Genomic DNA, 72089 nt, shown 5'->3' with positions numbered 1-72089 from the left:
GTCCCATCCCTAGTAGAGTACACAACCTTCCCTCCCGCAGCAGCTACTCACCAAAGCCATTGGTGTGAAGTAGTGATATTGGTAGTCAACTCATGCGGTTAAGGGTTTAAATGCGTATTGTGCACTGAGCGTCATTACTCACTCCCACAATTTTTTTTTTTTTAAAGATTTATTTTCGGCATTTTTTATGCTTTATTTGACAGGGACAGTGTGAGAGAAAGACAGGAAGGTATGGGAGAGAGAGAGAGGGGAGAACATGCAGCAAATGACCGCGGGTCGGATTCGAACCCGGGTCACTGCGGGAAGGACTGAGCCTTATATGGTACTCGCGCTACACGGTGATCCACCGGGGCGCCCCCACTCCCACAATCTGCTAAGTACTCTTCCGGTTGGAAACAGAGTCGATGGCATTACGGGGCTGGATTCTGAACCTCGGAGAAGGAAAATGATGTGAGTGTTAGTGCAGTCTCAAATGAAGTGTTTCATTTATTTCAGACAGAGTGGGAGCTGCATGTACAATACATCCATAGTAATAATGGTCGTTTGTGAGGGAGCTGTTCAAGAACCTTGATGCCCCATGAAAAGGATTTCTCCTAATTTAATGTCTTCCTTCTTTCAACACACAACCATTGCAAGTCAATTTTCCAGAGTCATTTTGAACATTATGAAGTCTTTTGTAGGTCTTGAAGATACTAGTAAGAATTAACAATGGTATGCTTGTGTCTAAAATATGTATAATTCAGTGTGTAACTACAGTCCTTTGTTATTTTCAATAAAAAATATAGCAATTACACATCAGAACAGAAACAAGTTCCTTAAACGTTTGTGTGTGAACATGACAAACATTTTTATATCTACCACTAACCTGTATGCATATATATATATATATATATATATATATATGTATATATGTATAATCAGTTCCATGAATAGTAATTTAAACTTCATTTCTGTATATAGGGGAGAGCGGGGTAAGATGAACCTGTGTACTTTGGTTTGCAAAATGACATGCAAGAACATTTTACAACTGTTCTATTTCACTATTAATGTTATGAAAATAACTATTGAAAAAATCGTTCAAAAAATAGTTTTAATGAAGTTTATACGCAAGTTCAATCAGGAAGACTACCTAAAACCCCCCACCTCTCTCTAGTTTCATTCATGCTTTCTCTTCACCCTATCAGTTTGTGAACACTTTCCCTCTTTCTCCCTCTTCCAGAGAACCAATCAGAGTTACCCGTCACTTTCCCTCTCTTTTTCAGAGAGCCAATCGTCTAAGTGTCTGGGAGTATACAGTATACACGTCACCTATGCTATTGTGCTACTCACTGAACTATGCTGTATACTGCTGTCAGTCCAGTCGCTGTGCTTACCTTCACCCCTCCTCCACCCATTAAGAGAAGAACTAAGAATTAAGAGGAACTCCTCAGGGGGGTGGGGCTTCCTGGTTCCACAGGGGGGCGGGCTTCCTGTTCCTCAGGGGGGCGGGGCTTCCTAACTCCCACGTCCATCCACGGATATACTCCTAACTTCATGGATGGGAGGAGTTTCACCATGGAGCTTACGCCAAAGTTTCCAACATGTTCAGCTTCTGAATAAAGTTTTCATTTGAGCATTCAACCTAGTCTCTCCTGATTGAAATAAAGATGTTTAAGTGACAACATTGTCTTCAATCTCATTTGACGTAGAAATAGTTTATTTTGTATTTTATCCAGACTCCAAAATGAATAATTCAGTAGCTCAGTTTGCCCCCAAGTGACTCAATTTACCCACTTATTAGGATCAATTTACAACCTGGGGCAAATTGAGCCAAGGGACTACTTTTTTTTTTTTAAGAAATTTTATTTTCATTCTTCTTTCGTTTAGCTGCATTCTTACCAGTTCATTTGAAAATCAGCATCCTTAACTATGGATGGAAGCGTTTGTTTTAGTTCTGTCTCATTTTTCCTTGCCAAGATAACATTTTGATTAAAAACCGTCTCATATTACCCCACTCGCCCCTATACTGACAGACTCAGATCTTCTGGATTGTTTGGTACCACATTCGTGCATAAGGTCATTACGGTAAATTCTGTTAATCACACTAAAGTAAGTTGATCTAGGATCTGTGAGTGGTGCTTTGACCCACATCAATTAACTGAATGGTGGCAAAATAGTCACACTACTTATCTGTACCAGAAACTATGTTTTGGTCATGGATAATGAGATTTTCCACTTTGATGTCAGATTTCTCTCTCACTCTTTGACTGATTTATTCTGTTTGGAATTCTGATCACATTTAGACGACACCTTACACATAAAACCCAAAGAACTGTGGGATTCATACCAATCACTGAAAATATCTTCTTCATTTAATTATCTTGTTTCGTTCCAGCAACTGAAAAAACAAATTACCCGAGGCTCAAAAGCAGACTCCTCAATGCTGGAATTTTTTATTCGCTATATAGATGCAGCCAAACATCAACTATACATTTTAGCATGCATGGTGTTGTGCATCTCCATTGTGGGGGTTCCATTTGCCCCAGCTTTCATGTGGTGCATGAAAACTTCCCTCCATCCTGCATCAGGCTGAATCAGTCCCCAATGTACTGAGAGCCCTGGTTGAAAAATGACTGTATTATAAATGGAATGGGAGCTGCACACAGAGAGAGAGAAAAGCAATGGGGGTCGGGTGGAGGGAATATAGCACAGGAAAGCCAGAGATGAAGTATTGAAATGTGGGCTGAAGCACTGAAAGCTTGAGTGTTTATATAGACTCTATCTCGGAAAGGGCTGCGCTAGTTCCAAACAAAATGGATCTCCAATGACATCCTATCAGCTCAGAAATTAGGTGAGGAACACTTTGTTGCCCTGCAGCACAAATTGAATACATTTGAGAGAAGTGCAAGAGAGAATTCATTTCATCTGTTTTATTCCAACCAAGCTTTTTCACAATACCAAATTGCAGCCTCCAATTTCATGCTAATATTTTTTTTGATTACCTGTCTTTTCAGAAATCTCTTCCCATGAACCTCCTGTGTCTGCTAACTGCCTGCTTTTTGCCTTTGTTGATGGGCCCCGTGTCCGCCTTCTAAAACACCAGGGGAGCTCCAGTAAGGAGTTGAGCTCTGCTCCAACAGGCATGATGGTAACTGTGGTATAATTAGTGGAATGCCACTGCATGCTTGGCAATCAAGACTAATTAGCAAAGCTGTGCTGAGTTCCCAATCCGCAAGGGCCCTAAATGAAACTAAAGTACGCAAAAATACAGAAAACTCACCAAGGGGTAAATTAATGTATAAATGTTACATGTTACATCATGTTATCCCATAATGTAATGTAACATAAACATACAATAACATAACATAACATAACATACCATACCATACCATACCATACCATAACATAACATAACATAACATAACATAACAACAAACTGTAAGAAACGGTCATATACTGTAACATGACATGACATAACATAACATAACATAACATAACATGACATGACATGACATGCTGTAATATACTGGGGCATAACATAAGATAACATAACATACTGTAATAAAATGTAACATAACATAAGATAACATAACAACATGATATACTGTAACATAACATAACATAACATAACATAACATAACATAACATAACATGACAAAACATGACATGACATGACAACATAACATACTATAACATACTATACTATAACATAACATACTATAATATACTATAACATACTATAACAAACTATACTATAACATAACATAACACAACATACAACAAACATGCTGTAACATACTACTGTAACGTAATGTAATGTAACAGCATAATACAACAACATAATAACATAACACACTATAACATAATGTAATATATTGTAATATACTGTAACACGACAGTGTATTTAACGTAACATAACATACTGTAATGTACTGGAACATAACATAACAACATAGCATAAGATAACTTACTGTAACATACTGTAATATACTCATAACATGACATAGTATAAGATATTTATAGTAAGGTTATTAGACAGCTTCATTTGACAAAACAACATACATTCACAGTCACACAGCTTAATTTTGCTCAAGCTGGAGGAAAGAGGGAATGAGACCAAAAGATTTTACAGTAAATGTGTTCTAATGTGTGATAGCTGATCCAGGCAGAATCAGTGGCAAGTATTTAGTGAACAAAATGTTTAATGAAACGTCACCTCCGAGTTAGAATCCCCTTTATTTGCCATGTAGACATTGCATTAACACGTCGTATCAGACCTGCTGACCTGCATTATTCACATCCATCAGCCTCTAACAAATAACCTATTTGTCTTAAGCTGTTGCATATGCTATCTTGAGAGTATGCTTTGCTCCGTTTGTCTTCCCCATTAGTTCTCAGCCCAAAATGGGAACAGTGAGTGCTTGGTGTAAAATTGTAGCAGGCAAGAAATTCACCATTTATGAGCACTCAGGCATTGAGAGAAAGAGGCTTGCAGATTTGCCAATTACCTTGTTGAAAATTGACTTCAAAGAAAAATTCTCATGCCTTGCTAAACAGTGATTAATGTAATTTTACTTGACTCCTAAATACGAAACTCTTCAAATACAGAATAAAATGTCATATTTATGTTGTGTAACTCAGTGTGGAGAAGCTTAGAAGTTGTTCTCTGCTTTCAGTTGAAATTCTTTATTTTTACTCTGGGGGCAATTAGATAAATTCACAGTCAAGCGGAGTCTCTTAGTGTGTTTGCTCAAGTAAGCAAACTGAACAACAAGTTCGAGATGCTTCCACTATATTTGAGTATTTTATCATTTGAAGGAAATCTGCACATCTTTTTTCACAATATATAGCAAATATCTGAAGTTTTACCTCTAGCTCTCCGTCCCAAAACCCTACTTAAATAAACATATTAAATTTGCAATTAAATATTCCAAAAGTATTAAAAGTACCAAGGCTGGTGGTTTATTTATGTTACTTTTATTATTCTCTACCCCGGAATTTGTATTTGAAGAGCCAAGAGATACAGATTTAGGAGGAAAGCAATGTGGAATACAGTCCTTGTATCAGTTTCTCAATAGATGAATGTGAGAGTTAAACAAATATTGTTTCATCTAATGAAATAAACATAAAAAAAAAACAAATGTGGGCAGCACTTGTGGAAAAGAATAAATGATTCACAGACTTCCCAGCATAAACAAATTTCAAAGGCCTGAACATTATTAGTCAGTGCTTATCATTGAGCAAAAAAGCAGCTTTTTAAAAAGAAATAGGCATTATTTGAAATACCGATGGCCTGAGTCTTTCTTCTGCTGTTTGAAACAAGTGAAATCCTCCTGAAAAAAAGTGAAATATGTTGCAGCAAACTCTTTCCGACACAGGAATAAGACATTGCACCTTGAATTATTTTGAAGTAAGCTTTTCATTTCTCACATCCCGGGCTTGAATTGCCAGACTTTTTGGCAAGCCCCCCCCCCCCCCCAACCAAAGATGTTTTTGATCTGTTCTCTACCATCTTCCCTTGTAGTAGTAGTTGTAGAAATCTTTCAAATATGGAGAGAGAGAAAACAGACTCTGGGGAGAGGAAAGAAAAAAAAAACGGTCCCAAATGAAATCCCAAAGAAGCAAACAAACAACTCCTATTCAGTTACACATGAATGTAGTATTTATTTCCGTGGAGAATTGACTCCTCATTGTCTAGTCGCGTCCTGGACGTTTTAGTCGATAAAGCCGGAGAGGACAGAGAGAAACGGACTGTTATGAAGCAGCGTGACATTTGTGGAAGATGAGAGGCGGGAGATTGATGCCAGACAGAAGATTGGTGTTAGTACTTCTCTCCTCACTGCTGAGTGCCGTCATGGCTGATGATCAATTGCTGCCCTGCTGTGCACTTTTTGCCTCTCCAACTCTTACAAAAAGCTGTGTGAAGTCCCCTAGTCCTCTCTCATCTGTTTACATAATGTTCTCATGGATTGGGCCAATATTGGACTTTTATTACAAAATCACATCGACCAGTCGGTGTCGTCCGCCTCTGATATGATGGATATGATGCAGTTTGTTTCATTACATATTTATAGTATATTTGATCAATACTCCACTGGTTGTCTATGGGAAGAACTTTGCCTGATTGATTCTAATGCAACATTTTGATCAGATTCCACACAAATATGCATGAATATGTTGTTGTTATTATTATTATTATTATTATTATTAGTAGTAGTAGTAGTAGTAGCAGTGGAAGTAGTAGTAGTAAAAGTAGTAGTAGTAGTAACAGTAATAGTAGTAGCATCAGTAGTAGTAATAGTAGTAGTAGTAGCAGCAGCAGTAGTAGTAGCAGTGGCAGTAGTAGTAGTAAAAGTAGTAGTAGTAGTAATAGTTGTAGTAGTAGTAGTAACAGTAATAGTAGTAGTAGCAGTAGTAGTAATAGTAGTAGTAGTAGCAGCAGCAGTAGTAGTAGCAGTGGCAGTAGTAGTAGTAAAAGTAGTTGTAGTAAAAGTAGTTGTAGTAATAGTTGTAGTAGTAGTAGTAACAGTAATAGTAGTAGTAGCAGTAGTAGTAACAGTAGTATTAGTAGGAGAGTTTTAGTATCCCATGATGATCTAAATACAGTTTCACAACACAACAGAAAAAAAGAATACAATTCTGGGGGAAACTGTTTTGTTTTGGATTTTTTGGCATGAAAATGGTCAAATTGAAATATATTGAAGTATCAGCTAAAAGCAGTCTCAGTTCAAACATACTGGTATCCCATTATCAGTCAAACCGCGGTCCTCAGTATTGGCTCTTTCATACAGTGGGTTAGTTGAATACTGGCGTTCACTTCACTGAACTGGAATGTGAGCGATAATGACATGCTATTCCTCACTCAGAAAATGATCGCCGTCTGTCAAAACCACATTAAAGTTACAGTAATTATGCATGAGCCAACAAACTCGCCGCTCCCCACTTCACATACAGCTCATTCCGGCCGGCGGTGGCTTAATCACGACTGCTGGCGAGTGACTTCCCCAGTTCTGTAGGTTCAAGCACAAGATTATCCACCGCTGCTCGTCAATATGCTTAGGTAAGGGTGTTTTATACGGTGGCCCTGAGGGTCAAAACACAACATTTCACAAAACACAACGACATTTAACAAAACACAACAATATTTCACAAAACACAACAACATTTCACAAAACACAACAACATTTCACAAAACAAATTAACATTTCACAAAACACATTTCATAAAACACATTTCACGAAACACAACGGCAAAAGAGAAAACAATTCAACATTTCACAGAAAAAGGAAAAGGTAGGCCCTATCTTTGTTGTTACTGATTGGATGTATTCGTTGTCACTCAAGGTAACAGGAAGTGGGACCAGAGCAATGGCTCTGAGAGATGTTCCGCTGGTTCAAATTAACAGAAAATAACGCTTCCGGTGTTTAGCCTTCAAAATAAAAGTGCAATATTTTAAACATGTATAAATACTATTTTAAACCAATTACTTTGTATTTAATCATCAAATTCAATAAGTGAACACCCATATTAATGTTTGATGTCAAAATAATAATGAAAAATGCCATATTATGTGCCATTGTTAACTATAAATGTTGCATGTATTACGCTTTTTGATATTTCTGACTGGTCACTGTACAGTTTAGAGTAACTGCACAAGTTCTGTGTCAAAACACTCCGGCAGATGTGTACTTTCACTACACACCAACATTTAGGCCCACACTGTTAAAGAAAAGTCATGACAGGCCCTCAAAGTCAGCCATACTGTAATAATGTGACATTTGTAGAATAAAGTGGACACTGTACAGTTTACCTTACATTGTAACTGCACAAGTTCTATGTCAAAACACTCCGGCAGATGTGTACTTTCACTACACACTATCATTTAGGTCCAAGCTGTTTTAGAAAAGTCATGACAGGCCCTCAAAGTCAGCCATACTGTAAAACTGTGACATTTTCTGACTAAGTTGGACGGTACACACTATCATTTAGGTCCAAGCTGTGTATTTATTATTTATGTATTTATATCTAATTTGTCCCATTTCTTTTTTTCAGTCACACCTGCCATTGAAACCAGTAAAATTAAAAACTGTAAAAAGACTTGAGACTATTGTGTGTGTTTCAAATGTGTGTCTTAGATACTTTTTTCTACAAATGTCACAGTGTTAGAGTATGGCTGACTTTGAAGGCCTGTCATGACTTTTCTTAAACCATTTGGGCCTAAATATTAGTGTGTGTGAAAGTTCAGGTCTGCAGGAGTGTTTTGACATTTTGTGTTTTGCAGTTACACTAAAAGGTAAACTGTACAGTGTCCAATTTAGTCAAAAATGTCAGAAAGTGTAATACATGCAGCGTTTATAGTTATAAATGGCACATATTATAGCATTTTTCATTATTATTTTGACATCAAACATTAATATGGGTGTTCACTTATTGAATTTGACGATTAAATACAAAGTAATTGGTTTAAAACAGTATTTATACATGTTTAAAATATTGCACTTTTATTTTGAAGGCTAAACGCCGGAAGCGTTATTTTCTGTTAATTTGAACCAGCGGAACATCTCTCAGAGCCATTGCTCTGGTCCCACTTCCTGTTACCTTGAGTGACAACGAATACATCCAATCAGTAACAACAAAGAAAGGACCTACCTTTTCCTTTTTCTGTGAAATGTTGAAATGTTTTCTCTTTTGCCGTTGTGTTTTGTGAAATGTTGTTGTGTTTTGTGGAATGTTGTTGTGTTTTGTGAAATGTTAATTTGTTTTGTGAAATGTTGTTGTGTTTTGTGAAATGTTAATTTGTTTTGTGAAATGTTGTTGTGTTTTGTGAAATGTTAATTTGTTTTGTGAAATGTTAATTTGTTTTGTGAAATGTTGTGTTTTGTGAAATGTCATTGTGTTTTGTGAAATGTTGTGTTTTGTGAAATGTTGTGTTTTGTGAAATGTGTTTTGTGAAATGTGTTTTGTGAAATGTTGTGTTTTGTGAAATGTCATTTTGTTTTGTGAAATGTGTTTTGTGAAATGTTAATTTGTTTTGTGAAATGTTGTGTTTTGTGAAATGTTGTGTTTTGTGAAATGTTGTTGTGTTTTGTGAAATGTTAATTTGTTTTGTGAAATGTTGTGTTTTGTGAAATGTTGTGCTTTGTGAAATGTTGTGTTTTGTGAAATGTTCATTTGTTTTGTGAAATGTTGTGTTTTGTGAAATGTTGTGCTTTGTGAAATGTTGTGTTTTGTGAAATGTTCATTTGTTTTGTGAAATGTTGTGTTTTAGAAATGTGTTTTGTGAAATGTTGTGTTTTGTGAAATGTTGTTGTGTTTTGTGAAATGTTGTGTTTTGTGAAATGTTAATTTGTTTTGTGAAATGTTGTGTTTTGTGAAATGTTGTGCTTTGTGAAATGTTGTTGTGTTTTGTGAAATGTTAATTTGTTTTGTGAAATGTTGTGTTTTGTGAAATGTTGTTGTGTTTTGTGAAATGTTGTTTTGTTTTGTTAAATGTTGTGTTTTGTGAAATGTTGTGTTTTGTGAAATGTTGTGTTTTGTGAAATGTCGTGTTTTGTGAAATGTTGTTTTGTTTTGTGAAATGTCGTGTTTTGTGAAATGTTGTGTTTTGTGAAATGTCGTTGTGTTTTGTGAAATGTTGTTTTGTTTTGTGAAATGTTGTGTTTTGTGAAATGTTGTGTTTTGTGAAATGTCGTGTTTTGTGAAATGTGTTTTGTGAAATGTTTTGTTTTGTGAAATGTTGTGTTTTGTGAAATGTTAATTTGTTTTGTGAAATGTTAATTTGTTTTGTGAAATGTTGTGTTTTGTGAAATGTTAATTTGTTTTGTGAAATGTGTTTTGTGAAATGTCGTGTTTTGTGAAATGTCGTGTTTTGTGAAATGTTAATTTGTTTTGTGAAATGTTGTTGTGTTTTGTGAAATGTTGTTGTGTTTTGTGAAATGTTTTGTTTTGTGAAATGTTGTTGTGTATTGTGAAATGTTTTGTTTTGTGAAATGTTGTTGTGTTTTGTGAAATGTCGTGTTTTATGAAATGTTGTTGTGTTTTGTGAAATGTTGTTGTGTTTTGTGAAATGTTGTTGTGTTTTGTGAAATGTCGTTGTGTTTTGTGAAATGTCGTTGTGTTTTGTGAAATGTTGTTGTGTTTTGTGAAATGTTGTTGTGTTTTGACCCTCAGGGCCACCGTAGTTGTAGCCTTGGCTGATGGAAATGCATTGATTTGGCAGGGAGCCAGCAGGCCTGTCAATTTGTCATTTATATTCTCTAACTGCTCAAATCCAGTGTCTGGGGAGAAATTCCGATTAGGTCATTGGAACCAATCAATTTCCCTTCATGGAAATATCAGCTGATAAGACCTCTATAAGCCGAACAGATGTGGCTAATATGAGTTCAAAATTGGATTCCAATGCAATAGCTTAGGGGAAGAGAGTGATATTTGTAGCAAGTCCACAAAGATTTTAATTTCAAAGTTAGATATCCATCCTTGGGAAAAACAACAAAAGCCCGCTGTGACAAAATGATTAGTGGCGTGGAAGTAAGACTATTCCCCATTAGAGTTATTGGAAACCATCAAGGGAAATCCACTCTGAAGGAAAATTCTTATATGCTTTTCTCATGGCCGTTAGGACCGTGGTGTATTGATTTTTGAGCATGTATAAGTCAAGCAGCAGGTATACCATTTGTCTCTTGACAATACTGTCAAGAGAGCTGTATTGGTAATGCATGGCAGATCAGATTAGCAGGGACAGTGACAGTAGACCAGACCTGTCAACTCTCCCGTTTTTCCCGGGTTTCTCCTGTATTTTCACCCCCTCTCCCGCCGTGCTCTCATTTGGTAATTTTCCCCGTAAATCTCCCGTATTTCCCTTTTTTATTTTTACAGTTATACAGAGAGAGAGAGAGAGAGAGAGAGAGGGGTGAGTGAGCGAGAGAGGGAGAGAGAGAGAGAGAGGGGTGAGTGAGCGAGAGAGAGAGAGAGAGAGAGGGGTGAGTGAGCTATGCCTCACCCCTCGCGAATGGAGCGTCAGATGAGCCGATCAGCGCGATCAGACAGCAGTAAAACGTAACAAAATAGAAAGGAATCCTTCCAAAAAACGAAAAGGTGGGGCAGAGAAATTGAGGGACAAAAAATAAAGGCCCGTGAGGCTGAGGCATCAAAATGCGCAAAAATTACTGACCTTTTCAGTAGTGCAAGCACCAACAACATTTCCATTGCCGGTGGAAAGGCATCAAGAGGCTCAATGCCTCTCTCTACATGTCCATCCCTTTACTCCACCTTTTAATTGCTTATAGTTTGTTATTAGACAACGTTATAGTTTATTAGAATTTATTGTTACCTGGTGTTGGTTAATTTAAATATTTATTGTTGAAAGTTACCAAATGAAAGTGCTAAAAATGGCAATGGCAATCCCTGACTGATTTCATCTGTAGGCCTATTGATATAGATTATATCGCCTTTTCAAATATAGCCCTTTATCATGATGCACTAAATGCTCAATGTTGTGGTCTCCTCACAGTGATGGTCTGCTGGCGACAAACCATATGTAGTACTAATTTATATACTGTATAAGTAGTGACACTAAGTCTTGCTGTATTCATGTAGCCTATGCGTCAATGCTGGATGGATGTGGGACGGTCTGGGTCGAAAAGTCCAGGGCCATTTTCTTGTCCCAGTCCGTCCCTGATCAGACGCCAGCAAAAAAAAGCTAAATATCTATATAGATATTTAGACACTTGGAAGACTATTTATCCATTCCTGACCAGAAGTATGTTGGGAAACAACCATGCGTTTTGCAAGGTTTAGGGTGGAGTTTAGTATTGGTCACGGTGGGAAAAAAGATGTCAACCAGCATGCTGGTAGATCTCTGGAACCGAGAGAGGAAATCCCTTTCATAATGTAAAAATTATGGTAGGGTGGGGGTCCTGGAAAATCTCCCTTATTTTCAAAGCCCAATTGTTGACAGGTATGCAGTAGACCCAGCGCTAATTTACACGGATATGGGCCAAATGTTTTGTTCAAACGTCAATAGTGCGACATTGAAATAAAGCTCATTTGGATGTAAAACATCAAATGAACACTCCAGCTCGCAAAGTCACTTTCAAATCATTGTTAATGTCAGCCGCTGCAGGGTTTTCTCTGTTAATGACATCAAAGAGACTTGGAGAGTTAGTTCTCTTGTTTCTAGCTCTGGAGGAAGCTGCTCATATCCACAACTCTTACAAACATTAGCAAACAGAAATAGTGTCATTTTTGCTGTTGCAATCATCTGTATTTTTGAAGTATTGAGTATTATATATCAGGTGTTTTTCATACTACTATATCACTACCTGTTGGAACATTTGGCTGTTTTCCCAATATGGATTCATAGGATTTTGCAATGAAATGCTTTGATGTTCTGTGTCGCCACAGTATTGAATTTCATTCTTTTTCATCTGTTATAGATAAAGCAAGCCTGCGAGGAGTGAAATACAGCTGATGTAGTTTATTGATTGGTTGAAAAAAAAAAAAAAACCCAACAACAGATAGCTGAAAACAGAAGAAAAAGCCTGTTGCGAAAGAGCAACTTAACTGAAGCAAATTGGACTCTGCATGCAATTAACTAGGGCTCTTAATATGATTTGTGTGTCTCTTTGAAGGGATCCATTAACTCGTCTTTTTGGAACGAGAAGGCAGACAAACAGAGCGAGCAGGGCTGCGGTGCCGATGCTAAATTCATGTCAACAAATGAAGAGCTTTCAGGTAGAGTGCTTTGAAGTAAACTAGCATCTATTAAGTCTTTAGTATGGCGCGTATGCATTACATCGCAGCTGATAATTGAACACCGAAGCATAAACAAGGAGAACAAGAGCAACTTCAGAGACAGGAGTGAGTAAATTGATTCTCTGTAATCATCAGCTTTCTGCGGAGAGCGCTTTCCTCAGGCTGTCGCTTTTCATCACGGCCGCATCAAAAGGGATGCAACGGCTCAATACACAGGGCTTGGTCTTACACAGTTACCCCGATTGTGTAATGATGACTTCTCTCTTCCTCCCGACTAATGGTAACGCAGCCGAGGCTCTGCTGTGTTGCAGCACCTTTAGCTGTACCAGTTGTCTGCACTGACTGGTCGACTTACTTTCTTTCAGATACCAGCATAATATAAACCTGACCTGAAGTGGACTGAATGTATGCTTTATATCAGACATGTAAAAGTGATAATCATTTTTAATTTAGTCTCCATCTTTGGTGCTCAGCCTCATTGCTGTGGTGTTTCTGCACTGCTCTTCCCACAGATCACCTGTCAATCAAACAGTGTGTCCAGTACTGTGACTTTATCTTTTTCTTTGCATTTTCTGTTGATGAAGTCTGATTTTCTCTTTTCTTTGTCTGTTCAGCCATGTGACTATTGCTGCTCATGCTAACTAGAACACAGTTAGCTTAGCTATCGAGCAAAGGACATCAACAGACTGGTATGAAACGCAGTTAAGGGTCACTGAGGGCCACCAAGGTCAATACTGCAAATTACAGGAGCAAGGGCCTTAAGAGGGAACCTTTCACTGAGGCCACTTAACTAATGGAAAACAGCACAAGCATTGGGCAAATGCTAGAGTAACGCTACAAACCAACCTACCTCCAGACTGCGGTTGTATGGGACTCAGAAGCTTCAATGGAAACCTGTCATTGCGGCCACTTAAATGGAGAGTGATAGGATTAGACAGCAGTTAGGCTAATGCTGCAAAACAAGGGTCATAGGTGCTACAGCTCGACGTACTGTACCTCCAAACTGCAGTCGCTCTGGACCGGAGCTACAAAGCTTGCCTAGCTAAAGGAGAAAGGTTTTTAGCTACCAATATTCCATGGTCAAATCTGACGCAATCTGACCCAGCACACCACAGCTGCCACATGGAAGTTCACACAAACCCTTTGGCTTTATAAAAGGAGTGGTAATTTCCTAACAATAGAAAACTGTAGCTGCCAGGAAAGGAGAGGGAGAGGGTGCTACCTGTCACACTAGGAAAGACATGGACATTTATTTATTGCAGATTATTACTTTAATAATGTAATTGAATGTCCTGCAGGATGGTAATGTTCCAGTACCATTAATTATACTGATTGTATGGACTGGCTGCCCTATTTACTTTAAAATACCAACATATTTTTTTTCTGCATGCAGCTTCAATACTCTCCAACCTATCACGCATAACTTGACAAATAAACTTGACCTAAATTATGCTTTACATTTCAGACATGTTGATGAATGAATATGTCTGACAATATTTAAATTAGCAGCCTTATCTAGCTGCCATACGTCAATACGCATACATATGTATGGGACAATGTGGCCAATAAATCCATTCATTGATGATGCTGTTCAAAGTAGCAGCCCTAATGAGGCCCTCTGTTGTGCCTTCAGGGGTCATGATAACCACTCCATGCATATAATATACAGGACCCCACTGCTCACCTCTATTTACATAAATCAAGCGTCTTCTCTAATGTAGTTGGCATCTGCATCTGTTGGCGACACACCTTTTCATTAGCAACTATAGGCTGTCAGAGGTAATAAGGGCTCCTGTCACATACATAATCTTTATGGGGGCATTAGATCTCGCTCTGCTTTTGTAAGACGCACTTTGTAAAATCGGTGCCCCTTAAACCTATTGGCCTTTATTAAAGTATTCAGGGCTGCAAATGCCTATAATTATCATAAATATCATAAATTGAGAACACAATCGCACAAAGCAGGCTGTGCCAAGAGTTGGGGAGTGTTTAGCACTTTTTCTGAAGTATCTTTCACTGTCAAATGATTTCATGATTGAGGTTCTCCTGCTTTTGTGTCTGCACAAAGCTCCCCAGTGTAGCTGCAAATTAGCCAATTAGCTGGGTGACCTGTATCAATTAGCAGAAATTACTGTATGCCATGTTAAAATGAAAATCCATCCTAAAACAGATTAAAGATAGGTTATTCCTATGAACTTCATTTGATAAATATTTCACAATATGAAGTATCCCAGGGTCCATAAAAGCAGTTTCTCTGCTTCATATACAGTTTATACTGAAAAAAAAAAAAAAATATTATTTATGAATCAAAGCGCCTTTATTTTGTGTTCATATACATTGGTGTTCCCATTGGCTAGTAGACTCCCGGGGCAAAACAGGGTCAAAAATCTGTGCTTGTAACCTGGATGTCACATGAACAGACTTAAACTTTGAGTGACATTTTTCAAGCAGAGTTTACTGCTCTGAATCTTTCATTACACATTCACAAAACGTTATGTTTGCTCTGATTTTTTTTGCAACCTCACATTTGAAATCATTTGTCCACAAATATTATTTACACATTCACAAAATGTTGTTTACAACTACAAATCTTTTCTACACATTTACACATTATATTTGTATGCTTAAAGTTTTTTTTACACATTCAAATACATTCATGCAAAATGTTTTCACATGTTCACAAATGCTGATATACAACTGCAAGTCTCAAATTATTTGCAAAAATCATTTCACAAGCTCAAAATCTTTTTGACTCTTTATTGAGCCCATACAAGCGCTCTATTCTCATGAACATTCTCAAGTGAAATCTTGTTCAAATCTGGATGCAGGGTTCTTGGTTTCTTAATAACTTCTTTAAAAGGCATTTTCTTCAAGAGCTAATATTGAATTACGCAATCATATCTTAGCTGAGGCTTGCTGTGGTTGGCTGACACCCGCAGGCCCTGCCAGGGTGTAGCTCCGGCCTGCTGACTTTGCCGCTGCTTCAGCCTCAGCCTTGATCTTCTCCATCAGTCTCTTGTACTCTTTCTTCTTTTGGCGGCTGGTTGAGACATTTCCTTTTCTTCTGTGTTGGCTCACATCTTGCTGCCCTGAATGGCTGGATCGCCAGTGTAGGAAGTGTCATGTTTGTAAAGTATACGACTGCACAAAGGGGTTTATGGTCGGTCTCCAGGCAGAAGGGTTTCCCTATGAGGAAATCCTGGAACCATTCACAGGCCCATGTGAGGCCCAGGGCCTCCTTCTCTACCTGTGCGTACCGTTGTTCAGTTGGAGTGAGCGACCGTGATGCATAAGCCACAGGCTGCCATTCCTCCTCCCCCTTCTGGAGAAGAACACCTCCTAGGCCATACAATGATGCATCTGCTGACACTTTGATGTCTCCGTTTGGGTCGTACATGGCCAGCACAGGAGGAGAGGACAGCGCTTTTTTCAGTGTCTTAATCGCCGTCGCCTGGTCCACGTCCCAGACCCAGCAGTTTTTCTTTGAGAGTAGGTCGCAGAGCAGCTTGTCTATTTCCGCTAGCTGGGGAATGAACTTTCCCAGCTGGTTGACCATCCCGAGAAAACTTCTCAGTTGACATTTGAGGGCTCCTTCATCTCCATGATGGCCTTGGTCTTCCTCGGGTCAGGGCGGATGCCCGCAGCTGTGATGATATGGTCCAAGAAGACCACCTCACTCTTGGAGAGTTCACATTTTCCCACATTCAGGGTAATGCCTGCTTTTTCCAGTTTTTGTAGTACGGCATGGAGTCGAGCATCATGCTCCACCTGGTCCCGCCCCCACACCAATAAGTCATCGATGTGGCAGACCACTCCTTCTAGCCCCTCTATGACCCCAGCCATCATGCACTGGAAGTGTTCAGGTGCTGAGGAAATACCAAAGGGCAGACTGTTAAAGCGAAACCGCCCGAAGGGTGTGATGAATGTAGTGTACTTGGATGATTCTTCCGTGAGTGGAATCTGCCAGAACCCCATGTTGGCATCCAGTTTGCTGAACATTTTCGCCCCGGCAAATGTTCCGAGGCTCTGTTCTACTGACGGCAGTATGTACCTCTCCCGACACATACTTGTTCAAGCCGTTCAGGTCCACACACAAACGCACAGAGGTAACCCCCCTTCTTGGGCACGACCATCATGCCGGCGCACCACTCGGTTGGCTCCTCCACACGGCTGATGACGCCCAGGCTTTCCATGCGCTGGAGCTCTTCTTTGACTTTCCCCACCAACAGAAGTGGAATCTGCCTGGGGGTTTTCAGGGAAAATGGCACAGCATCTGGCATAAGCTTAATGCCACCACATTTGTAGCACTGGAAGCTTTTTTGACTTTTGCTCTGACCGTTGTGTAGCTTTGCTCTGCTGATTTTCCTTTGGCTAAACTTAAGCTTTTCCTTTTGCTGTCTGCCTTTGAACACTCTGTCCACAGAGCTAACATCCATCTGCTTTACCCCACTGGCACCACTCTTCAGTATGTTTTGTTGCTTTTTGACCTCCTCCGATTGCCTTGCCATGTTAATGGCTGTATCCAAGTCTAACTCTCTTTCCATCTGCATGCATTCTGAGAGCCGTGTGTCTGCCAGCCCTACCACTATCCTGTCCCTGATTAGTTCATCATGCAGCGCTCCATAGTTGCAGTGTTCCGCTAATGCATACAGGGCAGTGACGAATGCATCGACAGTCTCGCTTGCTTGCACGTTCGTAAACAATATTCTTTTTAACGACTGAAAACCATCCCTCACTTTAGTGTATTGACGCTGGTCAGCATCACTTAGCTTTAAGCCTCTCAAAACATCGTCCGCTTCGTCTCCCATGCAGTAAATCAATGTGTTCACCTGATTCTCTTCAGAGCTTGCCTGTAGATTGCTTGCCTGACGGAATCTTTCGAATCTCCGGATCCATTTTGTCCACTCCAGCGGTTTGGAAAAATCAAAGGGCTCCGGTGGCTGGATGCTAAATGTAGCGCCGGGAGGGTTAGCCATTCTGCTTGCTCCTTCGCCGTCACTCGAACTCATTTAACCCACCGATCTCCTCTTTTTCCCTTCCAGGTAGACCTTTCCGTCCCGATGTAGTTCACAGCACTTCTGACACCATGTCGTGTTTATAAAGTATACGCGTGGGACAAACTGTAAACTGTAACTGGAACTTTATTATTCAGCTCAGCTCTATCCACAGGTTACGAAGCATTCCTGTTCCGCCTCCCGTTCCCCCTGACCCTGGTTCCTATTGGTCCATAATCATAGGCATCCTATTGGTCAATAGACATCCAATTGGTTAACGTTGGAGAAACGTATTTAAATTTGTGGTGAAGGAACGTAATTCAGGTCGTGGTGGAGGCACGTTTTTTTTCCCATAATACGTGTCCACAACACGTAAATAGCCGTTTTAGAGGTTGTGTTCATTTTACGTATTTTTGTGAGATTACGTTGGGTTGATCAGACCTTGCTGAGATTTGAAAGTGATTAAGTCAAATATTTAAATCAATTCTAAAACCAGTGTAAAGATGCTCAAAATTGTGGTAATGTGGTCTCTTCATTTAGCATCCTGGCTGCTGCTTTCTGAACAAAGCTGCAGGTGAGAGATTGTCTTTTGACTAAGGCCTGTGTACAGTATTCCAAACCAGATCATATAACATTCTCTAAATCTACAGAGGATAAATATATTTGATTTTTGGTATATTCCTCAACTGAAACAGGCCTGTGCTACCTCCTTAACCTGATGTTCAATTTCTCTGGGGAGGCGTCAATATTGTAACTCGGGGGAGGATTAATAGCAACAAAGGATTAAATGTGAAATGGAAAAGGCAGTCTTCCAATGCAACTGCAGTGAATATTAGCAGCAGCAGGAGCCGTAACATCCAGGCCATCAGCTGGCCTCTGAAGGTTACTATGACTTGATGAAAATACGACAGTTTCTTAGCCACATCAGCACATGTATACAGTAGATGCTTGTCCTTCTGGCAAGCATAAAAATTGCACATATTGATGACAAAAAAGTGATATTTTGCAAACATGATGTCGTGTATCCTTGATGTTACTCTTAAGTTAATTTTGTTTGGATAGCCTTAGCATCATCAAGCAAACACTGTACAGCTGTTACTACTAGGGATGGGACGATATCAAAATTGAATACATCATAATACAAAAATGTGACAATACGTATCGTGGGGCAGAAAAATGAATCGTGATATTAGCTACGTTTTATTCTGTTGTAGTAATCACAACTGAGACGGCTTGCCCATCACAATTTCCATTACAGAAAAACCACATGAATGTTCATGTGGAAAAATCCCACACAGCACATGGGCAATATGTGGAACATGTGCCTTGCACATGGGAAATTCATGTTTTTTCTGAGCTGTCCATCCAAATTATATTATTTGCACTTTATAATGACATTTTTAAATTGTTGTTTACATTCTAGCAAGCCAATACCATTACTAGAAAGATTTGTGGCTCAGAAATAAACTTCTGCTAAATTCTGCACAGTCATACTTTGTTGAACTTTTATTTATTACATTGTATCGTGGTTATATCAAATTGTGAAACTCATATCGTGTATTGAATCGTATCGTGAGATAAGCATATCGTCCCATCCCTAGCTGCTACTGTATGTTTTGAAGGTAATCCCTTGTCAAAGAGTTTGACAAAAACCAAACATGTGGAAGGAGTGGAGATATTTAATCCAGTCTCAGTTCAAGTCTTGGGTACAGTCTTAAAAACTGCAAACGTTTTAACACAACGAATAATGCATCAGCACTTTCAAAGAATGTAGACGATACCGCAGGCTTGGCTCGAGAGCAAAATGCTTAATTTAAAGGTATAAAGTTCAGCAGAGTGTGGCCGACGGATAGTATGCACACAACCTCAATGTCACCAAAGCCCTGCTGGGTAGTTGCTCTGAGGGATCTGAAGGAGAGATGTAGAACTGATTAAGGGTTTACTGCCCGCTCTTTGCTTATCAAGTCTGTGCCTGGCAACGTCTTTGTATTCAGTGTGAGGCCAGTGTTCCGTCTGCAGCTTCCCTTCATTAGCTCCATGACCGAGCAACACTACATAATGAGGGGGGAGGTTAATGAAGGCTTTTTTTTTTTTTTGAAAAGGGGCCCGGTGGCCATCAATGAGAATGCAAGATGTAAATGCAACTGACACTGATACAGCTTCTTCCTTTTCATTTTGTCTTATTTTATCTTCTGCACCTTTTCTGATGGAAATTCATCTTTGAAGACCTCCCCATCCCCCCATCCCCCCCAGCCGAGTTCCACCCACTCGGCTTCAGTGTCGGGAACGGGTGATGGCATTTGAGACAAAATGTGACTTTTTGCCTCTTGACATCCCCTTTTCTCCGTACCCTTTCATTTTGTGTCCATCAGCGATTTTATTTGCGATGCGAACGGCTCCTCGGACGCATTAGCGAGAGCGTCCCGATAATTAGGCCGTATCTTTGAACTGTGAGATGAAGCATGTCAGTGCCCACGTCGGGTGAGGCTGAGGAGTTCTTTTATGTTCCCCTGGTCTTTGAGGGAGGCTGAAACAGAGACATGTGCCAAGCGGCTTAACGCGTAAATGTCCTGTTGCTGACAGCTGTCAGTTAGCAAATGCATGAGTAAGATGTTTGTGTTTCTGCTGTTGTGGTGAAAACGTGCGCTACGTTCATTATGATGATAAAAAAAGACATCCATGGGTGTAGAGCATGTACATACTATTGGACATTTCTTTTATCTTTTACTGAAAAGAGGTGCTTTCTTTTCCAGTTTTCTCCATGCGATAACCTCTGACTACAATATCCACGTTATCTGATTTCATTTCATTGCTCAGGGATTCTCTTTACCTATATAAGACTGCTGCAGGATATAAGTTCAGTGGTACAGGTGGAACATAAGGGCAACAAAACAATGCATGAGTGCTTGACAAGAATGTTTCCACTCTCCTGTATTGTGAGATGTGACGAGATAGAAATCGTGGTACCACCTCATCAACGCATAATAAGGGCACTCATATGGAATTACAATGCACTCGTAATGCTTTATGATCGAGATTAAAAGAACGTATAATCTTTACTGATACCAGCACTCATAAAAGTTTATAGACATGTAATGAATTAAGTACACACATTTTATGAGTGTGTATGACCTGATGATGTCTTATTACTTGGTTTATTTTAGTCGTATTAGAAAGCATGACACTTTACTTCAAGCAATGGTAACGTACAGTATGATGTTACATGGGTCCTTTCAGTATACTATGAGCACCTGTAATACTGTGTTGTGTTTGTAGCATAGGGTGACTCACTGAAATACAGGTTATTATAATACAATCCAAGAGGCTTGTACTTATAATTCACTCTGTTATGTCAGTAATGTTTTGTGGATGCTGATATAGTGCTTCAATAAGCATTATGTATTCTTGTAAGTGTGATCATGCGGCATTATGAGAGAGTTATTATTCGTTATGAGTAGTGTCCTTATAGTCAGGGGCACTCTTATCATTAGGCTATGGTAGGCGACTACCTTGGGCCCAGGCAGCCACAAAAGACAAGAATGGAACTAACTTATTTTGAATCAATTTAAAAGAAATTTACACCCCTCTTTTACTTACAATAAATTATGTCAATCTTGAGTCATAGCCACCTCTCCCTACTCAGTCAGGCTATAGTGGGCTATACAACTTCTAGTGAGATTTTGCCACTTGACTTTACGCTAATTTTCCTTGCTACTGCATCAGTAGCTGAGAGAGAAGTTAAAAAAATAAAATAAGCAAAGCTACCCATGTTTATATATAGAATGGATGCATTAAAATGCAAGAGAGTTGGGATTCAGGGGGCCCCATGCTTGCCTTTGCCTAGGGCCCCCAAATCACTAAGTCCGCCCCTGCTTATAATGCACTATAGATATGCTAGTCATAGCAATTGCCACAATTGCCTTTGGAGAAATAATTGTTCTCTCCATTTTTGTTTGTCTGCCTTTTCTAATGTCTATACGCCATGGATAACAGATAACCTCACAGTTACATTGCAACTGAAAATGGCGGTGGGGAGTAGCTGGCTCATTCCTCCACGCCACCAAATCCCCTTCACTGCCTCCGATTCACTCCAGTTGAGCACAAAGCCTTCAGCCAAACTGTCCAAATCCACTGGAGGTGTGGAGAGAAGAAAGTGTACACGGTCGCCACGGTCCAAAACGTTGAGGTTCGCTCGCCTCTCCCTGGGAAGGCGGACAGGCCCGCGGTTGGCTGACCGGCGGGCGGGTCGCCTTTTGTCCACGGGGCTGCTCATGCGGTCCGTGCAAAACCCGCTCTCTATCAGCACCAGCAGCCGCACACCGGGCCGGAGCGAGGCGAAACCCTGTGCGAACCTGATAAGGTGGGCTGCTAAGTGTAAGCTGCGGGGTAAGCCCCATCATTACGTCCTCACGCCGCCTAAATGATTAAGCCTATCTGCTTTTGATTTCAATGCCTCACAGAGGTCAGCTCCGTGGATTAAAGCAATCTTCCATCCGGCAGTCACGTTCTCCTGCCAGAGGACCACAATGTTTATTGAATAGCAGGGCTTTCTGTAGTCATGGCGGCTTCACTCGAGCCCGAGACGGGTAATAATGTGCAACGTTTCCAAAGTTACGATACGCAGCACTTGGCAGCATTTTCCAGCAGCATATGAATCCAATATAGGCAAACATACACTGAATGTATAAAATATTAGGTTAATCTTCCTGATATTGAGTTGTAGTTCCCTTTGCACAATCCACCCCCATCTCAGTTGTCCTTCTCCAACTCGCCTCTTTATCTACATCTCCTCCTTTGTGATGGGTGTAGATTTAATGAGGGAAATCAATAAGGGATAATGGCTTTTACCTGGATTCACCTCATCAGTGGACTTCATGAATAGAGTGAGTGTCCCTGATGTTTTGTACATTCAATGTTTAATCAGTTTCCAATAGAAAATACATTATACAGAAAGAACAATGGAGGGAATGCAGCCTGTGGTTTCCACTTAATTGGGATTTTTCTTTTTTTTTTTTGTGTTAGGTAGAAATATGAAAGCTCAAAGAAAACCATGGCTGAGACAAATGAGTCCAGTGTTGAAGACGAGACCAGTACTTAAAAAATGTGCACTTGACACCAAACTTGAGACCAAAACCAGACTGGTACACAGCAAATTTCCAGGTGTTAACAGGTGTTGATTTTACAGTGACAGTTATTTTGAATTGGGGAGTGTTGTTTGTTTACTCAGGTGATCTGGCTGTTCAAACCTAATCTAAAAGTGTTAAATGAACTGTGATGGGTGTGGACTGATAGAAACACTGGCATACTCCGAGTTAAATGAACACTGGCGACTTTGCTTTGCACTGTATCCTGCAGGTCCGATCGATTTGAAAATGAAAAAAAACACGGTGAAACAGTAGGAATCTATCTGAGAACGTCATCTTAATTGTTGCCCGGCTTAAAATTGGTTTCACGTCTGCGGTCCGAACTGCATAACAGTTCAAGAATGCATATTAAAAAAAGTGAGACCAAATCCAGAACCCTGAGATTTTCAAATCCATCGGCAGAGGCAGCTTTAGCCATTCAGATGCAGCAGGAGCTATTATAGAAAACTGCGAGGGGCGCCCAATAACCTTGGGAGCCGAGTTGGCGGGACGGTAGAGATTAATGGGCCGCGTCAACGCTCGTGATAAACGGTATGATAAAGAAGAAAAAAAAACAAACTGGTACACTCTGCCAGCAAACTTTGATAGTAAAGTCTTCTTACTGCTATCTCTGCAGATTTCCCTTATGTCCCCATTGTTTACCTCTGTTATTTGTTAATTTCTACATCCAGATATGTCATATTAAAAATGCATATCTCGAATGTACACATACAAGGTTGTAGTACGTTGGCAAGTGGCCAAAATATGGAAGACCCCTGCTTTAGACATTGGCCGGACCCCTTTGGGTTCCTCATATTATTATTCACCGCACATTCATTACACATGCATTATTCATTATCCTTCGCCCCTACTCTAATCCTTTAACACAGCTCTTTTTTTTTTTTTTTGCTAATGCTCCACGCTCTCTTTCTTCATTCTTCTGCCATTCTTCATACTCTGTCTTTATACACTTAAAAGAACATAATGCCATCCATATTGCATGGCATCCATCTCTTGTTTACAAGCTCTGATCTGCAATACAACACTCGAGACCGAAAGATCGGAGCGCTGTACGTGGGAACACGTCGCCGCTAATGAGTGTTTCTGAAAAGCAGTCAAAGCTCAAGGACACCCCACCCCCCATCCACCCACCCTCCACACACACACACACACTGGCCGGTTCTCTCCATATTTTTTTAACCGAATGTCCTACTTTCGAACAATAACATCCACTGTGTGAGATCTATTATTTGGCGCGGCTTGCACTTCGGTATAAGAGGAAAAAGCACTGAGTCAATTAAGAATTTCGCCGCGGCTGTCATTGTTGATTCTAGTCAACATTAAATTCAACAAAAATATTCATTTTTGTGTATTTTGTACTTTTTGTACGGTCGACCAGGACAACGGCACAATTAACCTGATAGTATTGGTGACAAAATACCATACTATACAAAGAAAAACAATATTTGCACTTGCTTTAAGGCCGAAGTACTCTGATACCTGTGTCATGGCCACAGATATCCCAAATTTTATGGTACACCCTGGGTACACCATATATGATTATAATACATATGTTGAGGTACTGCTGAAAATGGGATCTGAGGCTTCTTCTTAATTGTGTGGCTTTCAAAATGGCCGGAGTTTGAGTTACTGTCAACAAGCAGACTTGTCCATCGTCTCGGATACAGCAAAAGCGATAATTGATAAGTGGTCACCAGTGAAGGAATCCTCCGTAATTAAATTGAGACACTTCAGCTCTTCCACCGGAGCACTCTGTGGTCATGGTGCTGCCGGTCGCCATGGCAACTGCAGGATGCCGCTCTGAATTTGCAGAGAAGATGCAGACTCGGATGTTTAATTTTCTGATAGTGGTCAATAGCGCACGCTGGAAATGCGGGCAGCTTTGGGCCATCTCTGCTGTGTTTATTTGTGGGCCATCAGAAATGCACTTTGCAGTTTGATGTCATGACTGACTGTTCCAAAGCACTCTGGACTTCTCAATTCAATCACCGTCATGCAGGATGGATTATTCCATTATGAGGCCAATGATTTTCAAGATTACAGTAAATAGAGGAGGAATTTTGGCTTAACTTAAATACTAAAATAGCCGTTCTGTAATAGCGCTACATCGAACATATTATGCGATCATATTTCCTGTTGTTTCCAGGAAATTTTAGCAGTGGTCTTTCACAAATCTTTCCTTGCAGATAGAGAATCCATAAAATTTTTCTATCAGCGTCATTTTATTTCTTTATTTTTACCAATAATCTGAGTTAGGCTTGAGACATATTGTTTTGCTTTTGCATTACAAATGTATTGTACAATAGATGCACTATAGCAGAAGCTAAGTAATAAGGTGGTAACACTCCAAGATCACTGTTATAGTGTCAAGTATGATTAGCACAATTGCCTTACACACTGTACTGTAGTCAGTGGCTTATATGACAAATTAGCATCTTACACAAATATACAGTTATTAATGTTCACACAAACTTTTCAGTATTCAGGTTACAGTGTTAAGCAGTTATATATCAACTATAAAAATTACAAAATGGTTACCGACAATATTAATGCAAGGTAAAATACAAAGGTACAAAAACAAGCATATGAGAGTTAATCGAACAGAGATTCAACTGAAAGAGGTGGAGAATAATTGCAATATTGACAAAGTTTTCTATGTAGCCAGTTTTATCCAACAAATACAAAATAAATTTGTCACTCAAATTTGTTTTTCAAAGAATGACAAAGAATATCAGCAACTAATTCTTTGGGCATCTTTGACATTTTAACAATCCCCATGTGATTATGAACTGAAATGCATGCATGCTCTACACACACACACACACACACACCATTACAGAGCCACCATCCATGTCTTTATGTTAGTTTTTCCTTTTCCTTTGAGCATACCCTGAAGACACACCTTTTATTTTATTTCAAAATACTTTAAATTCATTAGAATTCATTCATTTTCGTTGATTTGTTACAACACAATCACTTAGACTCCCTCGACAAGTTTTTTTTAATTACTAATTGTATATATTTCTGTCATTCTATTTCTAAATGGCTTGGTTCGTAAACATAAATATACCTAAAAGATATCCTACAGATGCAACACTTGGTCAAAGCTAGACTATACAATGAGTACGTACATACAGTACATAGTTGAAATCACCACAGTCATTGTAAGACACTACGCAGGAATGTGACACGCTGCAAAAATGCCATTTGTGTACGAGAAATCGTCAGTATTTAGTCTCTACCATCTGTGTGTTCAACCTTGAAGTAAATCCCACAAGAAATGAAAGTACCAAGAATTCATAAGTAGAGCAAAAAAATCCATTTCTAGTCTGGACTAGTTTCTTTTAGTCTGAGCCACATGAGAGTCAAGTACAAAAAAATCTTGTGGTGAAATATCAAGATCCAAAAAAGTTTGCGTTAAGAAAGCATACAGAATCACAGGCACAAATGAAAATCAGCTTTAACTGCCACTGGAAGGTTAGCCAAACTTGTTAAAATGCAAAAGCTTTATAATATCTACAAAGTCACACCCAGGGGCTGTTTCTCACTTTTAAAACCTCTTCCGTCTATCCGCATTATACTGGAATCCCTTTTATCCTTTCAACGGTGACCAGAAGTAATTTGTCCCCTCATCTTCTTTGCCACAGCAGAATGACAACTTATGTTTGAACATTGATCAGAACTCACAGTACATTCTGACTCGTTTCCCCGTCAACATGCATTCGGCCTTCAGAATACTTGAAGGCCAGATGAGCGATTTCCGATAAACTCATTATGTCCCATATTGCCTCTTGACATATTCCGTAACCTAAACTGGGAATGGTAATTATCACCTTCACTACTTCAATTGATTGATGTCCCCAATTTGTTTCCAGACCTGTCAGAGGCAATAAATTACCTTTTTGGTTAATGCCATTCAGTATTTTGTTGAACGTGCTACAGGTATTCGATGTGACAGATGGCAGGGTTTTTGCTCATTTAAAATGCAAATCAATAATCTCCTCGAAGCGGTTTGTCTGTTGACGTCAATCTATGTGATAAAGTCGTTCTCTGTCCATGTTGCGTCCATTGTTCCTCGATTTTACATTTGCTGTAAGACAATGCGCCAATACAGTGAGTGTAGCAGAATCTTCTTCAGTGTCAGATTCATGATGCTTTAGTGATTCCGCTCAGAGTTTCCCTGTGGGTTTGACCACCACCCATGAAAGTCAAGTAGGTGAGGAGAAAAACCAGTCTGTGGAAATCCAAGCTCCAGTGGTTCAATACTATTCCGGATGTTTCATCTGAGCACAAACAGACCCAAAGCTCTGCGCTTGAATGTGACTTTGTGTCCTTGATGGCATACTCCTTCCAATCCATTGAACATAAAGGACACTTCATCGCTGAACCTCATATTTCTGTTTGAACATTGTTGACAGCAGCAGAATCTGATATCAGTCTAAGAGGAAAAAGACAAAAAACAACTGGTTGTTTTTACAGTACAAAAACACAAGGTTGGCTAAATCATACAGAATACTAAACAAGATTTCCCTTCTTCCCCGCTGTGTGTAGAGTGTCTTGATGACCTTGTTGTGCAACAAAGTATGTTGTAATTCATCATCCAGCTGTCGGTGGGTATCTGTTGTGAAGTTCTGCTCTGTAAGGCGTCAAATGAAACAAAAAACAAAAGGTTTTCTCTCGGATGTTTATTTTTCGCCTTCAAAATCTTCTTTTATCGTCAAAATCTAATTTGTTTAGGTGAGGCAGAACAAGTTTGAATGTGCGGGGCAGTGACTCTTACAGGAAATGGAGGAGTTTCAATCAACAAGGCTATTGTTTCACACTTTTCATTGTCTTTTGTTGCAATTCTTTTCACTTCACATCACTCTGACATAGGAGACAGCCAGTCAATTTTATTTACAATCCTCTTTGATGGGTAACGCCTGAATGACGCATTCTTCGCTACAGAAGATAAAAACCTGTAGGCGGTTCTTTGTCCTTTTTTCATTTTCAAAAAGCCCCGTACTGTTTTACTCTAGTCCTTAGGGCAGACAAATAATGAGCTGGGGATTTTTGCTTTTAATTTTGCGTTACATTTTTTATGTATCCTTTGCACTATCACCCTCTCTCGCCTTCGTAAGGCATCACATTTCCTGTGAGAAAAAAAGATTCTGTTTTGTTATCAGAACTTTTAAGAGAAAAGCATCATCAGAGCGAAACTCATGTATTATTGAAGCTCTTTAGCTATTCCTTTGACTGCTTGTCAAACAAATTCTAGAGAATGAGTGACATGATTCCCTCCTGGAGTGGAAGGCTCATTTGAGACTAGCTTGTCCTGAAAAGGCCTCTTAAAATTCTGTTGTGGAGATTTGGGTGACCTCCGACTGCAGATCCTGCTGGACCCTCCTAGAGCGAGAGCCGCGGGGGATCCGCTCCATGCCTAGTCATGCCGGCTTCTTCCCAGCTTCCGACGGGGCGCAGACGGACACCGGCTCCCTGGTGGTGTTGCGGCCTCGGGCCAGACTGTTCTGCTCCACACGGGTCCGACAGGGAAGGCAGAAATCCCTGAAGCATCTCTTGAAGTTCTCGTCCAAAAATGCGTAGAGGACCGGGTTGAGGCTGCTGTTGGTGTAGCCTAAGGCGATGCACAAGTGCCAGCTGGCTATCACGAAGGGGTTCCTGTTGTCGATCTCCACCAGGGTCTTCACGATGATGAAGATGTGGATGGGTGTCCAGCAGATGATGAAGGCTGCCACCACCACAAGGACCATGCGGGTGATGCGGCGCATATTGCGATCTTTCTCCTTGGAGCCGGAGAGCAGGCGGACGCTCCTGAGACGCAGGATCATCAGGCCGTAACATATGGTGATGACCATCACCGGAACCACGAACGCGAAGATGAACACGCAGATCTTCGTCACTGTGTCCCAGTACCAGTCCGGGTCAGGGAACTTCAGCATGCAGATGGTTTTACCTGGGGAGAGAGGTTAGGCGGAATCAGAAAAGCGATTGTAGGGTTGGGGGGGGAGAGGGTTGCAACGTCAAGTAGGGTTAGACTGATTTGGTTGTCCGCTCTGTCAGGCATACTGGCCTCTCATTAAAAACGGAATATTATCCAGGGTTCCAATGGAGAGTTTTAGTGTCTAATGGTCTACATACTGTTTCAGAGGCTTTTCCACCCTACCAACAATCAATGGATGATCCAGAATCCTGGACGAAATTGGTAAGAACTGCACTTGTGGATACGCAACGTACCAATACACTTCCCTCTCCATTGTGTGCCATGTATGATGAAGGTCTTGTAGACTGAAAGGTTGGCCTAATAAATGTAAATTGCTTAGATCTAAGTGCGCGGAAGATCTTTTTCACTGTGGATTCAACTGGTTCTCCAGCACCTTAGCCTTTAAGACGTTCGGCTGGGTGAAAATCTGGGAGAAACACTGAATACTTGTAATCTTTTAAAAACCCATATCGGTCAAACCCTAATATCAGGAACAGGAACTTTGCAATGGCATCCGGCATTGTAAATACAAGATGAGTCCTGACACAGAGACTTTTCATAACACAAAGAAAGAGGAGAAAGAAAACATCAACTGCTATCTCACCACTGTCTGCCACCTTGGTCACAGCCATGATCATAATTGGTACTCCAATCGCCGAAGACAAGACCCAGATGAGCACGTTGATCAGCTTGGCCTTGACTGGCGTCCGGAACTCCAGCGCCCGGACCGGGTGGCACACGGCGATGTAGCGGTCCACGCTCATCATGGTGAGGGTGAAGATGCTGGTGAACATGTTGTAGTAGTCGATGGCGATGATGACTTTACACAGGATCTCCCCAAAGGGCCAGGTACTCATGAGGTACTTGGCGCTCTGGAAAGGCAGCGTGCTCGTGGCCAAGGCGTCAGCGAGAGCCAAGTTGAAGATGTAGATATTGGTGGCTGTCTTCATCTTGGTGTATCTGGTTTGAGAAAAACGTTTGTGATAAGCACCAGCGGTAATGAGAGCAATTGGGTGTGGAATTCTCTGTTATGGGACGTAGGGATTTGAAAGTGATATTCACACTGCAATGTGTTTTCATGCCCTAGATGAAGAACTAATTACCTCTTGCTATAGCTGTGTACTGTAGAGCCGGGAACATCTGATGCTAATTCTCCTCATCTTAGGATGATTTTTTTCTAAATGAGTGATTTGAGATAATGGATACAATTGGCTTGCTGGCCTCTGATCAATCAGTAAAGTTGCAGTGAAAGCACCAGAGAGTTAGGGGGAAAAATACTACTCCTATCAAGTTCATATAAATTGTATGTACTGGACCCTGCTTTTATCATGGGACTATGAGTTTTTCTTTGTGTTTATGTGTGTGCAATGATAATTTTTCTCACAGTCTTGTGAAGTGGCTTTGAACTCATTATGCTTGGTACAGATATTGACTTATTGGGGTCAGAAATTCTCATCAGGGGCATGAATCTTATGTTCACATATGCTTTTTTCACACCACAGAATCTTCCAAGATGTATTCACATATGAATTGATTTGGTAGCGTGTACTTCTATTCCCCTGAATGATTACTTCCAAATACAATCCAACTTGCCGACACAGTAGACAGCCTAAAAGCACAACGAGCAAGTATAACAAGGAACCAGGAAAGTGCAAAATCTATTAAGATATATAATGCATATGACAGTGTTGTATAAATAAATGGTGATGGTACTTTGTGGAATTGGGTATATTTGTCTTTTGTTCCATTATGTATTTTTAAATAATAAAGAATGGAATGGATAATGACAGCCGCAAGAACAATAGTTTTAGTTCTATACACACAAGAGCATATTAAGCGAATTAAAGCTGCCATATGTCTGACACTTCAAGAAGAAAAAAGGAAAAAAATGACATACTAATGGTGTAATCTTTATTGTTTTGGTCCTATCCGAACGCACACAAGCTGATGTAGTAATGGATATATGCATTGATTTTTTCCCCTGGTCATTTTTCACTCAGACAGTATAGGCAATAGGGTTCTTAGGGAGGGGTGGGGGCATTTTTGAAGCCAAGCATCAACAGAATGGAGGGTGTTCCAATAATGGCCAGACCCAACACACACCAATGCATATCTTACAACAGTAAAAGCGCAAATTAGTGAGTGAAACTCAACTATAGATATGATCCTGGAGTTTTGGAGACATTTTGGACTAAGCCAGCTTAGCAGGGACTGACTTTGGGGTTAATTTATTACTTTTTGTTGGTAGAACTGATTATAGGCTCTTTACTCGCGCACACCAAAAATGCAAATATGTGCTGCATGCATGAAACGTGAGAGAAATATGCTAACCCACCAGGAAAAGATGACATGGAGGAGACATGACTAGAAACAGTGGTTTGACATTGAAATAGCGTGGAGGTTGAAGTGATGGGCGAATACATTTACCTTCAACTCTGATGACCTGGGTCCAATTACCAACTCATATCAAGAAGTTTTGAGTGAAGTTTTCATTTTTGGGGAGAGTTTTTCTTATTTAACCATGATCAAAACCTTACCCTAACTGTTTTAGTTTCCTAACCCTAAACTTAACCAAAGTTGTTTTAGTTCCCTAACTTTAACCAAAGTTTTTACTTAACTAAGCTTAACCATTAGCTAACCTTTTCTTGAGACAAACAGGTGACAATGGCATATTCAATTGATGCTATTCTTTCATGGTGGAGGAACGTAATCTTCACATAACTTGTGTTCATAACATCTACATTTCAGAGTTCATGCTCGTTTCACAAAATTTCACCAATATAGCAGGAACAAAACGAATGGCTCGAAACGTCGAATGGCTGTAAGAACATGGAGGTTTCCATGTACCCTCCATGAGAGACTGGATGTATTTCTTATGTACTGTATATAATGCATTGAAGGAATACACCAAGGATTTGGGAAATTGGTCAACTTAAACTGTTAAAGTGTTGAGAACATAGACACTAAAATCATCCTTGTGTCCCTGGTAGATCATTGGCTCCGGTGCTCCGGTAAGTTGATCAGTGGCCAAGTTGGCCAAATGAAAGCTTTACGCTGAAGCATCTCTATCCTCATGCTGATCAATTACATTTCTTTCAATCACAAAGATTGTCAGTCATCTTTCAGCGTACAAAGCCTTTCATTTTCCAAGATTTTCAATTGGCCAATCTCCCAAAAAACGGGGTGTATTCTGTTAAAAATAAGCACATTCTGTTAAAAATAAACCTGGAGTTCATTGTGCGTAGTGATAGTGAAATCCCCCTTACTTCTGGCTGTAAGCCTGAAATCCTTCCAGTGTTAACGCAACATACATTTCAAGCACGTATGGACTAGAATGGCATCATTATTCTTGTATCTCTTGGCCAGAGGAACGGTATGGTTCAAACTGGTAATTTCACAGTTCCAATGAGAGTGTAACGCTCAGATCCCTCTGAGTCTGCACTTTTCTCTCCAGGCACAGTATGGACCCAATTAACAGGCCATGGAATGAGTCCAGGGAGGGATGTTAATGTGGGGCAGGTTTTGAAGTTTGGAGGAGAATCTGTAATGGTCTCCCTACTGTTATTAGAGCTCTAATCTGCATATGCTGCAGATGGCAGCGGAGTGCGTTCCGCGATTCTGACAGGGAGAAATTCTTTAATTGTCCAAATTAATTTCAATTGGAGTGCTAATCTCTCTCTCTTTTTGAGCGAACAGTGCAGCCTCAGTTTTTTGCATGAGATCATTTACAGTATCTGAGAGCATGCGTGAATGTCATTTGCCAAAGATTAGAAGCATTCCTATTCCAAGAAGGCAATCAAAATATTTGGTTTGAAGTATGCGGTCTTGCTTCCTTTGAGGTGCAGAATCAAAAGTAAAGCATGGCCATTGTCAGCTTTAAACTGATCTATAATTGTGCACTGTGGCTTACAAATCCATACAGATATCATGCCTCTGTACAAGCTGCTAATAGGATTAGGCAATATCTGCTTAAAGTCCATGTAATTTTGGACTGCATCTGGACTCTTGACCTGAACAGGCTTTGGCGTGTTGGTAACTGTATCGATCATGTGCAATTATCCAGTTACCTTCTCCCCATTTTTCTTTAAAAGTGCCCCAATATCTATGCAAATCCATCAATTTACAATGGATCTCCAGGGGGCCTCGACTCTATAAAATAAATTCAACTTTCCCAAAAAAGGTGTACAACAGAGCTGAAACCTGTAGCGAAGAGAATACCTTTTTATACATATTTTTTTGATCTTCCTAACTCCATGCCCACATTAGGTCCCACTTATAAAGAAAGGAGCGCACCCAGCTTTCAATAGCTCTGTGAGGCAAACAAAATATGAATGCAATGCTTTGACCCCTCGAAGAAAAGATGAAAAGCATCTCTTACTTAGAGAAGGGGAAAGGTATTGATGAAAAATGCCACGAGTCATTGGGAAAAGGAGGAAGATTAATGGGCAGAGTTTTGGATCACAGCCATCTTACGAGGCAAACTCAAACACGGTTATGGTCTTATCAGCGGAAATTGCTCTTGATGTAGTTTTTGCACCTCCCACTGTTAGGCGCCTTTGATTCGGCACCCGATCCTCGCCTATTGTCGGTGGGAGAGGATTATATTTATTCTCAGATTCGCATTTTCAGATTCATAATTGAGCCGTGATTCAAAGGGAATCGTTTCCCCCTCTCCTAATCCGACCTGACACCGGATAGGCCCTGCGCACAATATCCCGCTTTGTGCCACTTCCCCTCTCCTTTGAGCAAACGAGCTCCCCGGGGGCTGAGTGGACCGAGATGTTCCACTGCTCCGGATGATATATCACCATCGCGTGGAGAATGGAAGCAAAATGGCCAGAGGGGGATGAAACGAATGTGATTCGGCGACCTGTATTGTAGGCTCTGTTTATACAGGTGGGTAGGCAGGGTAAATCAGAGGTAAAAAGAGAGAGAGAGAAAGGAGGGGGTGGGTAGCCTCGCTTGGCCCCCGAGATATTATGTCACATTCACAGAGGCGCGCAGGAGCTCAGTGGGATTATGAGGATGCCAAAAAAATGATAGCGTGGCATAAAGTACGTAGAACTGGCTACAGGGGGATGCTCTTTCATGGTATTAGTGCGGGGATCTAGGCTGCTGCGAAGTATGCAGTCCTCCCAGCAGGTACAGAGCACAGGCAAGATATTATGCTCCATTTCTCACCAAGCAGTGACAGCTGTTTATGCATAAACCATAGAGGCAGCGAGGCTTTTTTTCCCCCCGCGCGCCCGCGCCTCGCCACTGCCGTCAATTAGCCGTTCCCGAGGTCACATCACGGTTCATTGTTCACCGTCATAATTCAGCAAATGACTTTATAGGCTTGTATGTGCCACGAAATTTCATTTCGACGCTGGCTGTCATGTTCCAGTGAATCAAGCTTTTTCGCCGGGACGGTCGCGGGCGGTGACGGTTTAATCGCCCGCCTCCTTTTTCGGCTCCCCGCCACACGGGCTCCCCGCTCCCCGCCGGGCTGTTATGGCTGTCCAATCCCTTCATTCTCACATTCGGCGCCGCCTCCCCAGAGACGGGAGCCGCCGGAGTCTCGGCGCTGCAAATGACTGAGGGCTGATGCTGAAAGTCTCCCTCCATGGCCTTCATTCCTAAACAAACAGCGATATACAGCTGCCAGTGACTGTGGCAAGTATCGATCTTGCCCTAGCTGATCTCTGGTCTCTATAGGTAAGGCCAAGTGAATGATTTTTGCCTGTCTACCCAGATGGAGTGTCATTGATCATGGTCAGTCACTGCTGGTTTATCATTCAGCCTGCCATTAATCAAGTGCAGCCAGCTAGGCAGTAAGTAAATCCCAACTAACCAGCCTGAGTGGTGGGAACACTCTGTATTTCACAAAGTGACACGCAGAAAGCCCTAATCCCATTCAGCATTTTGCTGAGAATTAGCAGCATTTGCATTTAGATCGCTCTCGATCCTCCCGATGTTTTTCCCCCCTCGTGCCGCGCCGCAGTGATGTCTTCCTTCTCTCCCATCAGCGCTTTCCTCCCCGAAACATAAGTCATGCTCCACTCTGCTGTGTCTCCAGGCCTGAAGGCCATAAGTCACCCTCCCCACACACACACCCACACACACACACACACACACGCACACACACATACTGTACAGACACTGCCGGGAATGAGGGAAAACATGCAGTGAGACACAGTGGCCAAGTTGACTCAGCCCTCAAAATAAACAGGCTGACAGACTGGCACGCACGCACACACACACACACACAGACATACATACGCAGTCATGCTCCTACTGGCAATTGGCAACAATATTTTAAGCCAAATTTCCACTCCCTGTCCCTCAAAAACAAAAAAAAACAAGGAAAAGACAAAAATCTACCTAAAGCTGTGTTGACTCACACTGTGCCAGTGTCTCTTGTGTTTAGCTGCCAGAATATTGCTATACCAGAATACCAGTATAAACGAATAGCATCCAATATCTTTCTTATTAAAAATGTAAAAGATTATCCACATGCAGCGGTCCTGTTTGTGCCCCCCCGCCCGCACGCGGACGTACTAATCCGCCAGAAAACTGATTCGAGATGCTGACCACTTGAAAATAGATTGCCTGCGCACTGAGCCGATGCTTATCTAACAGGTGCAGCGGCGGCGATAGGGGCTGAGGGAGAAGGAGAGGATGGTCGGACGCCAAGTGGAGCGCCGAGCGGCTGACCCGCTCTCCATCAGCAATCACACCGAAGGCTCTCATCTCACCACAGCAGCCCCAGTGCCCAATTCACACTGACATGAGCCTCCATGCACTTTCAGCTATAAATGGGGTGTGTATGTGTGTGTGTGTCTCTAACCAGGGATGTAGCGGACGATAAACTTCCCTAAAACTCACCTTTTTATTTGCGGAAATCTAATGACTTATGGCTATATTATGACTTTTATGACCTATAGAATCAGCTAGAACCGGCTGCGATATATTCCAATGTCAGACAAGCAGGTGTTCAGAGGGGGACATATCAAGGACCCTAATTTAGTCCACATTAGAGCCACAGAGCCCTAACTTGATGAGATTTTGTCTCTCAGACCCAAATCTGACAATATTTTTATTGTTAGATATGATTTTGTCCAGAATTCCATGACTATCTGTATTGTAGGTAGAGAGATAACAGTGAAACTGTGATCAAAACACTCATTCTTCTACATTCTCTAATTGTGTTCTTCTATAAGCTGTACTTATTGTGTACTTCTTGTAAATAAAATAATGCGGAAGTTTAATGATTCGTCAATTTGCTGGGGACCCCCTGGAACCCCCTCAAGGACCCCTGGTGGTCCCCGGACCCCACGTTGAGAATCAGTGTAGTAGAGGGTAAACCCACCTAATCTTATTTTACCCTTAGTTTATCTGTCTTTCTAAGCTGACAGAAATGCATATTTTGATGGTTTAACTGGTTTTTGTTTGTACTGGTGGTTGTTTTGCCTTATAATAACCACCAACTGGAGATTCATGATGTAATAAATAAAAGTTCAATGACAACAAAGTCTGACTGTGCAGAATTATGTTTATTTCTGAGCCACAAATCTTTCTAGCAGTGGCATTGGCTCGCTAGAATGTAAACAACAATTTAGAAATGTCATTACAAAGTGACAATAATATAATTTGGATGGAGAGCTTGTGAAATTGTGATGGTCAAGCGTCTCATTTGTGATTACTACAGCAGAATAAAATGGAGCTAATATCACCATTCATTTTGCTGCCCCACGATACGTATCGTCACATTTTTGTATCGCGATATATTGAATTTCGATATATCGTCCCGTCCCTATAGAGTTTACCCACCTTTATATTTTCCAGCTGCATGACTGGTGGCTATTACTAAGCAAAACAGATATATTCAAATGACTGACACACGAATACACCCCAGTTCCCTCATAATATCCATAAACAGGCTGATGAAAATTACAAATACAGGGAAAATCCTCAAATCATCACAGAAAGACATCAGTCCTTTCTCTCTAAGGCTGTGTTCCAATATTTCACATCGTTTTCCCTCGACATCTTTTAGCAGGAAAAAGCTGCTTTTTTGTTTATATTGGTGTCTGCTTGCCTTATCACCGACTGGAGATTACCCTTTTACTTTTTATTTACCACCACATCAGTGTGTATATCTCTGTCTGTGTGTGTGTGTGTGTTTCCTAAGCCTCCTCCCATCAGACTTTACAGCTGTTCCAGAAGAGATAATACATTCTGACTGGGATGCTTAATGCGCTCAACTTTCCTCTGCCTCCATCTCTGGGGCCATCTCGCATCGCCGACGAGCCTTCTCATTCACACACACACACACACACACACACACACACACAGACCCAAACGCCAGTGAATCGTTGCTCGCAATTTGATTCACCACCATTTCGCCGCTCTCATCCGTCTCCTATTTGTCTCCCTCTCTGTACCTCCCTCCCTCTTTTTCTCCTCTCCTCTTGCTTTGCCCATTATTGTCGTTCAGCCTCTCTCTAGCGCTCGCCCCTAAATATTTATGAATTTGACTTGGTTTAATATCTAAAGATTGCCACTTGCAGAAAACGCCTCGCTTCTGGCTTCTTTTTTTGTATTCGACCCTGCATCTCTCTCTCTCTCTCTCTTTCTCACCTCACCGGTTCACACATGCGTCAATGGATTGCAGGAGAATACCAACAATGCATGTCCGATAATTTAGACCATGTTCACAAGTGCATGTCTTATTGCTTGCCATGTTCGTGGGCTGAAAGGCGGCCTTGATGAGCGTACCTCCATCCAATCCCGTCATCCTCTTCCTCTATGGAAAATTGGGACATCTCGAATTCATTCCACCTGCATGTTTAATTCAACAGCTGGCTAGAGTAATTAATGCTTAAGGTGAGATTGAGAGAACACACACGGAGAGCGTATGAGATTAGCAAGTAATTAATATGATGATTAAGGACAAGCGGATACACTGCGAGGGAGCCGCTCGCCCCATGACAACCCGAGGCTACAACGGGGGAGATCAGCTGTTCTGGCCCTGATAAGCATTGCAGGTTATGGCTGGGAGGTGTTCTCAGAAAAAACACTGGAATGACAGGGTGCAGGGTCTTGAATCTCCTGGGCGAAATAGGTGTGGGCTATTTTAGATCGAGTCGAGGGGGGAAAAACAACCTGAAATGCTGGAATAGAGCCTCGGAAAGGAAGGGCTGACACCTTTATTTGATGATTTGGGGGTTTTCCATTTGTGTTTTGCTCATGTATGTTATAATGGAACTGAGGCGCTCTCCTGTCACTCTTTTGAATGAATCTATGACAGTCAGTGGTGTGGGATTTCCTCGGCGGGAGGTTTTCCCGTTCCGCGCATCAAACCGAGCGGAGAGAGAGAGAGAGGAGGTGGGGATAGAGCCGGGATAGCCCACAGATCTCTGGGAGGTAATGGATCCTTTGCTTGACCGGCCCTCCGCCTGAGGCAACAGCTGAGTCAGAGTGAATTGAGAAACTGCGTGTGAGATGAAAGGTTTAACTCTACCCCCTTCACCCCCCCCCACCCCCACCCCTCCTTGTCTTATATATATATATAAAAAAAAAACCCCTCCTGCCTCTGGTTGTTCGGCGGAGGAATCATGAAGGAGCAAACCTCATGCTTTATGCAGGAATCTTGGATCACTGGTTTGGATCGTACACGCGCGTATAGGCAGGGTGTACACACATACACACACACACACGCACCCATGTACACATGCAGGCACACACAGGCGACCCCCACCCCACCCCCACCCCCTCCCAAACACACACACAGACACTGAACGCTTAATGTGCATACACTCAGAAAAAGGAGGGTTCTTCAAGGGGTTTGTCATGACTCAAGGAACCAATCAGAATACAGAGGCCAGGCCAGTGTGGTTCCTAAAAAGCTCTTTTCATACTGCCGGTTTGGAGCAATTCATTCATTCTTATAGGCTTCTTTACAGCCCCATAAAGCTCCTATGTAGGACCATTTGATGCCATACAGAACCTTTCTAAAATGGTTCTTTATGGCACCAAAAAGGGGTTCTGCTACAGCTGCCATAGACACCATTTTGTTAAGAGTGTATTTTCCACTGTTATATTCCACTTTTCAAATGGTAAAAGCCAAATGCATAATAAAACACAGATATAGACATTTTTTAAATCTTTATATAGTCCACTCAAAAGTGTTCAACTGCTGTGATTTTACAGAATGACAAAAATTATCACTCAGACTCACTGAACACTTCAAGTGTCTCTCACTGGCCATTATAAGGCCTCATAATCACACTATGAGAATATTCTGAGTGCATTACAATCATACTCACGATTGTACTCATGATTGTACTCATATGCACGTCCTGAAGTATTACAATTCTGGTGCATTTAAGATAATCAAGTAAGTATTAAAAGCGGATGCTGCTCTTATGAAGCCTCACTATGCTTCAATTAAAGAGCAAGCATAGACTCAAAGGTTACACACACACACGCGAAAAAATACTCAAGGTTTACCTCACTACCCCGTACATGACGAGGATGTTGCCCAGGAGTCCCACCACGCAAATGACGGAGTAGAGAGCCGTGATGGATATGGCTATGATAATCCCGCCGGCGCTCCTCGCCGGACTCTGCCGCTCGGTGTAGTTCTGCAGCCCGCCGCCCACCAAGCCGCTCTCCTCGTCCGGAAAGGTGACATTGAACGGGATGACGGAGTAAAGGTCGGCCAGAGACAGATCAGCAGCACCGGGCACCGTGAACGGCTCCATGTCGCTGAAGCGGCTGCGGCGCTGTCCACTTTGTCGGCGGTGCTGAAAACTTGTTCAGGCAACTCGGGAGTGTGTGTGGGGGAGCGAGGGAATTGGGGAGGGGCGGGGATGGTTCCAGTGAGAAGCGAGGAGTGGAATAGAAAGAGTTAAAGACTTTCCAAAAAAAAAAAAGAAAGAAACAGAGAAGCTGTGCGCCAGAGTGTCGGATAATTGAGGATGCTGCTCTCTCTTCTGTCCAGAGATGAAGGAAGGAAGGAAGGTGGCCCCTCAGCAGCAGTAGTGTGTAGTGGCTCTACTGTGGCTGACTGTGGATGTCTTATACTACCGGGCTCTCCAAGATCCCCACCTCGCCTCCCGGTCGCTCCGTTTTAACCGTGCGTCGACGTCAGGGCTGCGCGTCAACGCGCGTCAATTGGGTATGGCAAGGTGTTGCGCTCTTCATACCTTAGCGAATAAGTAGGCTAAGTTAATCCAAATGTGATCATGCAGTTTTTATCATGATGATGCACAGCAAACATTGTCAGAGATCCATTTAAAGCTTGTTCCCTCTAATCTGATAGTTTGCTGATAATTGATCACATTGGTCAGATAATATCTTGTCAGTCATCGGTCATTGCTCCACTTTGTCCCCAGATAATTAGTCAATTTCAAATGATATTAGATGCAGGGACTGTGCACATACAGTGGGGTTTAGTAAATTGATGCGTCTGGGTACAAGCTGTGAAAATAATCAACTGAGCTGCCAACAAACAAGTCCAAAATCAATAAGGCTCCCGATGAAACTATAGGGGGATATTTGTCTCCCATGGCATGAATGCCAAATGTAGATAACATAGTCATTTATACAAAACACTATAGCAATAGAACACATTTTAGAGGGATACTATACAAACACTATACAGCAAAACTATAATATTATACAACTAGTCAAGTCAAGTCAATTTTATTTCTATAGCACACAAGACAAAATTAGTGACAATTAACATTATATAGTGATACCATAGGACACAATAAACATATTATAGTGATGCAATAGGAGATACAAAAAAAACATAAAGTAGGCTAGATAAAGGTCACTCTAAACTAACTATTGAGTACTTCAGATATACTATAAGACCCTATAGGAATATTATAGCAATATTGCACTTGTTTTTCCTTAGTGGTCTCTAAGCACACTTTACAAAATAATGTAATTAAAAATATAAGGAGAGATGGGGGGACTACAGAAGAGGATTAGGGCCACCTGTGAAGCATTTATTCTGAGAATAAAGTCAGAATTATGATATTCTGAGATTAAAGTCAGAATTCCGAGTATAAAGTCAGAATTCAGAATTCTGACCTCAAATACATTTTTCATGTGGCCCCAATCCTCTTCCGTAGGGGACAGAGCCAGTGTTGGCTTCATTATTTCCAACATCTTTTCTGCTTGGCATCCACAGTGAACTGACCCCTGTATATTTAATTCTCCTCAGTGCCAGATCAGACTGCCGAAAACCCTGTGCACTCCAGTGTACACATTAGCTATATCATTACACCTGGTGTACGCAGAGTGCCTTAACACGTCACGCCGTCTCCGCGCTGTCCGTCCGGAGGATTGATCACGGCACGGCAGAAGTCCAGGCAAATAGCAATTACAGTCGGGGTCTCCTGGGCAGACAGCGGCCGGTCGATCCGGGGTGTTCTCCACTTGCTCATCAACGCTGATCTGATGCCTCTGATGTCACCCCTGGGAAATGAAATGCTTAGCAGATAGACTACCTGTGTTGGGATTCCTCAATGATTCAGATGGGTCATTAAGAGATTCAGGTCCATCACTCGCCTTAAGCCTTCCTGTCTCCCTGTCTCTTGAATGTAATAACGCATCGGTTACTCTTGCTCACACTCCTATACCTCCCTCCCTGCCATTACAGTGTAATTGAACAAACCGGCTCCTCAACAGGGCTCCTCGCCATTTCATTAGCGTTGCGTTTTTTCGCTCCCTGCAGTACACTTTTCATTTGCTTTACGCTCGGCGCTGTCCCCAGTGGTTCAACCCCACCCCCCCCGAACGCCATAAGTCTTAATTACCTCTAATCGAGAATGTCTCGCACCCACCGATTAATCATATCGTTATCCGCTTTCCCCGCCGCAGACGCAAGTCTTCCTTTTCCATGCTATAGGCAATCTTCTCTTCGCCCTAGCTAAATAACAGAGAGGACACTGAGGGTAAAGAAGGAGTTAGATGGGGGCTCGTGACTGGTAGGTCTTCGGTTCAAATCCCCAGACTGGATGGGAAAATGCGGGCTTTGGAAAAGGAAGGAGGAGAAATGCTCATTCCTCCCTTAGCAACCACTGTCGAAGTGCCTTTGAGCAAGCTGCCTAGTGACCATACTGGTTGTACTGGGCAGCTCCCAGTGAATGTTGCCTGGTGTCCAGCCCTCATGAATTACAGTCTTTAGCACTTTTTGAATTTGCATGCTGATTCATAGGGGCCTGGACGCAAACCTATCCACTGGCAGTTAATTCGGACAGATACTGTCCAATATACCTGATTGGATGGTCGATGTAGGCGGGACAAACGTACTTATGATGCCTTTACAGAACTATCAAAATGCCAGCTCCAGCTAAGGAATTGGATGATAGCAAGCTAGATTTAGTGATTATCTTCGCACAACCAACAAGTGTACATTTTGGAAGACCAGGCAGAAGTTTTGGTTACTCGCTCAAAAGTGAACACCGCCATGATTGTTGTTAGTTCTGAGACGTTTCCAGATTACGTTTTGCTACTGTGATTGGTCAAAGATTTTGGTAACTGACAACTAACGCCAACCAATCGGTTGGGGCAAGAAATGACGTCAGTGAATCTGTCATGGATAGGCTTGCGTCCAGACCCTTATGAATCGCCATGCAAATTCAAAAGACTGCGATTCATGGGGACTGGACACCAGGGAACAGTACATGTGGGTAACTATTTGAATGTGAAGCAGGGTGTTGCTGAAAAAGAAGCATAAATGAAGGTCGAATTAAAATGTTTCAAAAAACTTAAGGACTCCAACACTCAGCCTGTGTTAAAATAAAACGTACCGCAGCTCCTTTTTCACCTGGACCACAAGAGAGATAACAGAGAGCCTGGTGAGCCGAGGGCTACAGAGTGAGAGGCAGGTATGCTGAACAAACCATTTTCTGTCTGCTTACCCCCCGTGTGTCATGGCAGTGCGCATCCCTCGCGGCACAGAGTTATTCTTTACCCCTTCCTAACCTTGTCTGGTTTGGCTATGAGAAAAAGAGGTGAAGCATGCAAGTGAAGGATGGTTACACCTTATGAATTTGGCAGCAGAGGCAGTGGCTACATTTTCCAAACCTGAGCCACATACTGACTAGTCATCCAACTTCTAAACTATTTTGTCAGTACAGAGAAGCAGGTAAATATCAAGTGTGTGAAGGTGTCATTCAGTATATGATTCAAATTTTAAGCTGCACAAGGCAAGATTTATATGTAAAAATAGAGTAGATTCACCCTCTTTCCCTAAATTAATTTCTGGTGTCGAGTATGATCACTGGCGGGAACTCTCTTCTCCGCACACAGGGAATGATTACTTTAAACTTAAGAGTGAAAGACAAACTGTCTCCTAAACAGCAGCGAGCGAATGCGAAAACATGTTTTTCACCACCTCCACCCCTACTGACGGAACATTAGCATAAACATCGGCGAACGATCAGTCCAGAGAAAGCTGGACTCACCAATGATGGCTGAACCTCTTCACCACCTCCACCTCCACCAGACACTAAAGCTAAAGACACACTACAAACGGTTAGGGTTGAACTTTCACCTTGAGGCAGCAGAATTTCGTGGCACAGTACCCAATCAGACTTGAGCAAAACATCCGCTGAGTATATTCTCCCCCCTTGCCAAAGATTAGTTCCTATAGTTCCACATTCTCATCATGGAGGACAAGCTAATAATCACTGCAAACACGGCCGTATCTCCACAGATAAAGGGCAGCAAGAGCAACAAAAGGTACTCTTACCTTCATTCAGTACTAAATGCAATCTTATTGAAAAAAAAACAAGCGGAAATGCATGTGATACGCCCACAAGTGGACGTTTCTTTCTGTCTGGCTCTACCGTAACACGAAATTAAAGTCCAAGGAGCAGTTTGCTGGCATCACCTTACAGGATTTTTTGGGTAATTTTCAAAAAATTCAAACAACTTTTCCCCCGCTGCCACTCTGGGCCACCACAGTGCGAACGCGCCTAATGCAGCTTTAATTTACAGAATTCAATTTGGCCATGCAGTCAACGGGAACACATCGAAAAACAATTACTCTCACTCAAGCGTCATCTCGAGTGGCGAAAAAAACAACAGCAACAAAAAAACGTCATCTCACTATATTGTGATGATGTTTGTTGTCTTGTAATGCTGCCAGGTGATGAAAATTGAATTTAAGATTAATCGCTGGCCCTCTGTCTGTTTTCGCTGGCATAAAGGCTGAGCTGTTGTTCTGTGACTGCTGACGTTTGTTTGCAGTTTATTTGGAGTTGATTTAGAGTCCAGAGAAGACAGACAGACCCAGCAGTTGGCGCAGCCTGTCAGAGGACCTGAGGTTTGTCTCAACACCTCTTTCAAAAGCAGGTGAAAAACTTTTCTCCTCTCTGAAGCCTTTGACTGGGTCTTACCCTTGTACTGTGGAGATTGTGTGTGTGTGTGTGTGTGTGTGTGCTGGGGGGTGGGGGGGTACAGTTATCTATGTGCTATTCATTACGTACTATATATGTCTCTATGTCTCTTCTGTATGTATTTATTGTCTATTTGATGTGTATCCATATTTTCTCTACCCTGACGTGTATATGTATATTTTCCCCCTGTGATATGTGAATATATGTAAATATTGTCTGTGTGATATGTATGTACTGTATATTTTCTTGTGAATATGTCTATATGTCATATGTGTATATGTAGGGGAGACCGGGGCATGTTGTCACACTTTCTAGCTAGATTAAGGTCTTTTTTCCATTTTTAATAATTTACTGGAAGCAAAAGTTATTACTGATGAAATACCACTTGACAACTTGTGACAACTTACCCCATGTCAGGGCATGTTGTCACATAGACAAGTGTGCTGTGGTCCTGTACTCAATTCCATTTTCTTTGAAGGATAAATACTATAATAACATGAAAAACATACCCTTGTATTGAAAACAGCAAAAAAACAAACAATTTTGATAGTTATAACAACTCAGTTATATGCCTCAAAATCAATGTGACAACATGCCCCAACCAGGCATTCCTGACAAAGGTCCCTTCCCTGAACACATAGCTTGACTAAACCATCCAACGTTATTATCAGGTTATAGCTGACCCTTTGCTGAGTTTGATTCCTTTATAAGAAAAAAAGTTTTTTCAATCTAAAATTTTCATTATTTACTTTCAGGTATCAAATTGTTTTTATGTGTGTATGTGAGTGTTTTGACTTAGGCTGTTGCAATCAACATAGGTAGCCTCTTATTAAGAAACTAAATATTTGTTTAATTGGACTTTTGGCTTTAAGATATTAATTTCAGAAATAAAGCAACTGAGACAACTTACCCACGTGACAACTAGCCCCGCTCTCCCCTATATGTTCTCTGTCATATGTGTGTATGTATAGTTTCTCTGTCATATATGTGTACAATATATATAGTTTCTCTGTGCGATATTAGTATATTTTCTCCATGTGATATGTGTATATGCATATTTTCCGTATGTGATATGTATTCTCACCATAGGTTTGCACTGCTTTACTTAATTTTCCTCTTATTGATTTTATGCAAAGCACACAGAGTTTCCCTGCGTGTGAAATTCTGACTTCGACCCTATTGGCTCCCGGGCCGATCTTGAAACAGGTGACAAGGCGGCTCATGTCGAGGAGTATTATATTGCTCTCCTCCAAAAGGGGACCTCTCCCCACCCTCTTCATCAGCGACAGAGCAGATGGAGGGGAGAGGTGGGAGACGTCGAGACACATTAGCTCCAGCCCCGTCTCCCTTCACACTCTTGGAAAAAGACATTAGCCGACTTGGATCTGTTCTGGGCGCTGGGTTTCTGCCATACAGCATATGGTCAACGCCGCTTTCCCTCGCTAAATCAGGACTTTCCTCGTTGAGCTTTTATTTCCAGACGCAATCATGCTGATGAACCGATATCATTATTCAGAAATTGTTGCTATATCAGCATGCTTCAGCGAGTTTGCACACCGAAGTCTATATTTTGCGACGTAAAGCGCCGTGAAGCTGTCAAACTGTGGAAACTGCAACTTCTACAGAAATGCTGCCATCTAACCTCTGCTTCACCGCTGTTCTGCTTCACCGGGGCTCAACTGTATAAGTCAATATCTTTTATTTTTTTTAGACCGTTGCTTGGTTTCTATCTTAAAAAACTTTTCGCCACACCTCACCTCCTCCGCTTTTTTTTTTTTTTTTTTGCACCCAGCAGTCAATTTGTTGCTCTGCGCTATTTTGGTGACAAGCATGACATTCATTACTTAATGAAAGTGGCTAATTTGAGAATTAATGACTATTAGAGTAACACTGGGGGTGTTATGAGCCGAAGTGGAAATCATAACCATCTCTTTGCAAGCTCATTAGGCAACGGCTACCAGTGGGCTGCAGCTGACACAATGGCAGGCTTGCTGTTCCCCCGTTCTGGTGTCAAAGCCTTGCTGTTGTTTGGCTCTGCTGGTTAGATTGGCACATGCTCCTTTGGCATCACTGCTTAATCCGAGAGCGCGGTGCCAAGCCCACAGCTGCTCTCAAATTGTCTGGCATTGAAAAACGACACTGAAAAAAAGCCTGAAAAACTGAAACCAAGGAACATTAAATTAAGCCCGCCATCGTTTTTTGTTTTTTTTCAGATTGTACTGCCGTTGGGGGTCATGGGTTTTAAATAACAGACGCAGCAGCTGTAAAGTGGACCGCCTTGTGTCTGCATGTCTGTATGTGCATGTATGTGTGTGTGGGAAGGGAGTGTGTGCGTCAACAGGAGGCCATAAGACGGGGCAGGTTGCAAACAGAAGGGAGGCGAAGTTGGGAGGGAAAAAGCGCTCAATCTCTTCCAAGCACTCCACTCCCGAAGCTTTGCACTTGTCTCGCGAAAGGGATTAGTGGGTGGTACTGCGAGCTTGAGAACAAAACATCATATAAATGTAAAACTCTAAGTGCATCTTGGACTTGTGCCCTTTCATATTTTCTCACCATCAACCTGTTGACTGCCATACAGCCAGATGAGACGATGCTGCTGCTGTGTTTTGCTGCTATGCTGCTAAAAAAAACACCTAGCTCTCATGGTATCTCCATGGCTGGGCCTGTATTGTTTCTCGCCGACCATTTTGAGTCTCTTTACCCCTCTCTCTCTCTCCATGAACACTTTATTTGTTCTTCAAAGGGAATTTTAAGAGATGGAGAAAAGGGAGTCGCTGCAAAGACGGATTGGAAATTTAGGAAAAACAGCATTGTTCGCCATTTCAAAGCCCTATTGATCCTTGTTTGAGAGTGAGTGAGGGAGGGAGGGAGGGAGGGAGGGAGGTTTTCTGGTTCAAAAATAGTCTCCGAACCTTAGAAGCCAAGCCCCCTTGTCTCCCACGGTTGATTGGAGGGGGGTCCTCATGCAGAAAATATCAGGAGTTCTATTTAATTCTATTTTTATTGCAGTGCGCTGGCTTACAGTGTTGAACGGGGGAATCTGTCGAGTAGCAACACTGACATTTTTGTGTTGCTGGAAAGTGATGTAATTGTGGGTAACAAGTGATCCAGGTGAGTATTCTGTTACTGTCACGGTGGCACGCTTCTGCTGTTTGATACACCTGAAGGCAACACGGAGCTTCGTATTGGATGTGATAGAAGGAAACATAAATAGCCTTTGTATGAGATGGGGATTAATTTGGGTAAATAAGCATCAGGCTCGCTGCAACGGTGATAAGCAAGGCGGCTCTGTTATCAGTAATAGAGCCAATTAGGTGTCTTGGTTGGGTCGGTCTTTCAGATAGAATATAATCAGCGCTAATAGCTTTCCCATGAAAGGCCCTTTCTAAGTTGCAATTATTGCCCGAGAGCAATTATAGTGTTTGAGTATTTCCGGTGATGCATATCCTTCTGAGAAACAACTGAGAGGGAGGGCAAGAGAGAGAGGGAAAGAAAGAGAGAAAGAAAGAAAAGAAAGGAAGGAAGGAAGGAAGGAAGAAAGCAATCATAGTGTTTAAGTATTTCAAACAGTATCTCAGAGTATGTCAGAGTATCTCAGTGTATAAACAACTGAGAGGGAGGGCAAGAGAGAAAAAGAAAGAAAGAAAGAGAGGGAGACTTTAATTCACATACTGAACTTGCAGCAGCAGCATGTAACTGGAACAGAGAGACAGAAAGAGAGAGAGAGAGAGAGAGAAAGAGAGAGAGAGAGAGGGAGGGAGAGAGAGAGAGAAAGAAAGAAAGAAAGAGGAAGGGAAGAAAGAATGGAAGGAAGGAAGGAAGAAAGAAAGCAATTATAGTGTTTAAGTATTTCAAACAGTATCTCAGAGTTTGTCAGAGTATCTCAGTGTATAAACAACTGAGAGGGAGGGCAAGAGAGACAGAAAGAGACAAAGAAAGAAAGAGAAAGAAAGAAACAAAGAAAGAAAATAATTAGTGTTTGAATATTTCTGGTGATGCATATCCGTTTGAGAAACAACTGAGAGGGAGGGCAAAAGAGACAGAGAAAGAAAGAAAGAAAGAAAGAAAGAAGGAAAGAGAGAGAGAGAGAGAGAGAGAGAGAGAGAGAGAGAGAACCTGCAGCAGCAACATGTAAGTGGAACACAGCGGTCCACTGTGGTCACATTAACAGCGCTGTCTGTTTCTCCACCGGAGGAAATCTATAGAGAAGCGCTTCTCTTCCGCTCTCTGCAGCACAGATGCTGCTTCAAACAGACGCTGGGTGCAGAAATGTGCGCCGTGGAATTCTCCCATCAGAATAATGTCAAATTTATTAAATCCCCTGCCTTTCAACCTGTGGAAACCAGCTGTTATTTGTGCTAGTTTATTTGATTTTTTTGAAACCTTCCTGGAAATATAGTGCTTTTTTTTGTTTTTTTTTTACTTTCCTCTGTTTCGGGGTAAATCTTAGGGAAGCTGAGTGAGCAGAGGCCCCCGTCCAAACCTCGGCAGCGTCTCCAACCCCTCGGGCCACAGACTTGGCATGCCAGGCTACAGTCTGCCCCCCCCCCCCCGACCCCACTACCACCTATGGGACACCAGGAGGCGGGAGACCCTCTTGGAGCAGACTTCAAGCGCTGTAGGTGGCGAGGATCACCCTGGGCAAATCTGCTTGTCTAGCTGCCATCTGCGTGGACCCAGGCCGTTATTTGGCCCCAGGCTGTCCGATTCCAACCCCCTCTGAAGATTTGGGGGGTTACCCCAGGTCGGCAAAAAGGGGTCAGCAAAAAGGCCGCCCTGTAGCCGCCCTCGAGTCCCGAGGCGGGGGACAGTGAGTCAGACTCACAGTTTTAATTGCTTGAGACTTGATGCATGAAGAGAAGACTTGAGACTTGACTTGACTTGGGTTCTGGTGACTTGGGACTTGACTCTGACTTGTACTTTGATGACTTGAAAAGGTTTCTAAAGTCTTGACTTGAGATCTTGTGTTTGTGTAAATGACTTAGACTGAAAGTGATGAGATTTGTTCCAGCAGACGACTGAATTTAAATTCTGTTTTCTGAATTTGTATGGAATGATTGAATTTATTGAAGTTGAAACTGATTATAGAAATCAAACTCATTGATACTGGACTCTTGGTTTGTTCTGACTTGACTTGCTGTTCTACATTTAGACTTGAGATTTGACATTAATGACTTGAACTTGACTTGGTGTTCTACATTTAGACTTGGGACTTGACTTGAGACTTGTGCCTCAAGTCAAGAGACTGACTTGGGACTCGAGCAAAGTTGACTTGGTCACACCTCCATCTTCTTCTGATGAGACGATGCACTGCTGAACTGATGAAAGCCTCTAATGTGCTGTATATACCATGAGATTCTCCCAGCAATTTGTCTGCTAGTATCAGGGATATAATAGCAACTTCTAATGTAAAGAGAAGAAGCTCTTTCATTTCATTCTCTTGTCACGGTAGATTTCATAATTACCCAGCCTAGCTCTGGTAAAACATTGTCATTGGTCTCCTGATTACCACCCAGCCTCTTAACAGCACCAATCACACACATAATTAAAGTTTATCAGACTCAAATAAAACCATTGTCCATCATTGTCTCCTTTAATTGGACCTTTATAATCCATAAATGTCTCAAATTACATTCTCATCTAAGCCTTGAGTGTTAACACAGAGGAACTATCCTGACTAATTAATTGACTATTGTTCTGGTACTGCATACGCATATTGTAAATACTACCTATAATTTTGCATTTGTCTTTATTGCTGAGATATAACAAGTCCAAGTATCAATATGTGTACAAAAAAGTCTAAAATCTACAATATGTAAAACTCAGTAGGAGGTATTTCCAACATTAATCTTGTAACTTGACAAGCTAGTTTCCCCATAAGCTCAGCTTTGAAAGAAACCTGTGGGGTGTCACTAAAAATTATAATTAACCACTGTTCACTTATTTCAAATATAATTTGTACTCATTGATTAATACTGCATCAAGAAATCCATCTCCAAAGGGAATTAACACTGCAGCTAAATCTCTCTCCCTACAAAGTGAAGCCAGTCATGGTTTGGGTTTGGGATCAAATGCGCTAGAAAATATATAAAAAATAAAATAGACACTATCAAATTCAGATTTTGTACACTTTATTTTGCCACAGCACAGTGATGGAAACATTGTCAAGACAAGTTACTGACAAGCATTCTGATGGATGTGGAGGCAGAGACGCCCACCACCAGTGTCAAGATAGCCAGAGTAAACAAACAAGACTTTATATAACTTTCAAAGAAAACCCTTATTGATGAATGTGTGTTGCAAGTTTTTTTGTTTTTTTGTTTTTTTTACCCACCCACTAACCCTAAGCCCCAGTTTTTATTTTGAAACCTGTATCCTGGTATCCACTAGAGCAGTGGTTCTCAACGTGGGGTCTGGGGACCACTGGGGGTCCTTGAGAGGGTTCCAGGGGGTCCCCAGCAAATTAATGAATTATTAAACTTCATCATTATATCATTTACAAGAAGTTAACACAAGTAGAGAATGTAGAAGAATGACTGTTTTTATCATAGTTTCACTGTTATCTCCACCTACAATACAGATAGTCATGGAATTCTGGACAAAATTATATCAAACAATAACAATATTCTCAGATTTGGGTCTGAGAGACAAAATCTCACCAAATGGGGGTCTGTGGCGCTAATGTGGACTAAATTAGGGTCCTTGATATGAAAAAGGTTGAGAATCACTGCACTAGAGAACAGTGGGGGAAAAACATGGGCTTCCAAAAGGCCTGCAGTAAAATAAAATGAAAAGGTTGGAAGCCATTTTAATGCAAAGGGTGAAAATGAACTAATTGCTTAGTAGCCACAAAACAATTAAGCACTATAACAATAATGGTGTCAAGGTGAAGTACGATCCCCTGGGAAAAAACATTGTGCTTTGGGCTAAAATTAACAAGCCCATCTAGCCACTCATAAGGTGAAAAATTATGCAAATATTTCTGTAAGTAATCTTTCAAGTACTGTCTCAAAATCTTGCATTGGCCTAAAATCAAATGGGCAGCATTACATTAGAGGATGATGAAAACAATCAACAGGTTGCTGTTTTTACCAAAAAGTCATTTTCATGGCATATATTCATTACCATATTAGAGTTTCACTCCATATTTAATGTAGTGATTGATGTAGCCTAATTGATTTTGATATGATATTTGTTGTCTTAATCACCCTGCTACTTAAGTCTACTTTTCAAAAGTGACACATTTTACACGTTCGTTTTATAACGTAGAGTCATTTGTTATGGATTATTAAAGAATTTACTAAGAGAAAGCAGCTGTAGTAATGTTTGCAATGTAACCATAATTTCCCATATAGCTTGGACTTTTCGAAGTCAAGGAAATGTCAAAGTCATGAGAATGTCAGAATTCTCTGCATTGAATCTTTTTTCATTTTGAAAATATACAAATTATCTATATTGCATAAATGCATTTCTTGACACCAGTATTTTGTAATATGTTGATGCATTTGAGGAGCGAGAATTTGTAATTCATGAGATACATGTCGACTGGTGGGATCATACATTGTGTTGAACAACGCTTATAGAACCTTTCGCCTACATGGCAGTTGTAAGAAATAAAATTAATATTGTGCTTTTTTATATGGATAGTACACTCTGTTCTTGCTTTCCTTTGTCCTGGAAAGTGGAGTGTCTTTTGTCCTGCTTACTATAATGATGTAATCAGTGCTTGAATGCATGCATGATCACTATATATGGTTATGTGTGGTTTTGAGTGATTCTATAGGTGGACATGCAGTTAAAAGTCTGAACTAGTGGGTTGGTTTTGAGCCAAGTAGGTTTGGCTATGGGCCAAGATTTATAGTTTTGTTTACTTTAACCTATATAAGTGGATCCTGAACTCTGTTCTTTGTCACTTCTTTGTTGCTTGTTTGGAACACTGAACTGAACCATGCATGTCTGAATAAAGAATTCACAGAAGACTTTTGAACCTTGCTTAGTCATTTTGACCCACAACGGGTGAAGTAAATTTTTGCATTTACAGTTTGGCGACGAGGATGGGATGGACACAGCACTGAGCAACGCCTGGGGCTAGACTGAGGGTCAACTGCCGGCAGGAGTCTCCAGGAGACTCAGGGAGAGTTCCGCTCCAGCAAAGGAGGTCTGGATCCCGCCCAAAGTCAGGCACGGGTGGCGTTCAGTGGGTCGTCCATCCGTTTAAAGAGAGCAAGTGGTGAGTTTTTTTCTCTTCCTCAGGGAGGGAGTAAAAAATTTTTCCTCAGGGAGGTATTCTCATAGTTGCAACAAGTAAGAGAAAAGAAAAAACCTAGGTAGTTAATGGGGGCGTAAAATTTTAGCTCAGGGAGCATAGGTAGGCCTCAGGGAGGTTGCCGTTATTAGATAAGGAAGATTGTCAGGGACAAAGCCCAGGGGGTAGAAAGAGACAAAGCCCAGGGGGTAGAAAGGGATCCTAAGATAAAAAAAAAAAAAAAAAAAAAATTTAGGGGGTGACATTGTTTGTGATATACTGTGAGTGGATGGGAATGAAGCGGTGATATCAGTGTCCTGTGGGTATTTATCCACACAAAGGGTACGTTGCTCTGAACGAAAGTGTCGTACAAACTACCTGGCTGATATCATGGTTCATTTCATTGGCATTGTGTGAATGAAGTTGTGAATGAGTGATGGGTGTGTAATAGAGTATGGTGAAGTGGTTGTCAAGGTACCGAAATTAATAGTGTATGTTGGAATAATAATAATAATAATAATAATAATGATATATGTTTATCATAGCGGGTATAGAGGAGTCATCGCCTATAAAATTTAGAAAATAGATACTTATTGTGATATTTAGTGTAAAATACTTTTGACATAGTTATTTGTCAAGGGGGATTTTATTGTGTGGTCCGAGTGGTAAAAAGAAAAAAAAAAAAAAAGAAAGTGAGTAAAGTTGCAGAGCAGAGAGAGCAAAGAGGGGAGGTAGCTTGTCGGTGCTGGACACCAGCATCATAAATTGTGTCTAGGGAAGAGGCCACACTGGCCTTCTAAAAACAAAAGAAAGCAACCACAACTGAGAGCGAGATGGAAAGCACACTAGGAAAAGTAGAACTACTTTCAGACCCACTTGCAGGTCCTGTAAAAGTGATAGAAGAAAAATGGGGCAAAAGCGTGGTTGAGGATGTTCCGTTTTGGCACTACGTTACTGAAGGTGTTTTTCCCATAAGAGGCACTCTGAGCGTAAACTGTTTAACTAGATGTAGGGTTATGCTAGAAGAAAAAGAAGAGCAGGAAAAGATGAAATTGAGTGAGGAGAGTAAAAAGAAGGTGAATTGGCATGCGTTCCAAAAGTGGGAGCGAGAAGCAGAAGCTAAAGCAGTAAAGTTCATAGCTAATGTGATGTTTTCAAAAGGGACAGAAGAGATGACTAAGGGAGAAGAAGAAATGGTTAGTAGAAGGGAAAAGAAGAAGAAAAGTAGGGACAGAGAGAGGGACCTGCTTCCCCCCTATGCTCTTTCTCGCACAACTCCACCATCAGGAATGTGTGACGACGAGAGTGATGATGAGGAAGATGACAACAAGGGGGCGGTCCTAAAGATGGCAGCTTCAGCCCCTCCTACATCTCAGGCTCCACCTCAACCATCTAATGTTTATCCATCACTACAAACTGTGGGAGGGTCTGAGCTCAAGGAGAAGGAGGCTTCATTGGGGTTTTTAGCTCCTCCTTCAAATGTAGGTTCCGCCTCTGTCACTCCTGTTTCACACCGCCCACAGACTCGTAGCATGGCAGCGAACCTACAGACAGAGACAGTGTACCAGATGCCTATGATGATGTATCCAAATCCACAATCAGATAACAGTCAAGGCCTCTGGCAATCGCATGTCCTGGTCCACAGGCCATGGCAACCTGATGAGCTGAAGGAAGTTGCCAAAGAACTGCTGGACCCCCACAAAACTGGAGGTGAGAAAAGGGAGGTTGCAATGAAACAGTTGTTGATAATGTATAATCCTACGTTGGCAGAGGTGGAAGCAGTATGTCGCAGGTGTTTTCTGTTAAGATGGCCGAACCTCAAGCCAGCCAGCTGGGACACAATCTACGATCCAGGCTACCAGGAATACAGAGACCAGGTGGATGAGCTCTACTTTGCTGTGAAAACCGCGTTTTCCCTGCGTACCAGTTGGCCTGTAATCTACAAGACCAAGCAGAATGATGGTGAGTCTGCCAGTGATTATCGTGCTAGAATGGAATCTGTGTTTGCTGCCCATTCTGGTGTTGACCAGGATAATGATGCCTACAACAACCTGCTGAAGACTGTGTTGATACAAGGCCTCCATCCAACTCTGAAGAAACAAATCATGACTACGTGCATCGCCTGGGAAACCAAACCCCTCAGCGAAGTCTGGGCTTATGTCCTTCATGCTGAAAGGAACCAGACTGACATCAAGCAAAGACACAGTAAGAAACTCCAATCTGCACAGTTAATGTTTTATCAACAGACGGGAACTTGGGGCAGTGAAGTACGCAGAGGGCGCGGAAGAGGACGAGGATGGCGAGGAAGAGGCTATGGAAGAGAGCCACCCACACAGTTTTACAACCAGCAACGTCTAAGGTGTTTCAACTGTGGGGGGTATGGTCATATGGCTCGTGATTGTTCATCAGATCACAGGTCTGGCATACAAAGACGTGAGAATGCACCTGATGGATCCTGGTCACATGCAACCCTCAAGCCTGTCTGTGAATGCTCCAGGATTCCAGCCAGCTAACCCATAGGAGATAGCGGGGACAGGTCAGATAGGTGAACAGGATAGTTTAGATGGACAGGCAGACACTGACCCTGTTATAACTCATGGTCAGTACTCTAAATTAGACCCAAGGAAACAGAAAGCAGCTAAATTAAGTTTGTAAGTAGGAAATGTAGTGGTGCCCTTTTTTTGGGTTGATTCTGGTGCTGATGTTTCCGTTGTGCAGTCCAAATTACTCCCAAATGCGCCCAAAATGACAAAATTTCTTAAAACAGTTGGCTCATTAGGAGTCCCGGTGTTAGAACCGATTTCTGAACCATTTTCTGTCACTTATGGTGATTATTTAGGAGATCATCCTTTCTTATTGACAGATTTTTGTCCAGTGAATTTGTTAGGGCGTGATCTCATGTGTGCTTTGGGAATAAATATGTACTGCAGTCCGGAAGGTATCATTCTCTCTCCTAAGATGCTAGGTATTTTTACTATGACAACATATGAGGGTTATTTTTAGGATCTCAAGAGCATGTAGATGAGGATGTTCTTCTTCACCAAGAACCAGACACCACCTCTTTTGTTCATATGCCTTTAACAACTGAAGAAGAAAATATGATTTCCATGGTTCCGCCTATACTATGGGCTACTAGCGGTTTTGATTTTCAGACCATGTAAGAGGCAATATCCCCTCAGCCTAGAGGCTGTGGAGGGAATTGCTCCTGATATTGAGTCACTGAAAAAACAAGGTGCCATCGTGGAATGTCCTCATTCTCTTTGTAATACCCCTCTTCTGCCCATTAGGAAGCCTAATGGTGGTTGGAGACCTGTTCAGGATTTGAGAGCTGTAAATGACGCTGTGCAACATCTAGCGCCCACAGTACCAAATGTGGTAACTTTAATGTCTCAGGTCCCGTCTGATTCTTGTTGGTTTACTGTGATTGATTTGGCTAATGCTTTTTTCAGCATTCCTGTGCATCTTAACTTCCAGTTCTGATTAGTCTTCACCTTTAATGGTAAGTGCTACACATGGAGTCGTATGCCTCAGGGTTTCTCAAGCAGCCCCACTTTGTTTGCTTTGGCTGTAGCTGAGAACCTTTCAGGTTGGGAGGTTCCTTGTGGTAGTACATTGATACAGCATGTGGATGATTTGTTGTTGTCTTCCATTTCTGAGCAGGCCTGCAAAACAGACACTGTCTCCATTCTCTGTTACTTAGCAGAGAAAGGACACAAGGTCTCAAAACCAAAATCCAGCTGGTTTCACAGTCCGTGCGTTATCTAGGACATATAGTCACACCTGACAGTCGTAAACTCGGTCCCGAATGCGTTACAGCAATTTTGGAGGTATCAAAACCTCAAATAAAACAGCAAATTATGTTGTTTTGGGGTCTTGTAGGCTACTGCCGCCCATGGATACGTGACTATGCAGAGATATCTCAACCACTGTATGACATCGTGCACAGTGGTAAACATTTAGCCATGACTGACTTCCTGACTTGGACTACTGAAGCTGACAAAGCATTTACTAACTTGAAATTAGCTCTTTCTAATTTTCCCTGTTTAGGACTCCCTGACCATAGTAAACCCTTTAATCTGTTTGTCTCTGAACGAGATGGGTTTATGTCAGCTGTTTTAACTCAGTCCCATGGTGACAAGCAACGCCTTGTTGGTTATTTTTCTAAACATCTGTCTACAACTGAGAGAGCAATGGTCTCGTGCCTAAGGTCTGTTGCTGCAGCTACTGAAGCTGTCCTTGCAACTGCTGACCTTGTTGCTATGTGTCCCTTAACTGTACATGTTCCATATGCTGTTCATTCTCTCATCCTTTAGGCTAAGACTGCTTACCTGACCTGTGAAGATGCTGTATTGGGAGAATGTTCTACTTATTATGTCTTATGTTACTTTGAAGTGTTATACTGTCCTTAACCCTTCCATACTTCTTCCTACAGCAGGGGAAAGTGAACCCCACTGCTGTTTGCAAGCGGTTGACATTGCTACCAAACTTTGTGATACCTTGTTTGAAACACCACTGACTAACCCTGACTTTGTTTTCTTTGTAGAGGGTTCAACAGGACATCTTTCTGCGCGAGCAGCAGAACTCTTTGCCTTAACCCGTGCTTTTATTCTAGGTGCTGGAGAAGATATCATGGTCTATGTAGACTCTCAGTATGCTTTCAATGTGTCATAATTTTCATGCTGTTTGTAATCGTCAGGCTCATACAAGTGGTGTTGATCCAGTTTCATAGGGAAATGCTGTTGCTGATGCTGCAGCTAAAGCTGCTGTTCTTTTTCCCTGTCTTTCCCATTTTGCAAAATGCATCTGTCTTCTAGGATGATAGTGACAACGACGAAGCAGCTCTTAGATGAACGAGGGGAAACCACTCTGCATCGAATGTGCTAGTAAACCTCTCCAGAGTGGTAGCCCTCTACTGAGTGTAAAGCTCATGGGTTGAAGACGGGTTTTTTTTATTCCTTTTTTGTTTTCCTTTATTTCTGGTTTTTATTGGTGTTGATTGAAGCTTGTTTGTAACTCTTAGAAGAGATGTTTTCCTCACTGTTTAAGTGAAGTATACATAGAGTAGGATGTATCTGGTGTTATTTTATTTTAATCTTAGTTGTCACCTTGTGACAAAAGGGAGGAATGTAAGAAATAAAATTAATATTGTGCTTTTTTATATGGATAGTACACTCTGTTCTTGCTTTCCTTTGTTCTGGAAAGTGGAGTGTCTTTTGTCCTGCTTACTATAATGATGTAATCAGTGCTTGAATGCATGCATGATCACTATATATGGTTATGTGTGGTTTTGAGTGATTCTATAGGTGGACATGAAGTTAAAAGTCTGAACTAGTGGGTTGGTTTTGAGCCAAGTAGGTTTGGCTATGGGCCAAGATTTATAGTTTTGTTTACTTTAACCTATATAAGTGGATCCTGAACTCCGTTCTTTGTCACTTCTTTGTTGCTTGTTTGGAACACTGAACTGAACCATGCATGTCTGAATAAAGAATCCACAGAAGACTTTTGAACCTTGCTTAGTCATTTTGACCCACAACGGGTGAAGTAAATTTTTGCATTTACACAGTGCAATACACATATTGTACACACACACACACTTCCACACAAATAGTGCTGTGTATCTATATTAAGCTGCCGTACGTATTAAGATACTTATATCACCTCCATTACATGGAAATGGCACACACACACACACACTACATGATAAGCATGCCATTACCATCATGATAAACTGAAGTCGGACAGTTACTGGTCTCGCCTCTCAGTATATGTCTCAATCTATACATATCACTGTATTTGTGAACGATTACCCATTAGCTGATGTCAAAGTGATAATTATATTCCTGGCTGTGGGGCTGCTGGACTTTGCTGCAAGCTGTAAAGCAGATTCTATAATGGATCTTTTAGCCTGAGATTCATTTCTTATGCAGGTACAGTAATGACTTCGATTGGGGAATGACTCCAAGTAATAATTCTTAAACTCTGCTTGCTAAAAATAAGCGACTGCTGGTTGGCGCTAAGCTGTTCTGCCCTCTTTCGCACCTTTTCTACCTCTGATGATCACCGTCTATTCAAAAAACTGCAGCTCTATTTAGTAGAAAAAAACAGATCTACATAAACATCACAATTTTCCTCATTTTCAATTCATTTTCTAATCCCCCATAGTAAGCAATAAATTATAGAAGCTGGCCTGGAGAGGTTATAGATCGTTTGGAATGCTCAGTCCTGTTAAAGGTCATTCAAGATTCAAGCTTTCCCCTTAAGAGGAAATGTACTGACGACGGCTCGCTTTGGTTCGTGTCTCACGTCTGCTTGTGTTAGAAAATGATGTCACGGCCTCAATAAGACTCGTCTCCCGCAGTATTAGTATTCATGGCTGCTATCGCATTCTTCCGTTTGTCCGCGACTTAATCAAGTCGAGATTACTCCAAATTCGATTGCCTTCGAATATTGAATGTGCAGCTATAGACTCTGCAGACACTGCGTTCTATGCATATTGTCGTCCTCGTCCTACAGAGCCGCTTCCCCTCAAGGCAAAACTTAATATTTGATATCTAGTGCTTGCGCTGAGTTTGATTGGTTTGGACCCGATTGCTTGCTCCCTATTTCAGGGCTTTATATTTTTTGCGAGCTGCGAGGAAACTGCTCATTTCGCCGCTTGTCCGCGCAAAGGTTTCGGGGAGCCTCACGGCACCATGTACTTTAGACACTGTCGGTGTGACCTTATGTCTGTAATGAGCGCCAACTTCTGCCTTTAATCCCGGCGCTCCCGGGGGCCACCGCAGAGAGCCAGTCTGGGGGTGACAGTGTCTCATACACCGTCCGCTAATGAGGCACCCCAATGGCTGCACCGTCTTTTAGGGCAGTCCTTGCTCCTCCAATACACTTCTACCACCATTTCCTTGGTGGGTTTACCTGCTGTCTTGGTTTTTGTTCTTTAAGTGTGCAGAGGAAGTCAGTAAGTGAGAGCAAGTCACTAACAGGTCCATTATTTTGCTTTCTTTGCATGGCTTCCCTTACTGGTGAGTGGAGACTTGAGACTCAACTGTTCTGCTCTCTGTGTTGGGTATCAAAAGCGAAAGAGGAAGAGTTAGCCCGCAGACCTGTTTTATGTGTCCATGCTTTGTGTTTTTTTCTGATGGGGACGGTAGACGTTGGTTTGAGGTGAGGGCGAGGTTCAGTGTAGAACAAAGCCCTGGATGTCATTTTTAATGAGGATGATGAAGAAACCCCTTGAGTCTTGCAAAGCCTGTGTGTGTGTATGTGTGTGTGTGTACATATGTGCAAGTCTTTGGTGAAGTGGGCATGAAGTGACCAATCGCGCAGTGCTAAGCCGAGGTCTTGTGAACTGTACTATATTACCCAGTACCCAATATGTTCTTTCAGCTTTATAAAACCATAAATGTTAAACACTTTTATTTTCCCACTGTGTCTTTGCAGCGTACCGACCATACTGCTCCGTTATGGTCAGTCTGATCTCCAGTGCAACATAGATTCAAAGCGTCAGGCAGGAAAATTACAGTAAGCTAATGTGTTATCCTGTAAGATCTCCCCCGCCTGCTGCAGCCACACATCTGCCACGGCTCACATTAGTTTCCTCGAATGTAACTTTAATGGTTTCAACTGGGGCTCACGCACTTCTTCGTCTGGTGAATGAAAAGTCGATCAATACTCCTCAAAAGGTGCTTTGCTTTCAGCAGTGGGCATACTGCGAGCTAAAATTGTCAATAAAATCAATTTTGCAATCAAGCAGCTAAATCAGATCCCCGCTGAAACACTGAACTGTGGATATGGGCAGCACATTGCAAAAAGACCAGATATACCTGCAAGTCCCTAACACTTTGGTCTCTTTCCATGTGTTCAATGTAGACAGGAATACACAAGAGAGTTTTAACTAATTACTATAGATGTATGTAATGTATCGCTATACTGAATAGTCAATAATAATTAATTATTATTATAATAAATCACTGCCACAGTCCTCTCCACATCATGAAGTCCCAGCTTTTTTTTTTTTTTTCCAACAGTCTTTTCAAGTGCTTATAGGCCATTGGGCTCGAATGGGTGCATTTTGCAGCCAATTATTTATGAAAAAGAATATGAAAAAAGACATTTCTATGATTCTCTATGAGACCAAACAGTTATTCCCAAGAGTCTTTGAGGCAGTGATGGATGATAAATCAATAAGCTATTCTATACAAGTAACTCTAAGTCACTGAGCTTTGGAGAAATTACTATCCTACTGTAGTACGGTGCTAATTTAGACTGGCTGTCTAAATCAGTCAAGGTGATCAAAGTTCACTCTGGATCTGAACTCTAGGCCAATGACTGACATACTAGTACATAGTGGCAGGCTAAATGCAATTCTGTTTTCCCTCACTTCCTCAGCAAGATTTGAAAGAAGAAAAAAGATATACATTTGAGAATTATTGGTCAATGTGAAATATAATACAACACTGCTAAACTGAACCTCTGATCTGAAGGGCAAATGTTACTGTAATCAAAGTTTGAAACATGGCAGTCTAATGTGTAATTTAATTTTGTTTCAAACAACTAGATCATGAAGGTGTCCATTTTTAAAAAAGGGAAGAGATGCTTGTGCTTGTGACCAAGTGAGTGAAAATACAGTATAAAGGCATGGCATGACTACGGACCAAAGTGTGCAAAAATTTGCTTTGTATCCAATTCACATCCATTAAAAATCATGCGAATGGTGAATACACATAATAGCTAGCTGTGAAGCAATTCACCACACGTGATCAGAGTTCACAAATTCGCATGGCTGACCAATAGAAATGCTGCTTTGGGCATGCTGACCTCTGAACACTGCTGCCAACTTGGTGACTTTGTCGCTAAATTTAGTGACTTTTCAGAACCCCCCAAGAGTTTTCTCAAAAGCGAGTAGCAACAAATCTTGTGACTTTTTCTTACCTTGGGGAAAAATTTAAATGTGTTAAATCCCCCCCCCAAAGCTTTTGGCGATAAATTGGCACAGCTGATGCTGATTTGTTGATGCCTCCCTTTGCTAAGAGTGGGGACTGTATCTTATATATTGATATGATATATTTTTGAGCAGCCGATAGCTACTTTGGAAATAGAGTTTCCAGATTTATATCTTGGTAAAACTGGACAACCCGAGGTAACCTACATTTAATTCATTTTTGTCAGTATCATTCAGCAACAACATAATACTTTCTATGCCTGTTCATTATTACATTCAATATTGAATTTATTGATAACCTGTGGAGACTTTGATTTCAGTAAAACAGTCAATCATGCTGTGTGTAGCTAAATCAAAGTGAGCACTGTCACGCTGCCTCTGAAAGAAAATCCAACATAGAGGAGTCTGTAATCATGGTAGTGTCACCTTTTACGGTCTGTGAGTGTCACATCACTCTATTTTATATGCTACAACACTGCTCTAGCAGAGTTAAAAAAAAAATAAGCAAAGAAGAGATGCAGCATGGCTTGCAGTCAGTATTGAGGCAGGACTAGATGGTACATTTATCTGCGTAATGATTCAATATATTACCCTTGCGATAATAGTCAACTAGCCAACTAGCATCCTAGTAGCTAAAGGCTAACTAGCTACCACTCTGCACCGAGCAGAAACCATGATGCTAGGCTAACTCGGCTCCAAGGTTTACTGTGAGTGGAATTTAAAATTTTAGCTAAAGATTTTCTTATTTAACCATGACCAAAGCCTTTCCCTAACCTTAACCAAGTTGTTTTAGCTGCCTAACCATAACTTAACCCAAACCTTAACTAAAGTTGTTTTAACCCTAACTGTGTTATAACCGTTAGCTAACCTTTAGCTGAAAATGCTGTGTACTGTTGCCTCAGAATCCAAGTCGTGTTATGTTGTCACAGAATTAAACTCATTGTGGAGGAATGCAATTTTCACATAATTCGTGTCTGCAGCATGTAAATCACGTTTCAGAGTTCGTGCTCATTTGACGACTTTTTATGAGATCATGTTGGGGTCAAATGTCCCCCTGTCTCCTCCTTTTCTATGCCTGTGCTATCAGTGGTAGAGCATAGTTTAAGGTGCAGTCATTTTTTTTTTATCCGTTTCCAAAGTGGAATGAAATATACAAAACATTTGAGGTATGAAAAATTTAACAGCTATTCCAGATGCTCCTCTTTGATGAGAATCTCAGTCAGACTGAGTGTTGTTGTCATGTTGGTTCTGACAGTTTTCTGACTATCCAGGCCCTGAGTTTTTTTTTTTTGGTGGAGCGATCATAAATAAGAGAAGAAGAGGTAGGAGTTTGAACTAGAGAGGAGGAAAAGAGTGAAACGAAAACTGCCAAAGCCACAAAAGTGACTAAAAAAAGCTCTCTTTCACATATTGACTAACAAACAGGAGCAATGCTATATAGTAAGTTATATTTGACTAATGAAATTCAAGGCTTTAGTGCCAGTAACTGTATCCTTGGCAATGATACACTACATGCAACGTCTCTTTTTGGTAATATATTTTGTGATATTTTAGCTATTTCAATGATATTTTAGGCTATAAATATTGTAAGTACAGATACTTTCATCGTGTCACTCACAATGTTTTGATCCTGGTCATCAGCATCCTCATCTTCTTCATTATTTTCACTATTTCTAATATTTACTCGCTCCTGGCTCTGAGCATCAGTTGGCACGGCAGCACGCTCACGATCATTGTTGCTGTTGGTGCTGGCAGTGGAACTAACGTTTGCTTCACTAGAGCTCTTTGAGCTTGGAGGCAGTGGTAATATTGCTAGCAGCAAACACTAACAGCCGTTGATTCATTGATGAAGAAAAGTTGTCAACAAAGCTTTTATTTCCCTCTCTTTTTTGTTTGCTTGTGCCACTTGGGCAGCTTTGCTTCATGTTTTTTTTTTTTTTTTTACTTCTCTTGCAGCAACTGGTACAATGGCAAGGGAAATGAACTTAAAGTCAACTAAAAGTCAAGTGGAATAGTCCACCATAGCCTGAATGAGAAAATATTTTTATTGTAAGGAGAGGAAGGGAGGAAGAGAGAGAGATGGTCTTTTTTTTGTGATCATTTTTTTCATTATTATTATTATTTTTCACAAAAAGAAGTCTGCGGTAAAAATAAGTGAAGGGTGGGGTTGGCGTAGCGAAGGGGAACAACACACAATTACATATCACAGATGCTATTGCCTAGAAGATAAAATAGAGTCAGAAATATTAGATCTAATAAATTCCATGCATCAGGTGAAGGTAGAAGGTTGAAGAGATGGTCTTTTTTGAATCCACGTTTAAGTTTAAATTTGATTAGCAGCTTTAAATGCCTTTTGTAAAGCTAATGAGTCCTTCGTTATCTTGGCATTGCATTTCACACTGCACTGCGCATAAGTCTACAGATTATACTGGAACTGTATTTGCAAGATCTGCTGCTCACCTGATTATAAAATGATTCATTACCCTAACTGGGGTCAATAATAGGCCTTCAACAGTTGATGTTTATCCTTTTGATCCTATGTCAGATGGAGAGACAGTGTTTTTTCTCTCCTGGGGAAAAGAAGACTGCGGCTGCAGGGCTCAGCATCCTTGAAAATGGACTAGATATTGCAAACCGCTGCGGCTGTGCTGAAAAGCCGGGCGAATCAAGAAATCTATAGGGTAGCACAGAAGTCAGTTGCTGCTAACATGACAGTCATCCCAAGAATAAGAGGCTTTCAACAGAAGCCGAGCAGCCACTGATGTGCCAGTCGTACCATCCATTCATGATAGGGATTTTGTGTATTTTCTGTTCAAAACCCTAGTCTCCCTAGTGTGTCTGGAGTAGACGGCGCACAACATGGAACCAACAGTAATGATTTTACCCCTTAAAGGAAAAAAAAAAAAAAAGTTTGCCTCTGCCTCATGAATCTTTTGATCAGTGTGCCCACTCTAGGATGCATAGTCATATTCTCCAAGTGTGACTTTTCTAACAGTGCAGAAATGATTTCTCACAGAGTGTTTTCATGTCCCATGGCAAGGACAGGTCTTCAAATACATGATGGCTTTTGTGTTTAAATCGTATCATCCTTCGTCATCCTTCCTATGCTTCAGTAAAAGCTCACTAGTAGGGGGATGATTTAGTACAACTGACATTAAAATATTGTGGTTCTCCATTATTTGTGTATAATATCCAGCCAGCTGGCAGCCAGGCTTCTTATAAATTAGAAAACAGTCGCAGACACCCATATGTTGATGTATATAATATGCATGTATTATTATGTAAAAAATGTATTTTAAATATTTAAAATTATCTATATCTACATTGGGAAATTGCATTATAATAATTTCAATATTTCAACATGCTAATTTGCATAATTTCATTTCATTTTGAGAGGCGACTATATGTATCTACATGCAAGCTGAAACATTATCTGCTAAACTAAGTAAAACACACTAAAATACAGTACAAGACTTAAAATCCACACCAATTTTGAAAACGCATTTCCCAGTTTTTTTCTGTCTCTTAGTTGTAGGCTCACACTAGACAAATAGGCAAGGACAGGGAATCACACACTTCACGATATAACTGTGATTATGCTGCTCACTCCTGATACTTCACTCAGGACCTCTAATCTCACAGAAATCTCACTGGAACATAAAAAACAAAGAAAAGACATGAAAAAGAGTGTTTGGGTAAAGCTGTAACTGGAGAGACGGCGTCAATGTGAGTAGAGCTGGAGGTGAGTATGAATTATCAGAAAAAAGGTAGTTAGCTAGGCTAGTAACATATATTCATTGCAGAACACAGGTTCCCAAAGTTTGGGAACATGCCAAGTCATGTCAAGGACCTTAAATATGTTATTATCATTACAGGAAATCGTTTGATATTACGGGGGTGGCTGAGATCTGCGAGACAATCTGTAATCTTTGCTGACCATCAGTCCCGACCATATGGCTCAGACTGATGGGAAAGTCTAGTGTAAATCGCCCGATAATCCTCTAGTCTTAGTCCTATCTGTGCTTGTCTTGGAAGAATGTCTTTTTTTAACTGTGTAGCACCTCCACTACAGTGGCCATTTTAGGACATCTTCAGCCAGCTTTGTCATTCGTACATGTAGTTTGTCAGATTTAGCTGGACTTGCGTCAGGTTTAACTGTACTTTGTCAAATTTAGATGCTGTTCGTCAAATTTAGATAGGCTTAAATCAGGATTAGCTGTCTTTTGTCAGACTTAGATGGAGTTGTATCAGGTTTACCTGTACTTTGTACAGCTAAACTTTCATCACATGGATGAATCTCACACATGCGTAGTGTGTATCTGCCACGAGTGTTTCCACCTTATCTTGATAATGTATGATTTTGTTGATTTAACCAGAGCTAGGTAGCTACTGCTCCATCATGTTCTCTAACGTTACCTTTAACTAGTCTAAATTATTCCTAGCTAAATTAGTAAAGTAAGCAACTATGGAATGATGCTAAGTGATTTTCCTTTAAAAGTACGATATACATTTATAATACAGGCAGATGGTTGCCAAGATCACTGCTCATATGCCTACACTTGGCTAGCGCTTTGCACAATACATGAGCAAATTGACACTTCTGGTTCAGTGATTCAGCAATTCTTAAAGTTTTCATTACCCAGTTAATCTTTTGTAATGTTACCTGAATCATTAACTTGTTCGCCGTAATCCTTTTCTGACATTATCAAGATAAAGCGGCAACACTTCTGGCATACAGCTGGACTATCCAAATATTAATCCGATTTATCGGCATCGCCGCACAGTTAATTCAAAATGCTTTTTTGGATTTACCTGCAACTGGTTCCTTTCATGTGACGAAGGATTGGAAGCGCTTGATTGTGACGCCAGGACTGCCCTCTACTGCAGACAAACTCCATCTAAGTTTGACAAAGTACAGCTAAACCTGATACAACTCTAAGTCTGACAAAAGACAGCTAAATCTGACAAACGGCATCCAAGTTTGACAAAGTACAGCTAAACCTGACGCAAGTCTGACAAAGCACGTCTACGAATGACAAAGGCAGCTGAGGATGTCCTAAAATGACCACCGTACACCACTTGATAAGTATGAATTAATATTTTAATTCCCTCCTGTTCACAGCTACACTTCCTCTTTTCTCCTCTGATGTTACCCCTCTTACTGTGTGTGCGATGCTGGCTCTGATATGCCTGTGTGGCCCTGCGTGCTTCAGCCATTGACGTTAATTCCTCTACATATGTCCTCTCCTCCCACGCCTCTTCCAACAGTAAACACTCTGCTCGGCTGTCAAACCTCAGCTACACCTACTGCCTGTTGTTGCACAGTTAGCATTCGCTCCAACCAGCTTTTAGCTGTGACGCCGTCCCCGTTGAGCTGCACACAGCACACAATTGATGGATAAGGCACATACACATGTGGTGAAGGAATGCGTTATTGATTTCCTGGACACTCTTTCATTTATTACGGTCAACCATGAAGGCAGTGGTAGCGGAGACGCTGCTGGTGATAGATACCTGTGCTTGGATGGTGAATAAATCACCCAGTTCCTATACATCCAAGCGGGGGCTTTGATTTATTTGCGGGTCAATCGATTAACCAGTCAAAATAAAACCAGCAGCAAAAACATATAACGCATATAACTCCACCGCAATCTCACCCCAGCAGTCTACTAATCTGGTTAGTCCATGCAGTCTCATTAAAGTCCTCCAATTCAGAATCATCAATCACTGCCTTTATAGTCTCGATTCCGCAGTAAACATATGGCCATACATTATTTATATGTTACATTTACTGTACCCTAATTTGCTTAATTAAGATTCCAGCTTAATTCCACAAACTCCAAGTCCAAAATCATTCAATTTAATTTCATGCAGCTCCCTACCACCGAGGGAAACAAGGCCTGTTACCTGCTATTGATTCCCATGAGACAAGCTGGTAAACTGTGCCCTGCTGCCCAGTGTTCAGGCGCTGTCTTACCCCTTTCTGCAATTTCAGCCTGCCAATGAGACACGTAAGTGCCGACAACAATCACAACAAATTCTATACACAGAAACACAAATCCCTTCCTCCCTCATCAGACTGAAAATGAGTTTTTGTAGAGCACTCTAGCAAGGCAACAGAAATGCGATTCATGCGGAATAGGTGGATTTTAAAATGGGTCTTGGGAAAACGGAAAGCAAAAGCTCCCAATAAGCGTGGCTCAGTATTGAAAATATCATGGCAAAAGTTGGCTTCAGCGCGCACGCCGATCACATTTATTCTTCTCAACTACAAAAAGCCATTCTGTAAAGGGCGGTTACGTAATATTAACACGCATTACATCGGCTCGGTAATAACTGTCGGTACGCCTTCTAACAAAGACAGTTCAAATATCAGAACAACATCAAATATGTTCATCCAGCAGAGTTTGAAATGTTTGAAAAAGATAATTAGCGCAATTATTACACACTCGGCCCAGATCCCAGCTCATCACCAGCGCAATCATCAATCATCGGAGAATAACGACTGCTGAGAAAAACAAACTGTATTACTTTGAGATGAACATGTTCTCAAGAGAGCCTTGTGGCGTATTTCCACCTGACAGCAGTAAACCTTCGGCTTGACCCCCCCCCCCCCCCCCCCCCCCCCCCCCCCCCCCAACTGACGGTTCCTTCGGGTGACGGAGCGGCGGCCGGGAGGATTGGCAATGAACGGGCTGAGAAATAAATTGAAGTGGCAGGAATAGAGTACACCGAGGCACGTCTGTCACTCAGGGCCTGGCATCCACTGCCTTGGGAGTGGATGCATCCTTGCAACCCAACATCCATATGGAGAGGGTGCGTCGCTGAAAAAAACCCCGGGGCCCCTGTAACAAACCTTATTAAAACCAGATTCTCTCGCGGTGAATGTGGAGGATGCTGTTCTGCATCACCTGCATCATGCGATCATTTGACTGAAGCCCTCACACTGGAGCTGGATGGTAAATGTATGCATGAGATTAGAGTACTGCATGGTGACGTCTGTGTGATGGACCTTACCACACTGTCATCCCTTCTTGTCATCAGTTACCAGAGGGAGCACAACAATAGCTCCATACAGATAATGATGTTTTTAGACTGAAGTTTCCAATAGCCAATATTATGTGCTCCTCAGTGTCTTTAAATTTCAAATTACAAGTACGGGAGAACGGGGTAAAATGAGCCACTTTCTGGATTTTGTGCAACTACAGCAAAACAAATGGATACTTTTACAGTGTGAAGTATCATCAATTTGCGATGTTCAGTGCATTCTAGGAGTTATTTTCATGCTGTTGATGTGTTGTAATTTACTTGTGTGTTGTACCCACTTTTCCTCGGCTACAGTTAGTAATTAACCTAGATTTCCCAGAATGGCTTTCGCCCCCCAGAGAACTCACCTGGATTTGTTGCATCCAGCTATTGGATTAGGTGGAGAGAGCGATAACAAAAAGCGAGAGTTTCCAGTCAAGAAAAAGTGAGAGTCATGCCTCTTACTCAAAACACAACATGTCTTGTGGCTGCATTGCATTCTGGTATATGAGGCTACTGTTGTTGGAGAAATTGGTCTCTCTGCCTCTTCTATGATGGATTTCTCCCTGTATGATTGTTGAATGTCGAAGACCTTGCTTTTTTATTCTGAGGGACTGATAACCAAAACCCGATGTTACTGTTGATGTTTTAGATCGCTGAAACATTTTTCTACTATTAAACTCCATTGTAGCTGCGTTGGAAATATCTTGATGTGACATCACATCGTTTATGTTTGGCCAGTTATCCACAGAAATAAAAAAAATACACCACCAAACAACAGAGTGGACCCAGAAATACAAGATACATCGCCAATAGCTGTATTTAACTGTGTTTTAGGGGGCTATTTCCTACAAGGGTGTTTGGGCATTAATGGAAACTGAAACATTTTCTGTACCAAATACAGTTTTAGAAGTACGACAGGACGGTTAAGGGTAGGGTACTTACAACCCATTAAAAAAACACAGAACCCCCAAGGTGAACCCTATGGGGATAAAATGTTATCTAACGTAAAACCTTTATTACTGTCTTTTTCAGTCCTTTCACTAGGGCCTTTTTAAGCATGCAGGGCCAGGCAATCTGTCTCTCCACTCTGTCTCTAATGAGAATGCTCCATTTTCCCCTCTGTCACATTTTAACAACACAAATGATGTTTACTTCAACATATCACGTTGATAATTTATCTTATTTTCAAAAGGATAACAAATGCTCAACACAACTCTCAACACAATGTTTATGCAGTGTGGATGAGTGTGTGTGTGTGACTGTCTGTCATAATCTGCTCTTAGTACTCCTCCTTTGTTGATTTTCTCAATATATCTCTTCAGTGTCATTCTGTCTGTCTCCTGTTCCCTTGCCACTGATCGAATCAACTAGCTGTTCTTTTTAGATCCTTCAAGGAGGCTGAACCTGTTTGTTTTGCATTTGTAGTTTTGTGGCATCTCTTCTGTGTAATCTTAGAAAAAAACACTTACATACATATGTTTAAATTAACTAAATTTTAATAGAATGTAAATATAAATAGATTGCCCCAAGGAGAGTGTCACATTTTACCCCACAACCACCATTCTGATAAAACTGTTAACACAGCAACTCAGGCCCACAGTTATGCAACATTCATGACCTCATATCGTACCTTATAAGCCTTAAACTAATATATAACATAGCCATCAACGTTTCTTCTTCCATTTAGATACAAGAATGATGACATCGTTACCATGATGAAATTACCTGATGTAGCAAAAATCACATTTTCTGACCTGGCTGTCTGACCACTGTCTCTATGTGCTCTCCTCCATCACAGATTCAGGAAAATGAATTATTCTTCCTAAATCTATGATCACATGATTACATTTGTGTATGGTTGTGGGGTGGCTCAGCTTTCCCACAGGCCCAACTTACCCCTTACTCCCCTAGTCAGTCTTTCCCCCAGAAATTTAATCGTATCAGGGTGGAAAAGCTTCTGAAATAGCATTTACACCATCAGGGGGCATGAGGAGAAACTCTGGGATACACTACTGCCTTACAAAAAACATAGAACATTAAAATGAAAAAAATCTAATTTCATGCCAGGTTTTCCCAGACTGTTTTTCCGTAGCTGCAGTCAGGGAGGAACCTCCATCATATTAGAGGTGGATGACATGACAGACTGACATATCTTATTTAACAAAAGGCCGATATCAGCAAACCAATACATCGCTCAAACTCTAATCACAATGTCACCTCAGTAGCACGCTGGTGTTTCTTCCTTATTACATGTAGTGAGCCATTAAGGTCTTCTTCATGGCTCATTACTCACGACACGCCTGCTTCCACATATGATGTACTGTGCAATAGGTCATACATTGCCTGCTTGAAGCTCCGCCCACCATGTGTATATCATCGCACTGTGACTGTAACTGCCTCTACATCTACATTATACTCGGCTTATTTGATATTTACTGGAAATATCAACAGTATCCAGCCAGCGGAAAATGGCGGTACTCTGCTATCGGCAACTGTACCACTGTACCAACTAACATAAGCATATTTCTCTTAATGGGAATATGCAAAGTAGCAGCGAGGTAGGTAAGAAAAACATGAGATTGAGCGGCAGAGTGACAGCTCAGAATACAAGCTATTTCACATAGTCTTGTCTCGAGGCAAAGAAAAATCCTTACAACCTCTATTCTCAGCTCATTTTCATTTTCCTACCGGGGCATATCAGTATGGCTCTGACTCTTGCAGTACTTATCAATGATTGCATATAATATAGGAATTTTGCACTACGAGTGTCAGCTGCATACGTACCTAATGGCTGAGACTGGTATATGAGAGATAACACAGGAGCACAGAAATGTTTCCAAGACTATCAGTAATATCTGCTCGACTTCTTGGAAGCACGGGACTTAACTGTGTACCGAGCCAACAATGATCCCCATCACACGTTTTATTAACTTTATTTCAGAGGCGTGACAGAAAAAAAAGAAAGCTCAATTCTCAATACTGTGGCGGTGGAGTGGAACGAGCTGCTTAATGAAATGAAAACTGTTAAGATTCCGGCAGGAGCCTCAGGAGTTATTTGGGAAAAAAAAAAAAAAAAAAAAGTCTCTTGAGCAAAATGCAGTAGGAACCTGGAGGTAATTGGACCAGATGGTTATTTTATATGCTGTCCCAGAAAATGTATGTATTGCAGGAGATCCTTTTTTATTTTGTCTCCCATCTTTGGAAGCTTGTTTTTCTCTTGTAACCTTCTTGTCGAAAGGAGAAAAGAGGGGGGGGGGGGGGGGGGGGGGGGTTGCAGCAGGTTGCGGACGTGTTTTCCTCAAGGCTAACACACCAACCTGTGCTCCTGTGACAGACTGTTGTTACAGCGCGAGCAGTGTTGACTCGCCTCTTTTTGCCAGCGCTCATCGCAGCGGGGTCACACTGTGGACGATTAGACACCACAGCCAGGCTAACTGTCAACAGATATTTCCATCCAGAGCCACCACCGGTTAGCTAAAGGTTAGCGGAGGGTTTCTGACATTGTTTGGTGTCATCTGTTCCCCTGCAGGACCCTGTGTAATTTCAGTAACGACGCTTTGACCTTCTAGGACACATTTGCCCTTTATATAGATGGACAGTAACAATGGTGACATATTCAGATT

General features: G+C 41.4%; 1 protein-coding gene across 1 annotated transcript; it reads right to left on the bottom strand.

Moving 5' to 3' along the window:
• Positions 1 to 28293: 28293 nt before the first annotated feature.
• oprd1a (opioid receptor, delta 1a) lies at positions 28294 to 39598 on the bottom strand. The gene is made up of 3 exons (XM_071903505.2): positions 39345 to 39598; positions 29455 to 29810; positions 28294 to 28823 (listed from the first exon to the last, which is right to left on the bottom strand). The coding sequence occupies exons 1-3, from the start codon at positions 39596 to 39598 to the stop codon at positions 28294 to 28296; spliced, it is 1140 nt and encodes a 379-aa protein (XP_071759606.1).
• Between the last annotated feature and the right edge of the window lie 32491 nt (positions 39599 to 72089).

Source organism: Centroberyx gerrardi, chromosome 19 (assembly GCF_048128805.1).
Source record: "Centroberyx gerrardi isolate f3 chromosome 19, fCenGer3.hap1.cur.20231027, whole genome shotgun sequence".
Classification (NCBI taxonomy): Eukaryota; Metazoa; Chordata; class Actinopteri; order Beryciformes; family Berycidae; genus Centroberyx; species Centroberyx gerrardi.
This window is presented reverse-complemented; position numbering and strand designations above follow the sequence as displayed.

Excerpts from the sequence above, each read along its gene's own strand:
- oprd1a (XM_071903505.2), bottom strand. The coding sequence starts at position 39,598 with ATGGAGCCGTTCACGGTGCCCGGTGCTGCTGATCTGTCTCTGGCCGAC. Across the intron at positions 29,811-39,344 it reads GTCATGTACGGGGTAGTGAG|ATACACCAAGATGAAGACAG; the intron begins GTAAACCTTGAG and ends TTCTCAAACCAG. Across the intron at positions 28,824-29,454 it reads GACCAAGGTGGCAGACAGTG|GTAAAACCATCTGCATGCTG; the intron begins GTGAGATAGCAG and ends CTCTCTCCCCAG.